This window comes from Momordica charantia, unplaced genomic scaffold (genome assembly GCF_013281855.1).
Source record: "Momordica charantia cultivar OHB3-1 unplaced genomic scaffold, Mcharantia_2.0 BLBB01000097.1, whole genome shotgun sequence".
NCBI classification, from domain to species: Eukaryota; Viridiplantae; Streptophyta; class Magnoliopsida; order Cucurbitales; family Cucurbitaceae; genus Momordica; species Momordica charantia.
The window spans coordinates 1-71,112 of record NW_028275253.1 but is presented as its reverse complement, the minus strand read 5'-3'; the positions used below and the strand labels follow the sequence as shown (position 1 = coordinate 71,112).

At 31.8% G+C, this 71,112-nt stretch overlaps 4 protein-coding genes, 3 non-coding genes and 3 pseudogenes across 11 annotated transcripts; 9 read left to right on the top strand and 1 right to left on the bottom strand.

Annotated features, from left to right (window-relative positions):
- Nucleotides 1–4,540: 4,540 nt before the first annotated feature.
- LOC148207739 (pre-mRNA-processing factor 39-1-like) lies at nucleotides 4,541–11,775 on the top strand (annotated as a pseudogene). The gene is made up of 10 exons (XR_015787691.1): nucleotides 4,541–4,790; nucleotides 5,364–5,530; nucleotides 5,728–6,101; nucleotides 6,187–6,331; nucleotides 6,886–7,043; nucleotides 7,147–7,262; nucleotides 7,517–7,596; nucleotides 7,708–7,857; nucleotides 9,485–11,043; nucleotides 11,731–11,775. The product of XR_015787691.1 is annotated as a pre-mRNA-processing factor 39-1-like (transcript).
- A 4,490-nt stretch (nucleotides 11,776–16,265) lies between these two features.
- Nucleotides 16,266–21,870, top strand: LOC148207738 (phytochrome E-like). The gene is given in 5 exon segments (XM_088118317.1): nucleotides 16,266–18,449; nucleotides 18,452–18,739; nucleotides 18,997–19,804; nucleotides 19,950–20,243; nucleotides 21,187–21,870. Coding segments are annotated over 5 exon segments (3,375 nt in total). The 5' UTR covers nucleotides 16,266–16,705; the 3' UTR covers nucleotides 21,428–21,870.
- Nucleotides 21,871–46,890: 25,020 nt separating this feature from the next.
- On the top strand, nucleotides 46,891–52,121 carry LOC111010926 (uncharacterized). Its single transcript, XM_022284507.2, has 10 exons — nucleotides 46,891–47,199; nucleotides 47,387–47,523; nucleotides 47,785–47,919; nucleotides 48,225–48,335; nucleotides 48,765–49,049; nucleotides 49,343–49,542; nucleotides 49,981–50,269; nucleotides 50,814–50,924; nucleotides 51,408–51,599; nucleotides 51,695–52,121. The coding sequence occupies exons 1-10, from the start codon at nucleotides 46,992–46,994 to the stop codon at nucleotides 52,037–52,039; spliced, it is 2,013 nt and encodes a 670-aa protein (XP_022140199.1). The 5' UTR covers nucleotides 46,891–46,991; the 3' UTR covers nucleotides 52,040–52,121.
- Nucleotides 52,122–53,408: 1,287 nt separating this feature from the next.
- LOC111010921 (large ribosomal subunit protein eL32z) lies at nucleotides 53,409–55,585 on the top strand. 2 transcript variants are annotated; one of them, XM_022284501.2, is made up of 4 exons: nucleotides 53,409–53,552; nucleotides 53,785–53,886; nucleotides 55,041–55,222; nucleotides 55,295–55,585. In XM_022284501.2, the coding sequence occupies exons 2-4, from the start codon at nucleotides 53,797–53,799 to the stop codon at nucleotides 55,422–55,424; spliced, it is 402 nt and encodes a 133-aa protein (XP_022140193.1). In that variant the 5' UTR covers nucleotides 53,409–53,552; nucleotides 53,785–53,796; the 3' UTR covers nucleotides 55,425–55,585. The 2 variants fall into 2 exon arrangements, with proteins under 2 accessions (XP_022140193.1, XP_022140194.1); XM_022284502.2 differs by having other exon boundaries at nucleotides 53,468–53,552; nucleotides 53,788–53,886.
- Nucleotides 53,955–54,034, top strand: LOC148207737 (small nucleolar RNA U31b). The gene has a single exon (XR_015787696.1). It is a non-coding gene; the product is annotated as a small nucleolar RNA U31b (small nucleolar RNA).
- LOC148207736 (small nucleolar RNA Z195/SNORD33/SNORD32 family) lies at nucleotides 54,516–54,592 on the top strand. Its single transcript, XR_015787694.1, has one exon. It is a non-coding gene; the product is annotated as a small nucleolar RNA Z195/SNORD33/SNORD32 family (small nucleolar RNA).
- Nucleotides 54,672–54,754, top strand: LOC148207735 (small nucleolar RNA Z196/R39/R59 family). The gene has a single exon (XR_015787695.1). It is a non-coding gene; the product is annotated as a small nucleolar RNA Z196/R39/R59 family (small nucleolar RNA).
- Nucleotides 55,586–56,801: 1,216 nt separating the features above from the next.
- LOC148207734 (membrane protein PM19L-like) lies at nucleotides 56,802–58,769 on the top strand. Its single transcript, XM_088118316.1, has 4 exons — nucleotides 56,802–57,065; nucleotides 57,171–57,390; nucleotides 58,308–58,353; nucleotides 58,471–58,769. Exons 1-4 carry the CDS (start codon nucleotides 56,939–56,941, stop codon nucleotides 58,555–58,557), a joined length of 480 nt encoding a protein of 159 aa, XP_087974442.1. The 5' UTR covers nucleotides 56,802–56,938; the 3' UTR covers nucleotides 58,558–58,769.
- Nucleotides 58,770–59,458: 689 nt separating this feature from the next.
- On the bottom strand, nucleotides 59,459–62,232 carry LOC148207733 (uncharacterized; annotated as a pseudogene). Its single transcript, XR_015787689.1, has 4 exons — nucleotides 62,026–62,232; nucleotides 60,720–61,588; nucleotides 60,539–60,634; nucleotides 59,459–59,639 (listed from the first exon to the last, which is right to left on the bottom strand). The product of XR_015787689.1 is annotated as an uncharacterized LOC148207733 (transcript).
- A 2,527-nt stretch (nucleotides 62,233–64,759) lies between these two features.
- Nucleotides 64,760–70,500, top strand: LOC148207732 (SH3 domain-containing protein 3-like; annotated as a pseudogene). Its single transcript, XR_015787690.1, has 9 exons — nucleotides 64,760–64,911; nucleotides 65,591–65,713; nucleotides 66,872–66,941; nucleotides 67,115–67,260; nucleotides 69,055–69,156; nucleotides 69,305–69,499; nucleotides 69,630–69,692; nucleotides 69,766–69,852; nucleotides 70,426–70,500. The product of XR_015787690.1 is annotated as an SH3 domain-containing protein 3-like (transcript).
- Nucleotides 70,501–71,112: the final 612 nt, after the last annotated feature.

Sequence of the window (71,112 nt, the reverse complement as noted above, 5' to 3'; positions counted from 1 at the left end):
AACGCAATAAATTACCTTGCGAATGCAAATGAATCGGAACAAACATTTAAAAACTCATCCGGGTGTTGGTTAAAATTGAGCATTCCGCGGTGATTCTATAGAATCATGCCTCGAAGATGAAAGTCGCAAAATCCACAGTTTGAGGGAGCAAAAATCGATAATTTAAAAAGCACAATTTGAAAAAACTTAATAAGATCATACATTAGACGCAATGATGTTTATCTCCCACATCTTCGCTTAAAGCACTTGTGTCCAACTACACACGATAGAGAGAGAGAGAGGAGAGAGAGAGGATAATTACACATAAGAAATAGTAGAGATCCACTGAATATTGCGAGCAGTAAGAGGCATAGCGTAACAAACAGTAGTTTTAAACCACGGCTCCTCCTCTTGTTAATCGCCCGCCGTCGCACAATCCCTCGTTTCCGACGGCAAACCTGGTCAAACAATTATCCTTCGAACAATTACAATCATTTAAACCCGTAATCGCTACTCACTCGAACTGACATGATTCCGGAGCCAGAATGTACCTGAGCGGATTGTAACAGATAGAACTCCGTTTAACGGCGGGGTTGAGCGAGAGCTTGCATGCAGAGGTGGGGGGGATCTTAGAGAGAGAGGAGCGGAGAGCTTTGTTTTGTAGAGAGAGAGAGTGTGAAGTGAAGTAGCAGAAAGAAGAAAGAGATAAACAAACCATTTCCCACTTCTTCCGTTGGCTGGTTCAGCTTCTTCTACGTTCTCTCAGATTCGCACTCCGAATGAAGATCTCGATTCTTGATTCTGGATTCTCTGATTTTGTTTTGATTCAATGGCGAAGCCTCGCCTAACGAAGATCCAGAGGCAGCTGCCCGGAGTTGCGTGATTGAGGGGCCAGCTGTCATTCCATCACATTGGTTGACCTAGATTAGATTTTGCTAACGGATTTCAAATGGGTTTCATTTTTGTCAGAAAATAGTTGAATTTTAATATAAATAATTCAATAAGGCTCCCTCAATAAAATAAAAAGAAAAACAAAACAAAACACAAAGCATATATTTCCTCCTAAATATGTAGTTGATTTAAATCTCCACTTTGATATGTCTCAAAAAGAAAAAAATTAAAAAAAATCCACCTAGGTTGATGTACTAAAGAAAATATAATTTAAAAACAACCTAATGATCGAATGTGGCAAAATTTCATAGAATCTCAATTTAAATTATTCATTAACTTTTTCGTGTTTTTTACCATTTATAGATAGTTCAAAGTTTGAACCTCTTCTCAAAACATGTTGTACTACACAAATTTTTTATCGTATTTTTACCTAAAAAGTTGTCATACTTTAATTTTTTTAAGGTACACTTGCAAATAATATGGCAAAATAATTTAGTAAAATAAGCAAAATAGCAACTACATTATTTTTTTCAAAATATTTATTTTTTTCAGAAAAAAACGAAGGTCTAATTATAAAATTACAAATTCACCTTTTAATATATCTGATATATATCTGACACTGATATATATCTTTGATATCAGTGATATATAATATTGATTTACTTCTAGAATAACCATGATATCTACTCAACTTCTAACATGTCTTACCACTGATATACGGATAATAACCATTGATTTACCACACTGATACAACACATATATATGTAATGTATCTAATTTACCATTGATATACCACTGATATAACTATGGTATCTCCTGATATAATTTCTTATATGATTTAACACTAATATGACACTAATATATTTGATATAATATACTTAATATGTTTCTAATTTACCACTTATATACCTCTGATATAACCATTGTATCTACTAATATAACTATAATACATGTGTGTTGATATAATACTATTATATCAAAATTTTTTTTAGATGAAAACAATGATGCAAAATTTTTTATTTATTTTGAAATATAAAAGGTTACGTGGACCATGCACGTCCAAAAAGACAAGTTAAATTTTTGATATACTTTATAAATTTAAACCGTTGATATTCCTTATATTTAGTATCTAATGAATATTAATATTGAATAAATAGTAGTGATATAGTAATCAACATTATTGATAATATTAGTATATTAATCAACAAATTGAAATGGTAAACTATAATTTAAACAACTGATATACCACTAAAAATTAAACATTTGATATACCTTATATTTAGTATATCAGTGCAAATGTACTTAGTATATCACTTGGAAATATATTTTAGTATATCATACATTATAAATACATCAGATATATATATTATATGTATAACACGTACATTTTATGTATATCAGTGATATATCTGATAATGTATATCATTGGTACATCTGATATTGTATATTAGAGGTACATCAAATGTATATCAGAGTTACCTCGGATGTACGTTAGATATATATTGATGTATATCATATACAAATTTACATTAGATGTATATCAGATATAGATTTGATATATGATATACATCATATGTATATCAGATATCGATATAGATCAGGCATATATCAGATATCATAAGGGTAAAATTGGAATAATAAAAATTTCGAAAAAAAAAAATCAAATATTTTGCTATATTTGAAATTTTGAAAAACTATGACATTTTTTGAAATAGATCAAATATTTTTGCTACCCATTACAATTACCTTTTTTTAATTAATAAGTTAAGATTAAAAATCAATATTAATAAATTTTTTTTTTTCACTCACCAATGGATTTCTTTTTCTTTCATTTTTTTTAATCCAAACAACAAATTTGATTACTTTCATTTAAAGTGTCTGAACAAGATAAATAACTTAAAATTATTTATCAAATTTCAAATTACACGATTTAAAATAAGTTATTATACTTTTAAATATTAATAAATACTTGTGAGACTTTATCAAGATAATAACAGCAATAATAAATACTTGTTATACTTAAGATTGAAAATTAAAATAGTTATTCAATACATTCTTCAAGTTAGGAGAGTATCACACTCGAATTTTAAAGTTTATAGACTAAGGAGGTATTGTGAGACTTTTGCCATTACGAAAATTATTTACCTTTTAATTGATATTGATTATGTTTGAAAATTTTGGTATCACTTGTACAGTCATTTGAAAAAATCAACTATACATAAATTTATTTTTTTTAAAAAACTTGTTCCACCATCCCATTAGAAGGGGTGATAAATCAAGTATTTTTGAAAAATAAGATTTAAGTATAATCGACTTGTTAAAAACGAAAATATATAAAATGAAGAATTTTCATATGAGAAAATACTTAAAACAGTAATTAAAGGAAAAAAAAAATTCCAGAAATTTTCTGTTCAAGGGTATTGGGGTATTGAGGTCCTTTTCGTTACGTTTCGGTGATTCTGCTAGTCTCGTTCGTCTGATTGTTATGCCAAAGCAGAGTCATTGCCATGGCAAATGACATTCAACTTCTCGATAATTCCACCACAAAAGCTCAACCAATTGAATCCGAATCGCAGGTGTGTGCGCTTTATGTACAAACAGTTACCTTTCTCTCCAAAATTCATCTTAAAAATTATCGTTTTCTTGAGCCCATGCCGCTTATCTACTGCAGAAGAAAGAGTATTCTAAAGGTGTTCTCTCCTTAACTGAAAATAAGTGTATGCTCTAGCTTGAGATTGTAGCAGTCCGGAGTAAGCAATTTATGTATACAGGGAATGGGGTTTTCTTGTATTTGTTTATTTACAGCTCTAACAGGTCTAAAAGGTAGAGTTTTCGTGCAGTGTGTATAAGAAGTTTTTACATTTTCTCTCCACTTTTAATTGGTGGTGGGGTGGAAAATGGGAGCCGCTAGTCATTGGACTTAATCTATTTCTGCTATAAGCTCGAAATATGGTTTCTATCTGAGATGTAAATAGCCCACAGCGTTGCGTGTTTCTCGCTTTATTTAAAGAAATTCGAAACTTTTGCTGAAGTTCGATTTCAACTCTTAGTTGTTTATTTTTCCAGAGAAACTTGAGGATTTTTAGTGTTATGGCTGCTAAATATTTGTTTCTTTATGCAGTTGTTTAGATGAGTCCAAACTTCATGAAGGTGTTCCCAGACGAGGATTAGATTTTGATGATTGGACTTCGCTTATTTCGGAGACTGAGAAAAAGTATCCTGTAAGTTTTTCTCCAAAAGGGTTTCGTGGGCCGTTGAGCTGCATCTTATAAACCGAATCTTTCAGGGAGTTATAAACCTCAATTTTTTGTTCACTTGCTTGCACATAGCACTTTAATGGTGCGAACATCGCTTTTACGACCAAATTATCTTTCTTCTGTCTGAATTATTCAAAGCATATTGATATCGGTTTTAAGCCGTTTTAGTTATTTGTTTTCATGCTGAAGTTTGAACCACAGGTCCACATGATACCATTTCTTCTGGTGGTAGAAGATATTTATTTCTTGATTGACTGTAATGAAATAAACTTGGGACTCATTTCGGCTATCTTGTACAATTGACTTACTTTTTACAGTTACACACTATTATATGTTTATCTTCATAACTCCAGCCATTACTTGGAATTTTAGTCCATTTATTTCTGCGGTTTGTTGGATTTCTCAGCCCGATATGTTATTTACTATAAATGCAGGATGACATTGATAAAATATCTTTGGTATATGATTCTTCTTGTCTGAGTTTCCTCTGTGCCATGGATACTGGAGAAAGTATGCAGCTCTTAAAACAAGATTGTGCTCTGTTGACAAGGCTGTTCAAGTCTTTGAACAAGCAGTTCAATCAGCAACTTACTCTGTCAGTATTTGGTTTGACTACTGTAGCTTCAGCATATCAGCTTTTGAAGATACATCTGACATTCGTAGGTAATTTCTGTGAGCTGTAGAAGCAACAAATAGCATGATCTAGAGATTTAGGGCGTGCATGGGTTGAAATGCCATTTGTTTTCTAGGACTGATTATTTGATGTAAATGTAGAATTTAATTGATTATGTTTGTATCTTGGCCTTTGTTCTCATTTAGTTGATTTCCTCGTGCTAGGCAGTGGAGGAATAATATGTTCTTTTAACATTCATTTGTCCCTTGTACTGTGCTAGGAGTTTCCAAAACTGTGAATCAAAAAGGTAACGCCCAATATAAATGCATGTGTTGGCGGGATTGAAATAAAAACCCTTTTGTCCTTTGATCGATAATTTTATTACTGCAAATGAAAACTGGGTGCCCACTGGACTGCATAGAATTTTATCTTGTTGGCATATTTTAACTTTTCAAGTATGCTGTGGTGTGAAAAAAAAAAAAGCCTGTGTGGTGCTTTTCTTTTCTTCTGCCTCTACTTTGCATGTCCATTTCCTTTCCAAGTCTTCCTGTTTTTATTTTTTTCAGATTTAACAAATGGGAGAAAACTAAACTTAGTAATGATATTACTCCAAAATTTATCAGATTGTTTAGGAGGGCAATATCCTTTGTTGGAAAGACTACTTAAGCTATAGCTTGTGGGACAAGTACATCGCGTTTGAGCTATCTCAACAGCAGTGGGATTCTTTAGCTCTGATTTACATCCAAACTCTGAGATTTCCTACCAAGAAGTTGTCTTATTACCACAGCAGGTGTGTTGCTCTTTCTCTAATACTTCTTGGTTCCTTGACATGATTAAGTTGAAGATCATAGAACATTCTGGAAGCCATGAAAAAGAGTTACTTTCTGCAAGCAAGTCTCCCTTCTATATTGTTGGCGTTATGCAATATCTTGCTTAGATGTACATTTACTTAGTAATAGAGTTAATGGACAGTATTGCATCTGTCAGTTTTAGAAAGTTGACTGCTTCTCTCAAAGAGAGTATCCAATCTGACACTGGGTGCAATCCTTCTATGCACACGGAATTAGAAGCTTCGCCTGATGGTGAAGTCCCCATATTGTACAGACTCTGAAGTAGCTTCAGTCATTAAAGACCTACTGGATACGTGTACTGATGCCACGACAAGGTATAGTGCACTAGAGAAGTATGTGCATGCTGGAGAGAAACTCTATGATGAAGCATGTCAACTGGAGGGAAAAGTTGTTCACTTTGAGCGTAAAATCAGGAGGACATATTTTCATGTAAAGAAACTTGATGCTGATCAACTGAAGAATTGGCATTCTTATCTGGACTTTGTTGAGATGTATGGAGATTTTGACTGGGTATGGTCTTGAATCATTCTGATGCTTAGACCATCATTTTCCTTGTGGTTATTTTTGTTTCATTTGAAGATCCCTTTTCTATCAGGCGGTTAAACTCTATGAGCGATGCTTAATTCCCTGTGCTAATTATCCTGAGTTTTGGATGCGCTATGCGGAGTTTATGGATTCTAAGGGTGGGGAGAGAGATAGCAATGCTTGCTCTAGAGCGTGCAACAGAAACTTTCCTTAAGGTATACCTTTTTATGATGGGGAATTGTATTCTATGTTCTATATTTATGATCGTAATTTATTATTGCAATGAATCTTGTGTTTGCTTGTATGAGTAAAGTCTCTTGTCTTTTACCTTTTTATTGCCTGTTCTTTGATTGTTCCTTTGTAAGCATGAGAAACCTTGGAAGATTGTTAATGAGCGATGCTCCTTTGTTGAAGGGTTTCTCTTTGAACTTATCTATGTGCCTATCCACTAAATAAAGGCTGTTATATTTTGGGTGGAATGGTGTTTACATGGTTTTTTGGGAGTTTTGGAAGGCTAAGAATAGAATTATTATTATTTTTGACATGGGTAGGACAAGGATCGTACTTGATGACCTCCCTCTAAAAATTTAGAAAAAGCTTTTGTAACTCTTTGATCAAAATGTGATTCTCTCCAGCTTCTATAAAGTTTTAATGTCTAGCTATATTGGATATTAGAAGCTTTTGCTTCCTCGCTTTATAGGAATCTTTGACTCAATTGCTTTATACATGACTGGTGATGCTTATGGCCATCCTTATGTGTTTGTTGCAGAAAGTTCCTGATATCCATCTCTTCAATTCAAGGTTTAAGGAACAAATAGGAGATTTATCTGGTGCACGTTCTGCTTTTCTTCAGCTTGATGCAGATTCAGATTTAGATTCTAACTTTGTGGAAATATTATATTGAAGGCTAATATGGAGAAACGAATGGTATGAGAAACAGATTGGTTGTTGAATATAATTAACTCCATGCACTCACTTGGTTTGATTAAATATTGACTTAGGGATCTACTATTGCTTCTCAATGATGCAGGGAAAATCTACAGCAGCTTTTAATGTTTACAGAGAAGCATGGAAATGGCTTTGATGAAGAAGAAATTGGATGTTCTGCCATCTCTGTATATTCATTTTTCTCGACTTAAATACACGGTATGAAATTTATGAAATCAACAAAAGTTGATTATTTGGGGAGATTTGAAAATTTTCTGGGAGATATTTAAATGATTCCTGCTGGTAATGTATGGTTTAACTGACTTTAAGTTTGGTATTATATGTCTTTGATCCTCTGTATTGTCTGCTGTTCTTCATCTGTAAACACTTTTCTTCTTTATATTTGTTCTATTGTGGTCAAGAATTCTCTTGTTATGCTTGTTAGATTTGCAGTTACCAACTTTGATTTACAGATTACAGGAAGTGCAGATGCTGCTATGGAAGTCTTAAAGATGGGATCAGAAATGTACCTCTCTGCAAATTACTGCTCGAGGTATTTATATTTCTTATGGAGCTAGTTTTACTGGTTAATATAAGGGATTGAATTCAGTTTCTGCTTCATAGTTCTATTCAGCTTCATGTTTGGCTTCTGTCCCTTCTACAGGAACTTATAAAATTTGTAATGATGCACAGAGCACCAAAGCTTATAAATTTAGTTGATCCCATTGTAGCTAATGCAATATCTCTCATTCAAGATGAATCTCAAGGCTGGAGCGAGCAAGACAGAGAGGATATTTCAGCTCTGTATTTAAAGGTCAAATTTCCTTTGATCTTTTAATGAGAAACAAATGTTTCTACGCGGTTTGATAATCACTTTGTTTTTAGTTTTCTGTTTTTAAAAATTATGCTTGTTTTTGTATTCTTTTATTAGGAAGGGTTTCACCACCCCTGAAAACATATTTGAATCCTAAGTCAAATTTCAAAAGCAAAAACAAGTTTGAAAACTACTTGTTTTAGTTTTAAAAAATTGGACTAGATTTTGGAAACGTTTATAAAAACCATATACAAAATAAAGGAACAGATAAGTGAAAGTAATGCTTCTAAGCTTAATTTTTAAAATCAGAAAACAAAGAACGGAATAGCTATCACATGAGGGCTTAATTATCAGTTTGTTTTTAATGTGATTCACAATGCAGTACTTATCTATCATTTAACTTGTGACCTAGGATCCTTCAAAAAAAAAAAAAACAAAAACTTGGGACCTAAACTAGAAGTTAAATAATCTATTTTTTTACCACTATTGAGTGCTAAGCAATCTTTCCTTTAGATGTATTCCAGCCAAACGTTTTTTCCCCCAAGAAACATTTCATTGAGAAAGCCATGCAGAATAAAGTTATTAAAGTCTTGGTTGTAGAAAAGTTTAGGCAGGTATACAAGAAAGAGCTAAAAGGTCTTCTCAAATCCTAAGATTTCTCTCAAAATTATTAATGGAAGAGAATTGTATTTGGGTCTCTCTTTTGGATTCAACCACAACTATTGAGTTTTTCAAGGACCAAGGTCCAAAGAAAAATTTTGATTTTCTTAGGAATCTAAGCTCTCCAAACGCACAAGAAAGTAGTTAAAAGAATACCTTGTTGGGCTATTTTAAAGTTTCTGAAAAGTGAATTTCAGGAAAAAGGTTAGGTACCAGTAACACAATTATCGCAATTCTCCACTTATCAAGAAACAGAGCCGCTCTGTAGTCTCTTCATTGTTAAGATATCTTCTATGACCAAGCTCCCATTCCACATATCATAAATTCTCTTATAATGTGAATTTAAGACAAAGGAAGGTATTAGAAATCTTGAGGTAACCATCTTGCCAAGGTTTGCTTCTACTTCCATCCCCAACCTTGAGAAAGAAGCCATTCTCACATGAATTTCGTGACTAGATATGAAGTTCATGGAGTTACTGCAACTGAGATAGTTGTTGCCTGTAAACCAACCAAACCGATTGCTAACATGCTTGGCCGTAATCTACTTCCATCCTCTTCATTAAGTCTTTACCACAAAAAGTTCCTTATAGCTGTTTCGGAAAGTTTTTAGAAATGGAAATAACCATCTAAGTATCTATGAAATTATCTCATTTCCTATCTCATAAAATAAAAGAAAAAGGGAATAAGCGATGGGGATGTTAAAAACAATAGCTCCAACCTAACCAATTCCTTTCAGTTTCAGTTCAATGAAGTCGATATTATCTTGAATGTCCCAAATCAAAGTACCCGTCCTGATCATAAGAGCAACTATATCTTTTTAAAAATACAATATTATTATATTTCCTTTCTTATTGATGACTTTCATATTGTATCTGACGTACATAACAGATGCTGTGTGCTTTATCTGTAGTACACGGTTATGTTCGTGCTAACTTATCTGGCACTGAGCGCTTCTCTATGGCAGCAGGCAGTTGACCTTTGTGGAACCATCCATGATGTAATGAAGGTGTGGAATCGGCATATAAAATTGTTTCCACAGTCTATTAGACCAATGTCATATGAGGACCCTATTCCAGGGACAGAGGCCTTAAGAATTACCAAGGGAGGAAAACAAACAGCAGATACTACTGTACCCAACCAGCCAATCAACGATGGTGATTTTGATCCATCAACTCAGCTCTCTTTAGAAGACAATAAACAGTCTCCGTTAGAAAGCCAAAACTTCCAGAATGACCAATCTGCCAATGGGAATGAACCAACTTCCTACTCACTCGGAAATCACAATATCGATATGAAGGAGCCTACAATTGACCATATTAATTCTGTAGAAGCTGAATTAGTGGACAGGCAAGAGTGCAGCAGACTTCTCCAAAAGTTCCTGAGCATTATGGAGAAGGTGGAAATGGGGTTGAATTATCACCAATGCCTGTGGACAACTCAAAAGAAGATGACTATGGTCATGGTTTGGGACAGAGCTTGAAAAATATTTCAATTGGGAATCTTTCTTTGAACCCAAAGAATAATGACAAAATAGATTTACTCCCCAAAGCATCTCACCAAGGGGAAGCTCCATTGGAAAACAGCATGTCTAGTGAAAGTGTCAGCGATACAGATGAAGGGGCTTTGATGCACAACCCACTGGGTATCAGATCTTCCGGTTCCATCCGGATTTCTAATGAAGTGGCTAGTCCATCATCGTCTCCGAGTCATGATAAACATATACACACCCAAGAACCTTCACGGTTTCACATGCGTGGAGCTGAAAATAGGAAATGGCACCATAAACGTAATGCTGGTAACTTCCATCGTGAATCCCAACACCATTTTCCGGGACATTCACGAAGAAGGCCTCATCGAACGTGGCAAGGTTCTCCTCAAGACTACCAAGGAACTAAATCTGGTCAAGCACCAGATGGTCAAGATTATACTTCTGATTCTATTGCTTCACAAAAACCACAAATTGAACGAAGCAGCCAAGAACACAATCAGATTCAATCTGCACAGCAGCAGAACTTCCCCACTACTTCTCAGTCTCAACTTCCTTCTCAAGGTTTTACTCAAGAGAAGTCTCAATATCTTACCCCAAATGACGAGCAATATGGTCATTGGCAGAGTGGTCAAGCCCCACATACCTATGAACAGATGTGGCAATATTATTACTACCAGCAGCAGCAGCAGCAGTATCTTTTGCAGCAGCAGCAATTTCAACAATCACAGATTTTTCAGCAACAGTATCACCAGCAGCAACTGCAAATGCAACATCAATATTTGCAGTCTCAACAACAATATCCTTATGAGCACGTGCAATTACAGCAGCAATATCAAATTCAGCAGCAATTGCAACAAACTCAGCAACAGCAGCATTTACTCAGCCTCCAGCCGCAAGCAGTCTCCCAGACAGAGCAGCAATTATTTCAACAACATGAGCATCAGCCAGAAGAACTGGAGGAAGAAGAACAAAAGCCACACATGAAGCAGATTTCTTCGTTGTCCATTCAGATGCACACTGGTGGCCATGATCATCTGGTATGTTTCTGAGTATAGATAAACTGTTTATCCATGTCACTGAGGTTTGCCATCTATTGGGGGGGGGGGGGGGGGGGGGGGTGGTGTTGTTCTGCACCCCTCCCTCTTGTTGAATTTGTTGCAAATTAAACATATTTGCCTGTGAAGCCTGAGTATAATTGGCATAGTACTGAAAAACCAAAGCTATGATTTAGTTTTCTTGTGATGAAAGTGAGGACTGAGGAGCATTTCTAATATGCCCTATGGTTTTCTATCTTTCATCAGTATTCAAGTTCCGTTACATAACCACGAACTGTTCTTTTCAAGGCTAACCTGCATGCTGACTTTATAAATTGTTGAGTAGACATGTAATTAAAATTAAATTGATCAAATTCAAAGATATCCAAGTCTATCATAGATGTTTTACAGTTTATAATATATAATTTCATGAAGAAAAGTTTAATTGTTTTCCAATCCCCTGAATCTTACTACTCATTCCTCCTGTCTGTAGCCGATGATCATCGATTATTTCATGCCATGTGACCCAAATACTAAAGTGTTGTTTATCAATTGACCAATCTTTACGAAATTAGCATTCCAGTTTCACATCTGGTGTATCCAATTGGGAATCCCTTGCATGTTGAAGTTATGAGCTTGTTGTATTGATCTATCATATTAGGCAATCTAACCTGTGGTATTCTGACATAGCAGGATTCTTGACAAAATAGTGGTAACCTGGGCTACCAATTGAGGGTCTGTGGTAAGTATATTAGCTCATCAGCTGAGCTAACCAATCAGTAGACAGTAGCATTGAAAGTTAAGGTGGAGCTCGTGGATTATTTTTTATTCAGTCTGAAAAAGTGCACTGACAGTATTTTATTTTACCTGCAGTGCTTATGGTCTTCTACTTCACTCCTGAATCTTCAGCGAGAAAAAGTTTACAAAGTAGGGTCCATAATTTTACAATACCTCCATCTTCTCTTCTTATTTGTCTTGTACATTAACATTAGCTGCAATCTAAAAAGCTAGATGGCAGGTTTTGGCCTTGCATTTCTGAAAGAGAATGGAAAAGAGAAATCAAGGAAGTCAAAAGTAAACTTTTTGGGATAAATATTACATCATAAGCACAAGAGAAGGGATTTAAGCCGACCTACGACCTATAAGGAGTAGATACCCGATAGCTATTGAGCCACATTCAAGTTGGCAGGTCAAAATAAACTTGATATACCCAACAGTATTAGGGACATTTAAATCATTTGAAGATTCAGTGTTTGAAAGGACAAAGCAGAGGCATGAATAACTCCAATCATTCCAGCAGAGGTTAGGTTGTAATGGACTATCTTCCATCGAAACAGGACCAAGTTCTTCAATTCCCTCGAAGGATTAGTCTGGGCCATGGTTCCTTGATGGGCCATGGCTGTCTGCTCAACTCTCATTGGCGATGCTGAAGAATTAGGTGCTGAGGCCATGTGTCCAATTCTTTGCCCACAGCAGAGGGTTTAGTTCTGGAAAAATTCGGCAAGAGCAAGACAAAGGAACTGAGACGTGTGAAGTTATTCTGAAAACTGTCAAGAATGTGGTTAGTGAAGCAGCAATTGCAAGTGGTCAAAGGGAAAGCAGGAACTTGCCTGGCTGCTTATTCCGAAAGATTCTAAATTTTAAATTGTTGTATTAGTGAACTACAGCTGTGATGTTTATGCTTTTTTCGATGGATTTGGTATGAGTTTTTAGAATGGTCAAATATACTTTTTTTTTTAGCTAGTTTTCACATCGATGGTTTTACCATTTTGATTTTTGCGTTCTTATAAACATTTTTTATTTTATTTTTCCGACACTAATGATTATCCAGTTATTAAACAACGAGAGTTCATAAATTAGTGTACGTATTGCTTTACTTGTGCAGGTGTAGGTTGAATTTTTGTTATTAGTAAGGGCATGGTTGCTCATTTGAATTCTGTCTCTTATTTTTAGATTTGATTAAGTGAATATGCAATTGGTAGAGTTATTTTTTAAAACTGTTTTTGAATTCTGCAATCTAAACAGTAAGATTTTTATGTTTTCGAATCAATATTTTCTATCACAAAACCAATTGAATAGTAGTCCACCTATGAGTTTTGTCCTTTATTAACGTGGAATTCTTAACCTTTTAGATTTTGAATTTGAAACTTTAAAATTTATAATTAAATTTAAAAATTTAAATAATATTTTTTATAAATATATTATTTCAAGTTATAAACTTATTTTATTTTTATTTAAATTAAAACATGAAAAATATAATATATTATAAATTATAAAACAAATAATTATACAAAATTTAAAAAAATGTTAATAAATTAATTAATATTATTTTAGATTAAATTAAATATTTTGTAACTAACTACTAGTTTACAAATATGTTGCTAAACATGAGTTAGAACAATTTTTTATTTCAATTTTCAAAACTACTTTAAAAAACATATATGGAAATACTTAAAAACCATATTTTTGTTTTTTATCACTAACCAACCAAAATACACAGTTATTATTATTATTATTTTTTTTTTCTAATAAAAAGACTATAATTTTTTTTGTTATTATTTAGTTATACTATTAAAGTTGATGACCAAAGTACAATTTCACATCTACGTATGTATTTACGTGATTTATTGTATTACAAACATAATATGAAGAATGATATAACTTAGGTTTAAAATATTGATGTCGATTTAAATGTCAAGGTCTCAATTTTATGAAAACAATGATGGAAATATTAGTGAGTTTCTTGCACATGAAATTTTTATATTTTGTAAAGTTATGGAAATATCGACGTATCGATAAAAATTTAATATCCTACCTATAACAATCTTCTTTGTTGAAATGTAGCGAAGATGGAAAAAAGGTGAGAATTTTCTTATTATCCAAACAAAAGGAATTATATGACGATAGGATAGAAAGAAAAGGAACATTAAATTCTTCTGCTACTTATTCATTGTCAATGAAGTTGGGAAGTAGCCATAAGAATCTACCAAATAAAATATTGGTTTATTTTCCTTTTTTTCTCAAAGAAAGAGACAAAAAGGGAGAAAAATAAAATAAAATAAGCTATTGAGGATGACATATTAACTTTTACCTTAAAGTTTATGTTGCCAAATCTTGTATGAGCTAATTAAAATTCTAAGTGATATAAGTTTCTTATTTTTTTTAAAATATGGCTTTAGTTTTGAACACCGATTTGTTATTTATTTAATTATTTTTTTTCAATGTTCTAATTTGATCTATTTTTTGCAAGATATGAAATACAATGTTAAAAGTAAAAAGCAGACATTGAAACTAAAAGTTTAAGATCCATTTGAAAACAATAATAATACTTTTTACTTAAGTTCTAGCTCAATTTTAAAAATTAAAAGAACAATTTCCAATATTTTTAATTCTAAATTTGGTTACAATTTTAAAACTAAAAAAGTTTTGATAAACCATCATATATTTTTAAAAGTATAAAATTGAAAAATAAATTTGTTAAAAGATAGAACCTTAAACCCAAATAAAAAATAGGTTAAAGTTTGGATTCGTCAATTAACTTTTAAGTTTATTATATTTTACTTACGTATGAATTTTAGTTTCTGAATTATTAGAGAAGAAAAGAAAAAAAATTAATCTATACACTTTCAAAATATCTATTTAGTCTTGAATTTTTTAAGAGTAACTACTTTGCTCCCTAAATTTTTAAGAAAATAATTATTTTGCTCATTGATAATCCCGTAATCTTATACCCACTAAATACCTGTTTCAGCTATGGTAAAATAAATAAAAATCCTATTTTAGCCAAACGTATACGAGTCTAATGCATAACGTGTCACTACGTTAAAATACATATTTGAAGTTTCAAGATATCTATGTTATTGATGGCAACAAAAGCTAAATTGATAATTTTTAAAATTTTAAAATAGATCCTCTAAAAGTTGAAGCTTAAAAATTTGAGAAATCAAAGGTGCATTGGTTGGGTTAGTAATTTAAAAAAATAAAAGATATTTGTAATATAATTGCATTATATATTTTAAGTGTTTTCGAATATGTATTTAGTAGAAAATTTAGAAATTAAATTTCCAAAGCATGTTAGTAAAATATTTGTAAGCAACACGTACTAAAATAAAAGTTTATAAAATGAGAAAGCAAAAATGTAATTAATCAAAGTGGTAATTGACACGGGTCTTCTCTGATATTATATTATTTGATATTTGTGAAAAAAAGGAAAAAAGAAAAAAAGGAATCCGAGTACTAGGAATGCTTTAAATAGATACTAAAAGGGTGGTGTCTGGATAGAGGTCCCCTATCACGTGATTGTGTTTCATATTTTTTCTTTATTTAAAAATAAAAAATATCTTAAGTTCTCAACCACATAAAGTACAAGAAAAAGATGGACCAAATTCTCAGTAAATGCTTGGTGGACTTGTCCCTATCCATCCTCTCCTTCCTGTGGGCCAAATTTCTCTTTTTTTCTCTCTCTCTCTCTCTTGCAGTTTTAGTCTCTCTATCTTAAAGAAAAATTGTAATTCTATTTTCTTAGTTCAATGCATAAAGTTATTGATATTTTGATGAAAGTTATAATACCTTCTATCCACATACTACCATGGAAGTGATTAGAATCTCTGGTACGAATTAGCTCTAGAATTTGTTCTCTAAGTCTGATTTTTTAGATCTACCTAAGCAGATGAATGAAAAAGGGAGTGAGCAACATTAAAAAGAAAGAAGTCTGGCTACGCACGTATTCGAACGAGAATGAATACCATACATAAGGATCAAGACCAAGCTCGAACTTCTAAAGAATAACTATATGTTGGTGGAGGAAAAAAAATTTGGAACATAAATTAGATTTTAAATAATGATAATATGAAACTAGTAAATAATAATAAGAATAAGAAAGAAGAAGAAAAAGGAGGTTAAAAATATTATTTTACTCACTATAGTTTTATTTTTGTTTTAATTTAGTTGGTATACTTCTAAGATGTTCATATTAATTACTGTACTTTAAAAAAAAGATCATTTCATTTTTTATTTCAAAAATTCTAACACAAATTTTACCCATAATAAAAATTTTTTAATATAAAGTCACGTTTACATTTCAAAAAAATACATTGAATATAGTGTCGAGATAGAAAAAGTACAATTAAAAATAAAATAAAAAAAATAATCACTTTGAAGAGGTATAATAATAATAATAATAATAATAATAATAATAATAATAATAATGGATAAAGTTGAAGAGTCCGAAACCTGTGGACATGGCTGCAGAGAAGAAGAAGAAGGCGCCTAGGGGGAAGACATAAAAGAAGACAGTGAAGGGTCTGGGGACTGGCGAACGTAAAAACGTGGCTAATCCAAAAGCAAAGAAACCACGTAAAATTCTGAGCTCAAAACCGAAATCAAAAACTCGAAACCAAAACCGGAGATGGATTCATTGTTATTATTATCATGGAGCCGCAACAAAGCATCGCGACAACTCACTTCTCGGGAACATCAAATCCAAAAGCGAAGTAGCTCCCATTTCGAAAGAGACGCACGGATTCTGTTGTTTGCCGCGACAAATCGAGCAATTCAAGCGCCAACAACGGTGATGAAGATAAATCTCCACCCCCCACCTCAGTTCCTCTCCTCAAACATCATATAGAAACCACACCAACTATTTCGCCTTCCAAATCCGACCCTTATGGAGAAGATTCGAAGCGGTGATCGGAGAATGGCCGCCTTCTCCTCCTCGGCCGACAGCACTCGTCCCAGCCACTCCACCAGCACCGGCGATGGAGCTGCGGCTCTTGCCCAGTACAATGCCGATGCTGGCCTTATGAGCAAATTTGAGCAATCCGACGCCTCTGGTGAGTCCTTCAACTACTCGAGATCGGTTCTTGAGGCTTCTCATCAATCCGTACCCGAAGAGCAAATAACTTCCTATCTCGCTCGGATTCAGAGGGGTGGCCTGGTCCAACCGTTTGGTTGTTTGATTGCTATTGAGGAGTCTGGGTTTAAGATTGTGAGCTATAGTGAGAATTGTTTTGAACTGTTGGGGCTGGAAAATGAATCCGAGTCGTCACAGGGTAAGGGTTTGATCGGTGTTGATATGAGAACTCTGTTTACGGCTCCCTCCGGTGCTTCGTTGGCAAAGGCGGCGTCGGCGAGGGAGATTTCGCTGTCGAATCCTGTTTGGGTCTACTCTAGGACAAACCAGAAGCCGTTTTATGCTATACTGCATAGGATTGATGTGGGGATTGTGATTGATTTGGAGCCTGCAAGGTCTATTGATCCTGCATTGTCGCTTGCTGGGGCCGTGCATTCGCAGAAGCTTGCGGTTCGAGCGATTTCGAGGCTGCAGGCTCTACCTGGTGGTGATATTGGTGTGCTATGTGACACGGTTGTGGAAGATGTCCAGAAGCTTACAGGGTATGATAGAGTGATGGTGTATAAGTTCCATGATGATGAACATGGTGAAGTAGTGTCAGAACTCAGAAGGTCCGACTTAGAGCCATATCTTGGTCTGCATTATCCTGCCATAGACATCCCTCAAGCTGCTCGTTTTCTGTTCAAGCAGAATCGAGTGAGGATGATTTGCAATTGCCGCGCAAAGCCTGTGCAGGTCATTCAAAGCGAGGAGCTCAAGCAGCCTCTGTGTCTGGTGAATTCAACTCTTCGAGCACCACATAATTGTCATTTGCAGTACATGTCAAATATGGGCTCCATAGCCTCATTAGCCATGGCAGTAGTCATTAACAGTGATAACTCGCCAACAAGGTTATGGGGCTTGGTCGTGTGCCATCATACTTCTCCACGATATGTCCCTTTCCCACTTCGTTATGCTTGCGAGTTTCTCATGCAGGCATTTGGGCTGCAGCTCCACATGGAGCTTCAATTGGCAGTACAATTAACAGAGAAAAAGGTTCTCAAGACACAAACTTTACTCTGTGACATGCTCCTCCGAGGCTCCCCACATGCATTGCTGACTAAATCTCCAAGTATAAAGGATCTCGTGAAGTGTGATGGTGCCGCATTGCTCTATAACGGGGCATGTTGTTTAGTAGGTGTAACTCCAACCGAAGCACAAGTCAAAGATATTGCAGAGTGGATACACAAGAACTATGAGGATTCCACGGGGCTGAGCACGGATAGTTTGGCTGATGCTGGGTACCCTGAAGCTGCTTTATTAGGCGATGCAGTGTGTGGCATGGCAGCTGCAAAAATCAGTTCAAAGGATTTTTTATTCTGGTTCAGGTCCCATGCTGCAAAGGAAGTCCAATGGGGAGGAGCCAAACATCACCCAGATGATAAGGATGATGGAGGAAGAATGCACCCAAGATCATCATTTAAAGCGTTTCTTGAGGTTGTAAAGAGTAAAAGTATGTCTTGGGAAGTTCAAGAAATCAATGCCATTCACTCATTGCAGATTATTATGAGGGAATCTTTTTGAGTACTAGGGACAGTGATTCAAAGGCAGAACGTTCTGTCCAGCACCATGATACTGAGATTTCTGAACTCAGTTCAGTAGCTTGCGAAATGGTTAGGTTGATCGAAACAGCAACTGTTCCAATTTTTGGGGTTGATTCAACTGGTGTGATCAATGGATGGAATGATAAAATTTCTGAACTTTTGGGATTACAACCTAGTGAAGCTTTGGGGAAACTTCTGGTTAATGAAATTGTTCACGAAGATTCCCGTGGAACTGTTCAAGATTTACTTTCCCATGCTCTGGAAGGTAATGTAGATATTGCGGGCTTTTATTATTAGTTGCTAAAAAGTAAAATCAAGAGGCATGGCAATAGAAAATTGAATATATAAGACTTTTAGTGTGATAGAAAAAGTTATAAATCACGAGTTCTACCAATTTTCTTCCAAGGGGATAGTTGGGCCTTATAAACTATAATTCCGATTGCCAAGTTTTATAGGAATATCCCCTCTTCTTTTTCTTTCTCCCCCCTCCATTGTTATCTGATCGTCTTTGTGTGTTTTCAGGTAAGGAAGACAAAAATGTGGAGATAAAATTGAGAAGTTTCAGAACTGACAAAGAAAACACTACTGTGTATATTGTGGTTAATGCTTGCACAAGTAGGGATTACACAAACAAAATTGTTGGGGTTTGCTTTGTTGGGCAAGATGTTACATCCGAGAAATCCATGCTGGATAAATTTCTTCGTCTGCGGGGAGACTATGAGACTATTATTCAAAGTCTGAATCCATTGATTCCACCAATATTTGTTTCAGACAAGGATGGCTACTGCTGTGAATGGACTGCAGCCATGGAAAAACTTACTGGTTTGAGGAGAGAAGAAGTTGTAGGAAAAATGTTAGCTGGGGAGATCTTTGGGAATTTCTGCAGGTTGAAAGGTTTAGATACCCTCACTAGGTTTATGATCCTATTATATAAAGGTATTGGTGGTGAAGAAACCGAGAAGTGTCCATTAGGGTTTTTCAATAAGAATGGTAAGTTTTCAGAGGTGCTTGTAACCTCAAACAAGAGAACTGATGCAGAAGGAAATATCATTGGTTGTATCTGCTTCCTGCAAATTGCTGGGCCCAACTTGGAACAGGACTCTAAAGGAATTTGGGCGAGGGACAAGGAAGGCGTTTTGCAGCTCAAGGAGTTGACCTACATAAAGCAGGAGATGAAGAATCCTTTAAATGGCCTTAGATTTACTCATGAACTCCTTGTAAAATCTGGGGTTACTGAAAACCAGAAACTCTTCCTTGAAACTAGTGATGCATGCGAGAGACAAATCATGACAATCATAGAGGATATGGATTTCAGAAGTTTGGAAGGAGGGTAAGTACACACAAATTCCTTTTTCTCTACTGCTGGTGATTTTTTGATGTTTCTTTTTAGTTCATCAACCATGCCATGAACTTTTGAAGCTCTTCTTTTTTTTTTTTCAAAATTTAAGGAAAATTTCCATTTCTGTTTGTAACAGCCATGTAGAGATAAGCAGAGAAGAATTTCTCCTCGGGAGTGTTTTGGATGCGATTATCTGTCAAATAATGATGGTTGTCCGAGAGAAGAACATACAACTTTTTCATGAAATTCCACAAGAAATCAAAATGTTATCTCTTTGTGGCGATCAAATTAAGCTTCAGCTGGTTTTGTCAGATTTCTTACTTAACATAGTACGCCACACGCCTGTTCCGGACGGTTGGGTTGAAATCCACATTTCGTCTGGCTTGAAGCTTATCCAAGATGGAAATGAACATATTCACTTGCAGATCAGGTACTCTAATAACTCGTCCCTTTTTTTCAGATTTTATATCATATTCTCTTTGTATAGCTTTGTCTTTACTCTTGTGTTTATATGTTTGGAACTTGGCAGACATTTTTAGCATATTAACTTCTATATTGGGGTTTGATTCAGCATGTGTGTGAAGGTTGCTTGATGAACCAAAATTCTTCTTTGGCTTCTGTCTTAACTGAAAATAAAAACACGACATCTAATTTAGGCAAGGGGTCCTTAGTACTATAATCATGGAAATTGTTGTTGTCTTTGGACAAACAGTTGTCCAAATAGCAATGTTAGGTCATCCAAAGCAACATTATTCCTAAGCCATACTAGCATACACCCTTTTTTGTTCATCATCTTCATCATCTTTATTTGCTTAGAAAAAGAAAATCTAAGATAAAAAATCGAGAAGTGGTTAGGTTTGGGGTCTCTTGATCATATTGGTTATAGTTCTCAAGTTTGAACTTTCCGGTGAACTTAATACCAAAAACCCTTGATATCTCCTGGGCCTTGGTGCGGGCACAAGTTGCTCTTGGATATAGGGGAGTAAAACTTCGACTCCCCGTTTAAAAAAAATATCCAAGATAAAAGAGGGTACGAATCTTTTAATCCAGGACAATACTCTCTATTGGGCCATTGGTCTACCATAAAATTTTTGACGGATAGGAAAGAGAAACATGCATAGACGGAGAGAGGAGATTTGTTTTTTCTAAAAGGATATTTGTAAAAAATTTTAATAGTGAGCAATAGTGAAAGAATTGTTCTTTGATTTATGGCATGATTTTTTTCATGTATGCTACCTATTCGATCGCGATCGAATAATGTGTAGCAATAGTGGTCACTTGTTTAATCTGTATTCCTTCATAATCTTGCGACGACTTGTGAAAGGCATAAGAACTATTGGGAGAATGATGTGTTTTGGTTTGTTTGTATTTAGAATGTCACATCCAGGTCAAGGTCTGCCTCCTGATTTAATCCAAGATATGGTTGGAGGAGGACAGCAGTGGACCTCGCAGGAAGGCCTTGCGTTAAACCTGTCACGTAGACTTCTCAATAAATTGAACGGTAGCGTTCTGTATGTTAGAGAGCAAACTAAATGCTACTTCCTCATTGATATCGAACTCAAGTTAAGGCGCCCGAGGGGGTCGATGGAAGCTACTACAAGCCAAAGGACTTGAATTTATCCGCTTGAGCTAATCCATACTTGTACAAATCATCTCGAGAACAGCACCAAGACCGATCATTCGTGTGACCTGATGCTTGAAATCATACAACGAGGCCATTGTTCTTTGGTTGCTCGCTCGTTGCCATGCTAAAGGTCTTTTTGACGATGTTCGGTAGCTGGGTTTGATGTGAAAATTGTATGCTATGTTTATAAATAACGTTTATCTTAAACTTAGCCAAAGAGATGGGTCGGATTTACAGCTTTGTCTTTGTGGTTTGCCGCTGCTGGTGCATGTTTCAGCAGTGTGGCAATGTAAGATGAAACATGCGGTTTTGTTTTGTTTTTTGTTTGGTTCTGGACATTGTAAAAAGTTTTAGGTTTAAATGTGTTTTTGTTTTTCCTGTAATTTCTAATTTCTAATTTCACAACATCGTACGGTGGTCCTTCTACTTTCAACTTTAATTTCTCTATTTTATATATTTTTAGGACTAATATATGATTTTAGTTTGTGAATCTTTTACTCAATCCCTATTTAAATTCTGGATTTTTAGACCTTCAAATCCTAGAAACCCTATATTTAGTTCTTTATGTTAGAATATTTGTCTTTTTGAATTGGAAGAAGTAAGATCCAGGTTGTTCGAAACCTGTTTCCAATAAGATTCTTTATTTCTTTCTTTGAACAAAAATTGAATTACTTTTTCTAAGGTTTATTTATTTATTTTTTTAGCATATATGATTACATTTTAAAGTAATTGGAGTTGTTCTTGTTAATATTTCAAGACATGGGAGAAAACTAATCCATTTGAGAGGGTACAAGATACACTTTTTCAGGGTAAGGTCATAATATAATAACACTACCAATAATTTCAAAAAGAGAGTTTTTTATTTTTTTTTTCACCTTTTCAAATATCAAAGGAAAGCTATCTTGAGACAAGTTTTTGGGTGATTTTTTTCATCCAATAGTAACATTTTAAAACTTTTCGTTTCATCGTTGGAATTTTTATTTTAAATAGCGTAGTTTTTTTAAATAGTGTAGTTTTTAGAGGAATGAAACAAAACTGGCTTAATTTTAAAAGACAAAAATAAGTTGACAATTGGTATTATATCACACGGTATGATGTGATAAATAACCTTCTTTAAAATTGATCGTCGTGTATCCAATAGAGATTTTTCCAACCTCCAATTGTTTGCACCATATTCCCAAATTCACCCACTTGTTAATTGATAAAATTATAACACAAATAATTGATACAATTTTAGTATGATAATTGAATATCATGAACTATAAGAACCAAAAGAGTATTTAAACATTAAAAAAACGATGCTTATTCTATTTCTAGACTACCACTTGGAAATAAATTGTTTCTAAAGGATTAAGACCATTATTCTTTCTCACTCTGACGTGGCTCCATAATATGGAAATAAATGTTCGAAAGAAGGCAGAGTGAAAGATTCGCCACGCGGGAAATCATTGTAACTTTTTTTCTTATTTTTATTATTTTATTAAGACTCATAGATCTAACCAAATATCTTTTTAGTTTTTTTTACAAACCATTTTGAAGTTTCTCCTCTCCTTTTTGTCTCTCCCTCTTCCCTTTTTTTTTCTCTCTTTTTAGAACGGATATTCCATTTTTAAGTATACAATATTGGAGAGTCGCAAATTATAAGGTACACAATTCTTTTTGCTTTTTTACGTTGGCATTGAATTACGCTTAAAAGACTTTTTCAAGTGTCTTGGATTGGTAGTTAGGCTCCAATATATTATTGCTACTATGGGCAGATGAGTAATCTACTTCCTCTATTTATTTATTTTTAACAAAGAAATATGGTTTTAATTTATACATCATTTTTACTCGCACTCTATTTAAATTTTAAATTTTTAATACAAACTCTATATTTAATTCTTATTGTTAGAATATTTTCTTTTTCAATTGAAAGAAGGTAAGATCTAGGTTTGTTCGAAACCTGTTTTCAATGATATTTTTTTTAATTACCTTTTCTAGCATGTTATGATACATGACAAGGGGTTTTTTTTTATTTTATATTTTATTATATAAGGTAATGCATCACACTTCAAAGTAATTGAAGTTGTTTTTGTTAGAAGATACTTTTATAGGAAAGTTCGAAATAACGCTAACATCTAACCTCTACCAATAATTCCAAAACGATATATATATATATATATATATATATATATATAGTTTCTTGGATGATTGTTTTTTTTTCCTTTCAATTTACGAGAATAAAAAAAATACTTAATTTTAAAAGAGAAAAATAGGTTTACAAGTAAAAACTGTTATGATTATGATGAGATAAATAACCACCTGACAGCAATGTTAACAGGTGGAAGCCATGCATACTTCTTTTACTTTTTTTTTCCTTGAAAACTGATTCTGCTATTGTATATAGATTTTTTTTTCTCCTCTGTCTCTTTTCTATTAGATAATTCTCTCTATTCTCTCCCTGAAAGATAATTGATACCATTTTAGTGTACTCTATTATTGTGGTGATAAATAGCTACCTGACAAAATAACTGCTACGTGTAGATCATACATATTTTCTTTATTTTTTCCTTAAAAAATGACCATGCATAATAAAGTAATTGAAGTTGTTTTTGTTACAAAATACTCTCTTTTATGGGTAAGTTCTTAATAGTACTAACCTCTACCAATAATTTTAAGAATATATATATATATATATATATATTCCTTTTTTTATATCAAAAGAAATCTATCTTGAGAGAAGTTTTTTGGGTGATTGTTTTTTCCTCTTTCAATTTAGGAAACCAAAACAAAATTGACTTCATTTTGAAGGACAAATATAGGTTGACAAATCACATTATATGATAGGATAAATAACCACTGGATAGCAAAGTTGCCAGGTGGAAGCCATGCAATTTTCGTTTTTATTTTTCTTCGAAAACTGATGCTGTCAGTTCCCTGATATTTTTTATTTTTCTTGTTTCTTTCTCTCCCTCTCTCCAATGAGATAATTGATACTATTTTAATATCTGGCGCACCTGAAAATGTAGTTGCTACGTGGAGATCATGCATATACTTTATTTTTTTTCTTTTAAAAATGATCATGCACAATTGAGTAATTGAAATAGTTTTTATTAGATTCCAAAGGAAATATATCTTGAGGTATAAGTTTTTGAGTGATTTTTTTCTTTCAATTTAGGAAAATAAAACAAAATTGACTTCATTTTAAAAGACAAAAATAGGTTAAGAAATCACATTATATCAGACGATTATGATGAGATAAATAATCACTCGCAGCAAAACTGCAGTTGTACCCTGTAATTTTTTAAAACTGAAGCTCCTTCTATACTCGAAGACTTTTTTACCGTTTTTCTTGTTTCATTCTCTCACTTCTCTTTTCCCTAGAAGATAACTGATACTATTTTAGCATATGCACACCAAGTTTTTGGATGATTGTTTTTCTTTCAATTTAGGGAAATAAAACAAAATTGACTAAGTTTGAAACACAAAAGTAGGTTGCTAAAATCACGTTATATCAAGCGGTTATGATGAGATAAATAACCACTTGACAACAAAGTTGCCAGATGGAAGCCATGCAGTTTTGTTTTTTTTCTTGAAAACTGATGCTACTACTGCACATCAAGATTTTATTTTTCTTGTTTCTTGATTTTAGTATATACACACCTAACAACCTATTTGCTACGTGGAGATCATGCATATTCTTACTTTTTAACTTAAAAAAAAATGATCAAACACAAATTTCTTTTCTTCCCACTCTTCTTCTTTCTTCCTTCCTCTTTCTTTTTCTTTTCCTCTCCGTTCCCTTCTCCTTCCCACATTCTTCTTCTCTTCCACAAATTTTAATCAATCACAAATAAGTGATAAAATTTCAGTAAATCCAAATAATTCATATGGCTTTAGTAAATCGTAGCTAATAATTTATATGGTTTTAGTAAATTTAGTAAATCCAAATTTGCCACACGAAGGACATGCATATATATATATATATATATTTTTATCGTGCAGCTTCTATAGTGCACATCGAAATTTTCGTTCTGTTTTCCTTTTCTCTTCTCTCTTTCCATAATTGCAAATAGTATTTAAACCTATTTTTTAAAATAGTATTTATTATATTTCTAGAGCTACCATTTGGCTTTTGGCTCTTTTTTATTATTGATTCCATCAAAATATCTTTTAGTTTAATTTCTTTCACAAACCATTTGCAATTTCCTCTCCCTATAATCTCTCGCCTATTTTTTTTCTCTCCCTAAAATGGATCGTCCCTATTTTTATGTATCCAACTTACAAATCACAAATATATATCTATCCATAACTTAAAATGTACACAATTTTTGTTTGGTTTTTATTTTTCCTTATCATTTAAAGGTGATGGCGATGAGTGTTTTGGATTCATAATTAGGCTGGGAAATATTATTGCTACTATGGGCAGAGGACTAATCTAGTTCCTAAATATGGTTTTAATTTATAGATTTTTACTCCCGCTCTATTTAAATTTTGTCATAAGATAATATCTTTTATGGATAAGTTCAAAATAATACTAACCTAGCTCTACCAATGATTCCAAAAAGATATTTATATTTTTTCTTTTTTAGATACCAAAAGGAGATCTATCTTGAGAGACAAGTTTTTGGTGATAGTTTTTTTCTTTTAATTTAGGAAAATAAAACAAAATTTATTTAATTTCGAAAAATAAAAATAGGTTGACAGATCACATTATATCAGGGGTTATGATGAGATAAATAACCACTTGGCAGCAAAGTTGCATAGAGATTTTTTATTTTTATTTTATTTCTTTCTCTCTCTCTTCCCCTAGAAGACAATTGATACGATTCTAATATATTCATCTGATAATGTAGTTGCTACATTGGAGATCATGTATATTCTTTATATTTTTCTTAAAAAATGATTGTACACAATAAAATAATTGAAGTTGTTTTTGTGATAAGATACTATCTTTTATAAGTAAGTTCATAATAGTACTAACTTCTACCAATAATTCCAAAAATATACACAATTTTTTCGGTTTTTATTTTTCCTTATCATTTAAAGGTGTCGCCATGAGTGTTTTGGATTCATAGTTAGGCTCGCTACTATGGGCAAGGACTAATCTAGTTCCTCTATTTATTTATTTCTAGGAATGAAATATGGTTTTAGTTCATAAATTTTTAATCAATCTCTATTTAAATTCTGAATCTTTAAAACTTCAAATCCTAGAAACTCTATATTTAATTCTTTTATGTTAATATTTGTCTTTTTAAATTGAAAGAATTTGAGATCTAGGTGGTTTCAAACCTGTTTCGAATAAGATTCTTTAATTCTTTCTTTGAACAGTAATTACTTTTTTTTAAGGTTTATTTATTTATTTATATTTTTTTAGCATATTTGGTTACATTATATGATTGTAAGTTAAATTAATTGGAGTTGTTTTTGTTAATATTTCAAGATATGGGAGAACATGGGAGAAAACTCATCCATTTGAGAGGGTATAAGATACTATTTTATGGGTAAGGTCAAAATATAATAACACTACCAATAATTCCAAAAATAGATTTTTATCTTTAAGTACCAAACGGAAGCTATCTTGACTTGAGACAAGTTTTTGTGTATTTTTTTTTGTTTCAATTTTATTAGTAATATTCTCAAACTTTTCGTTTCACCGTTGGATTTTTCTTTTTATTTATAAAAAAAATGTAGTTTTTTAAAAATGAAACGAAACTGACTCAATTTTGAAAGACAAGAATAGGTTGGGCAAATGGTATTATATCACCGTTATGATGTGATAAATAATCTTTTTGAAAACTTATAATAATGTGTGCAATAGAGATTATTCCAACCAACAATTGTTTGCACCATATTCCCTCTTTCACCCACTCGTTAATTGATAAAAATACATCACAAATAACTCATACAATTTTAGTAGGATAATTGAATATCATTGAATATAGGAATTAAAAGAGTATTTAGACCCTTTTTTTTTTTATAATAATATTCTATTTTTAGCACTACCACCAAGAAAAAAAATAATTTGTCTCTGACGGATCAAGATCATTATGCTCCTCACTCTCACGTGATCCAATAATAAATGTTGCTTTTGGTTTTTTTTTTGTTATTATTTTATTAAGACCCATACATCTAACAAAATATCTTTTAGAAGTTTCTCCTGTCCTTTTTGTCTCTCCCTACGACCTTTCACCTTCCCTTTTTCTCTCTTTTGGAATGGATATTCCATTTTTAAGTATACAATCTTGGAGAGTCACAAATATAAGGTACACAATTCTTTTTGCTTTTTCTGTTGGAAATGAGTTTTGTTTTCCATAAGATTTTTTTTCCCATATTTTGATACATTACAAGTTTTATTTTATTTTATTATATAGGATAATACATTACATTTTGAAGTAATTGAAGTAATTGTTTTGTGATAAGATACTCTCTTAACTGGCAAAGTTGTAATAACACTAACATCTACCTATGATTCCAAAAATATATATTTTTTTTTTTACCTTTTTCAAATACCAAAGGAAGTCTATTGATAGACAAGTTTTTGGGTAATTATTTTTTTTTCTTTCAATTTAGAAGAATAAAAAAATACTTAATTTTAAAAGACAAAAATAGGTTTACAAATCTAGTGGCTATAATGGAATAAATAACCCTCGGCAGCAAGGTTGACAGGTAGAGGCCATACATATTTCTTTTACTTATTTTTCTTCGAAAATTGATGTTGTCACTGCACATAGAGATTTTTTAGTTTTCCTTATTTCTTCTCTCTAATTCTCTTTTGCCATAATTATACGATTTTAGTATATGCTATTATTGTGGTGATAAACAACTAGTAAACAACATAGTTACTACCAGTAGCTCATGCATATTCTTTATTTTTTTTCTTTAAAAAATGATTGTGCACAATAAAATTGAAGTTGTTTATGTTATAAAATACTCTATTTTATGAATAAGTTGATAATAGTACTAACTTCTACCGATAATTCCAAAAATATATGTATATATATGTCTTTTAGATACCAAAAGGAGATGTATCCTGAGAGACAAGCTTTTGGTGATAGTTTTTTAATTTTTTTTTTCAATTTAGGAAAATAAAACAAAATTGACTTAATTTTGAAAGACAAAAATAGGTTGACAGATTAAGATCAGGTTGTTATAATGAGATAAATAACTACTTGGTAGTAAAGCTTCCCGATGGAAGCCATGCCATTTTTATTTTTTATTTTTCATTTTTTCCTTGAAAACTGATGCTGCTACTATACATAGAAGATTTTTTATTTTTCTTGTTTCTTTCTCTCTCTCTTCCTCCTCCGTAGAAGATAATTGATACTATTTTAATATATTCATGTGACAATGTAGTTGCTACATGGAGATCATGCATATTCTTTATTTTTTCTTTAAAAAGTGACCCTACACAATAAAATAATTGAAGTTGTTTTTGTGATAAGATACTATCTTTTATGGGTAGGTTGATAATAGTACTATATACATGTATGTGTGTGTGTGTGTGTATATATATATATATATATATATATTCTTTTTTTAGATACCAAAAGAAAATCTATCCGAGAGACAAGCTTTTGGTGGTTGTTTTTCCTTTCCGTTTAAGAAAATAAAATAAAACTGACTTAATTTTGAAAGACAAAAATAGGTTGACAGATCACGGTATATCAGACGTTAAGATAAATAACCACTTGGCAGCAAAGTTGTAAGGTGGAAGCCATGCAGTTTATTTTTATTTTTTATTGTTTTTTTTCCTCGAAAACTGTTGCTACTACTGCACATAGAGATTTTTTGTTTTTCTAGTTTCTTTCTCTCTCTCTCCCCTATGAGATAATTGATACGATTTTAATATATTCATCTACATGCTAAGGTAGTTACTACGTGAAAATCATGCATATTCTTTTATCTTTTTTCTTTAAAAAATGATGGTGCACAATAAAATAATTAAAGTTGCTTCTTATAAGATGCTCTCTTTTACGTGAAATTTCACAAATAGTACTAACCTCTACCAATAATTCCATATATATATATATATATATATATATATATTTTTTTTTTTGACGGATTGTTTTTCTTTCAATTTAGGAAAATAAAACAAAAATGACTTAATAGACAAAAATAGGTTGACAAATGACGTTGTTATATGAGGGGGTTATGATGAGATAAATAACCATTTGGTAGCAAGTTAGTTGCCAGGTGGAAGCCATGCAATTTCTTTTTTCATTTAAAACTGATGTTACTATTGCGCATAGAGATTTTTTTATTTTTGTTTTTTGTTTCTCTCTCTCATTTTTGTGGAGGATAATTGATACTCATTTTAATATATTTATATGAGAATGTGATTGTTACGTGGAGATCATACATAGTCTTTATTTTTTTCTTTTAAAAATGATCGTGCACAATAAAATGATCGAAGTTGTTTTTGTTACAAGATATCTTCTTTTACGGATAAGTTCGTAATAGTACTAACCTCTACCAATAATTCCAAATATATATATTTTCCTTTTTTGAGATACCAAAAAAATATATCTTGAGAGTAACTTTTTGAATGATTGTTTTTTTCTTTTAATTTAGGAAAATAAAACAAAATTGACTTAATGTTGAAAGATAAAAATCCCACCGCGGCAAAGTTTCCAGGTGGGAGCAATGAATTTTTTTTTCATTGAAAACAGATGCTGCTACCCATCAAGAGACTTTTTACTTTTCTTGTTTCTTTCTCTCTCTCCCTAGAAGATAATTTATACGTATATATGCACCAAGTTTTTTTATGATTGTTTATCTCTTTTCAATTTAGGAAAATAAAACAAAATTGACCTAATTTTAAAAGACAAAAATAGGTTGATAGATCACGTTATATCAAACGGTTATAATGAGATAAATAACCACTTGACAGCAAAATTATAGGGTGGAACGCATGCAGTATTTCATTTCATTTTTTTTCTTGAAAACTGATGATGCTGCTGTAGCTTGTTTGTTTCTCTCTCTCTTCTCTCCTCAATTTTAGTATATGATCTGCGAACATAGTCGCTACGCTACGTGGAGATTATGCCTATTTTTTTTATGTTTTTTTCTTAAAAAAATAACTGTGCACATGTACATTGCACGTTGGGTATCCAGAATTTATTTTCTTTATTTTCTTTTCTTTTCTTCCCTCTCTTCTTCTTTATTCCTTGATTTTAATTTTATTTTTCTTCTCTGTTCCCTTCTCCGTTCTCACATTCTTCTTCTTTTCCACTTTGCCACGCCAACTACCATTGTCGATCAAATGTGGTCACCATATTCCCTTCTTCCTCCACCTAATACAAATTTTCAATAAATCACAATAAGTGATACAATTTTAGTAAATGACATGATTTCAATAAATCCCAGATAATTTATACGATTTTAGTAAATAGTAGATAATTACGGAAGATAATTGATACGATTTTAGTATATGCTATTATTGCAGTGATAAATAACCATTTGATAACACAATCATACATATTATTTATTTATTTTTCTTCGCACAAGTAGGTTGGACGTGGAGATCTGTTCTGCTACTATTCAAATACATTTTAACTTACCACCTTTAAAAATATTACTCATACCTTGGACCAAATTAAAGAAAAAACACTTTATCACCAGCTATTTTAACATGAATTTAATAGGTTAATAATTTTTTTGAGTTTAGATAAGTAATTAAATTAAATTAATATATCAAACCAATGTTTTATCAGGTGCCCTGGTATAATGTACTTAGTAATCTAATCCACTTTCGCTGCCTTCCGCCGTAGAGTTTGATTGTTGATTCAATTTGTTTTTTTTTTCTTTCTTCTTTTTCAAGTTTTCATTTGATTGTTGGATTTTTCTTTTAAATAACGTAGTTTAAAAAAAAAATACTTAATTTTGAAAGACAAAAATAGATTTGACAAATCGCATACATATATTTGTTTTTTCTTCAAAACTGATCGTCTTCTTCAAATTTATGTACTCACAAATAAAGATTCATGAGTAAGGTTGTTTTTTTTTTTTTTTTTTGCTAAGGATGAATATCGTATTTTATATCCCTTTATTTTTTTTAACATACCCATTCAAATTTAAGGCACTACAATACAAGTTAAAGTAATTATAGTTGTTTTTTATAAGGTATTCTCTTTTATCGGTGAGACCATAATAATACTAATTTCTGCCAATAATTCTAAAAAGATTTTATGCGTGTTTTTACTTAATTTTAAAAGACAAAAAATAGGTTGATAAATCATAACCACCTAACAACAAAATTGTCAGGTGGAGGCCATGCATATTTTTTTCTTTTTTGAAAATTGATGTATTTCAAGATTTTTTTTTCCTCTTGTTTCTTTCTCTCCTCTAGAAGATGATTGATACAATTTTAGTATAGGCAATGGGTGATAGCTATAAAATATATATATATATATATATATATATATATATATATATATATATATATATTTATTTATTTATTTATTGTGGTGAATAAATAATCACGCAACAAAATAGTTACTTATCATACGTATATTATTCTTTATTTGGTTTTTTTTTTTAAATGATCATGCACAAATACATTGCAGATTGGATATCAAAATTTTCACTTTCTTTTCTTTCTTCAAATTTTGACTTTTTAAAACTTCAAATCCTAGAAACTCTATATTTAGTTCTTATTGTTAGAATATTTTTCCTTTTGCATGGAAAGAAGATAAGATCTAGGTTGTTTGGAACCTGCTTTCAATAAGATTTGTTTATTTCTTCTTTGAATAAAAATTGAATTACCTTTTCTAAGATTTTTTAGCATATTTTGATAATTACAAGTTTTTTCTTCTTCTTTTGGTAAGGCAATACATGACAAGTTAAAGTAGTCGAAGTTCCTTTTGTCATAAGATACTCTCTTTTATAAATAAGGACATAATAATAGTAATCTCTACCCATAATTCTAAAAAGATTTTTTTTTTTCCTTTTTTAGATACCAAAGGAAATCTATCTTGAGAGACAGGTTTTTTGGTGATTGTTTTTCTTTCAAATTAAGAAAACAAAACAAAAATGGCTTAATTTTGAAAGACAAAAGTAGGTTAACAAATCGCATTACATTAAGATGGGATAAATAACCACCTGACAACAATGTTGTTGGGATATATTTTTTATTTTTTTGCTAGAAAATTGATGCTGCTGTTGTACATTGAGATTTTTTAGTTTTTTTTTTTTTCTTCTCTCTTCTTTCTTCCCTAGAAGATAATTGATAGGATTTTAGTATATGCTATTATTGTAGTCATAAATAAACCATGTGACAATACAGTTACTAAGGAGAGGTCATGCATATATTTATTTATCTTTTCTTGCAGGTGAAAATTTGTTCGCTCAAAATGTACTTGAACAATAGTCCCACTTGAACGCATAAAAAAAAAAAGTTATATTAAACTGAATTGATAAATTAGAAAAAAAAAATCATTAACATTCAAATACATTTAAACCGAGTAATCAATTTAAATATTTAAAAAAATTAATCGAATTATTTCGAATTTATAAAAAAGCTTTTTGGGTGATTTCTTTTTCCTTTCAATCTAGGAAAATAAAAGAAAAAATTGACTTAATTTTGAAAAACAGAAATAGATTTACAAATGACTATGTTGTGATGAGATAAATAACTACCTGACAACCAAGTTGACAGGTGGAAGCCATGCATATTTATTTTACTTTTTTCTTGAAAATTGATGTTGTTGTTGCATGCCCACGAGATTTTTTTTTTTTTCGTTTTTCTTGTTCCTTATCTCATTTATTTTTGCATCTAAGATAATTCTCTCTCTTCTCTCTTTTCTATAAAATAACTGATACATTTTAAGTAAATAACTACTTAACAACATAGTTGCTGCATAACATGTCTATTCTTTATTTATTTTTCCATAAAAAATGATCGTACACAAAAAAAGTAATTGAAGTTGTTTTTGTTACGGATCGAACAAAGTACTTTCCTTTTCTTTTAATTCAAAAGAAAGCTTTCATTAAATGAAAACTTGCCACATAGGCTAAAAAAAGAAATTAATGGGCCATTTTAAAATTGGATCCACACATGGCCCTCAGCATTCAAAGAGTACTTGACTTGGAAAAAACAGCATATTTGGCCTTTCACACTTCATTTAAGTTCCTTGTTTCGCGAATGAAGACAACCTTCTAAAAGAAAACTCTCGAGCCCTCAAATTTCAGAGATCAAGATCTCTGTCTCTCCCAAAATTTCCACCTCCGTTCATACCAAAGGAAATTTATCTTGAGAGACAAATCATTGGGTGATTGTCCTTTTTCTTTCAATTTAGGAAAACAAAACAAAATTGACTTAATTTTGAAAGAAAGAAATAGGTTGACGAATCGTGTTATCACGCCGTTATGATAGGACAAATAACCAGATGGTCGGGGGAGGCGATGCATTTTTTTCAAGTTTTTCTTGAAAATTAATGCCGCTACCACATGTGATTATTGTGATGATAAATAACTACATGACAACATAGTTACTATGTGAGACGTTGTTTTTGTCATAAGATACTCTCTTTTAGGTAAGGTCGCAATAGTTAATACTAACCTCTACCAATAATTCCAAATGGATTATATATATACCATTTAGAGGGCAAAAAAATTGCTACTGAACCATTAGGGTCATTGTACTTCTTGCCCAATAATACTTAAACAAACTCATAAAAAAAATATCTTTGTTTTTTTCACAAACTATTTGAAATTTCTCCACCCCTTTCTGTCCCTGCCTACAATCTCTCACCTCCTTTTTCTCTCTCCCAAAAACTCATCCAAGCCTACAGAATCACAGTAATTTAAAGGTAGACAATTTTTATATGCGACTTTTTTCAGTGTCTTGGACTGGTAGCGACCCTTCCAACATTATTGTTACTGTAGGTACAGGACTAATCTAGTTCTTCTGTTTATTTATTTTTAGGAATTAAATATATGGTTTACTCCACGACTATTTAAATTCTGAACCTATCGGAGAAGATAACGATAATTTGCTCCAATTACAAGTACGCAAATACAATATTTCTCTCTAAATACTCCTCAAATTCTTCCTGACTTGGGCGTCAAAGTGTTTTTTTTTTTTTCAGTTCGAATCCAAGATTCGCGGGCTTTGTCATTTTTGTGATCAAACAGTATGTATGCTTCTCACCTGCCTCTTAATAAAACTGTTTTCTTAAAAAAAAAATGGTTTGGAACCAAATAAATTTCATATCATTATTAACATTTTTTAACATTTTACTGCTACGCCATTGTAATTTTGTAGGACGTTATATTAATAATAATATAATCTTTTAATATGAATAGTACTATCAATTACCTATAAAAATGAAATCATTTAATCTAATGAACTTAATAAATTAAAATACAAAAGAAATTAAAAAAGAATTAATCGAATACATTTATAAACTTAAAAGGAAACATCATTTTGTAACTCTTACCGTTCAAATACATTTGAACTTACTACCTTTAAAATTATTAATACCTTAGACCAAGTTAAAAATAAAAATGATCATTCTTTTAAGATTGATTGAATAGATTAATATATATTTTTTAGTTGAAATAAGTAATTAACTTAATAAAATCAACCAATGTTTTTCTTAATTATTTTATAAATATGATAAATGGGTTTTCCTCAATACTTCATGAGGTGCGCACCGTAGAGTTTGATTTGTTGATTTAACGGCCCACGGCCCACAGGACGCTCACTGCTTTCCGTGTCTATCAATAATTCCAAAAGAGATTTTTTTTCCCTCTCTTTTTAAATACCAAAGGAAAGCTATTAAGCTATGTTGAGGTAAGTTTTTGTGTGAGGGTTTTTTTTTTAATATTTTTAAAGTTTTTATTTCATCGTTGGATACTTTTAGGAAATTATGTAGTTTTAGAAAAATATAACAAAATTGGCTTAATTTTAAAAGATAAAAATAAATTGATAAATCGCGTTACATCACGCGGTTATAATGAGATAAATAACCACCTGACAAAAAGGTTGCCAGATGGAGACCATGCATATATTTTTTTGCTTTGAAAGCTGATCATGCTGCTTGCACACTGTACATCGAAATTTTGAGTCACGGACTCACGATTCATGAGTAAGGTATTTTTTTTTTTTTTTTACCAAAAAGTATTTAAACTTTTTTTAGAACGTTAGTTATTCAATTTTTAGCATTCCCATCTAGAAAAAAAAAATGTCTCTGAACGATCTAGACCATTATGCTCCTCACTCTGATGTGACGAATAATATTTAAATTGGTTTTTTTATAATTATTTTATTAAGACATAGAGCTAACCAAATATATTTTAGTTTTTTTCACAATCTATTTGAAGTTTCTCCTCTCCCTTTTTCTCTCGTTTGGAATGGATCTCCCATTTTTACGCATACACTAATATTGGAGAGTCACAAATTCTAAGGTACACAATTATTTTTGCATTTTATGTTGGCAATGAGTTACGTTTAAAAGAATTTTTCAAGTGTCTTGAATCGATAGCTAGGCTCCAAAATATTATTGCTACTATGAGCAGAGGATTAATCTAGTTCCTTTATTTATTTATTTTTAGGAATGAAATATCGTTTTAATTTATAAACTTTTACTCACAATCTATTTAAATTTTGAATTTTTAAAACTTCAAGTACTAGAAACTCTATATTTAATTCCTCTTGTTAGAATACTTCTCTTTTTGAATCGAAAGAAGATAAGAATCATGAGATCTAGGTTGTTTGAAATCTGTTTTCAATCAGATCTTTTTTTTATTTCTTTCTTTGAACAGAAATTGAATTACATTTTCTAGGTTCTTCTTTTCCTTTTTTGTCCATATTTTGATACATTAAAAGGTTTTTTTTTTATATATATTTTATTATATAAGGTAGTACATTACACTTTAATTGAAGGTGCTGTTTTTCGAGTGTTTTGGATTGGTAGCTAGGCTCGGAAATATTATTGCTTTGTGCAGAGGAGTAATTTAGTTCCTCTATTTATTTATTTTTAGGAATGAAATATGGTTTTAATTTGTAAATTTTTACTTCATCTCTATTTAAATTCTGAATTTTTAAACTTCAAATCCTAAAAACTCTAGATTTAGTTTTTTATTTTAGAATATTTGTCTTTTTGAATGGAGAGAAGGTAAGATCTAGGTGGTTTGAAACCTGTTTCCAATACGATTCTTTACTTCTTTCTTTGAACAAAAAATGAATCAATTTTTCTAAGGTTTATTTGTTTATTTTTTTAGCATATTTTGTTACATTACCGAGTTAAATTAATTGGAGTTGTTTTTGTGAATATTTCAAGACATGGGAGAACGTGGGAGAAAACACATCCATTTAAGAGGATATAAGATACTCTTTTTATGGGTAAGGTCATAATATAATAACACTACCAATAATTTCAAAAAGAGATTTCTTTCTTTTTTTCTTTTTTTAAATACCAAAGAAAAGCTTTTCGTTTGGGTGATTCTTTTTTCTTTTAATTTTATTAGTAATATTTTAAAACTTCTCATTTCATCGTTGGATTTTGTTTTCTTTTTTGAAAATGATGTAGTTTTAAAAAAATGAAACAAAAACTGACTTAATTTTGAAAGGCAGAAATAGATTGACAAATGGTATTATATCACATGGTTATGATGGGTTAAATAACTTTCTTGAAAATTGATCTTACTGTGTTCGATAGAGATTTTTCCAACCTCCGATAATTGTTTGCACCATATTATTCCCTTCTCCACCCACTGGTTAATTAATAAAAGTAAATCACAAATAATGGATATGATTTTAGTATAATTGAATATCATAAACCATCGAACCAAAAGAGTATTTAAACTTTTTTTAGAACGGTACTTATTCTATTTCTAACACGACCCAATAGAAAAAAAAATGTCTCTTGAACGATCAAGACCATTGTGTTCGTCACTCTGACGTGACCCAATAATATTTAAATAAATGATGCTTTTGGCCTTTTTTATAATTATTTTATTAAGACTCACAGGTCTAACAAAATATCTTAATTTTTTTATTTTATTATATGCTTTTGGATGCATTACAGGATTTTTTAATTTTTTAATTTTATTGTATAAGGCAATACATTACACTTCAAAGTAATTGAAGTTGTTTTTGTTATAAGATACTCTCGGGTCATAATAACACTAAGCTCTACCTATAATTACAAAAAATATATATTTTTTTTACTTTTTTCAAATACCAAAGGAAATCTATTGAGAGACAAGTTTTTGGGTAAATGTTTTTTTATTTCAATTTAGGATAATAAAATAGGACTTAATTTTGAAATAAAAAAAATAGATTTACGAGTCTAGTGGTTATGATGGGATAAATAACCACCTGACAGCAAGATTGACAGATGGAGATCATGCATATTTCTTTTACTTTTTTCCCTTGAAAACTGACGTTGCTACTGCACATAGAGATTTTTCTTTTTTTAATTTTGAAAGACAAAAATAGATTCCATGAAATAAAAAACTCATGAACTTCATATTACTTGCCCACTCCCACAACCTATAAAATAATATAGTGTGATAGAAAACAAATTAAACTCATTAAAAAAGAGTTATTGTACTAAATTGATAGCCTCATTTATAAATTAAAAGGAAAACATCACTTTTTAACTCTTACCATTCAAATACATTTGAACTTACTAGATTTAAAATTATTAATACCTTGACCAACTCAAAAACAAAATGATCATTCTTTTAAGATTGATTGAATAGATTAATATATATTTTTTAGTTGAAATAAGTAATTAACTTAATAAAATCAACCAATGTTTTTCTTAATTATTTTATAAATATGATAAATGGGTTTTCCCCAATACTCCATGAGGTGCGCACCGTAGAGTTTGATTTGTTGATTTAATGACCCACGGCCCACGGGATGCTCACTGCTTTCTGTGTATCAATAATTCAAAAAAAAAAAAAAAAAAAAAAAAAACTCTTTTTAAATACCAAAGGAAAGCTATTAAGCTATCTTGAGGTAAGTTTTTGTGTGAGGTTTTTTTTATCGTAATATTTTTAAAGTTTTTATTTTATCGTTGGATTTTTAGGAATAATATAGTTTTAGAAAAATAAAACAAAATTGACTACAAAAATAAATTGATGAATTGCTTTATATGAGGCGGTTATAAATGAGATAAATAACCACCTGACAGAAAGGTTGCCAGATGGAGACCATGCATATATTTTTTCTTCCTTGGAAACTGATCATACTGCTTGCACACTGTATATCCAGATTTTCTTCAAATTTATATTCTCACAAGTCACAATTCACGAGTAAGGTATTTCTTTTTTTTTCTCACAATCTTGTTTTTAATAATTGATACAACTTTAGTACGATAATTGAATATCATAAACGATAGGGACCAAAAGAGCATTTAAACTTTTTTTTTCAGAACGGTACATATTCTATTTCTAAGATTGCCACCTAGAAGAAATAAAATGTCTCTGAACGATCAAGATCATTATGTTCCTCACTCTGACGTGACCTAATAACATGTAAATAAATATTGCTTTTGGCTTTTATTTTATTATTTTATTAAGACTCATAGATCTAACCAAATATCTTTTTAGTTTTTTTTACAAACCATTTTGAAGTTTCTCCTCTCCTTTTTGTCTCTCCCTCTTCCCTTTTTTTTTTTCTCTCTTTTTAGAACGGATATTCCATTTTTAAGTATACAATATTGGAGAGTCGCAAATTATAAGGTACACAATTCTTTTTGCTTTTTTACGTTGGCATTGAATTACGCTTAAAAGACTTTTTCAAGTGTCTTGGATTGGTAGTTAGGCTCCAATATATTATTGCTACTATGGGCAGATGAGTAATCTACTTCCTCTATTTATTTATTTTTAACAAAGAAATATGGTTTTAATTTATACATCATTTTTACTCGCACTCTATTTAAATTTTAAATTTTTAAAACTTCAAGTACTAGAAACTCTATATTTAATTCTTATTGTTAGAATATTTTTCTTTTTCAATTGAAAGAAGGTAAGATACAACCTATTTTCCATGAGATTTTTTTTATTTCTTTCTTTGGACAAAAATTTAATTACCTTTTCTAAGTTTTTTTCCTTTTTTTTCATATTTTGATACATTACAATGTATTTTTATTTTTTTATTTTATTATATAAGACAATACATTACACTTTAAAATAATTAATTAAAGTTGTTTTTGTTATAGGATACTCCATTTTACGAGTAAGATCATAATAACACTAGCCTTTATCTATAATTCCAAAAAGATATATTTTTTTACCTTTTCCAAAAACAAAAGGAAATCTATTGATAGACAAATTTTTGGGTAATTGTTTTCTTTTTTCCTTTCAATTTAGGAGAATAGAAAAGGCTTAATTTTGAAAGACAAAAATAGGTTAACACAAGTCTAGCCGTTATGGTGGGATAATAACCACGGGGTAGCAAGGTTGACAAGTGGAGGCCATACATAATTCGTTTATTGTTTCCTTGAAAACTGATGTTGCTATTTGCACATAAATTGTTTTTTAGTTTTTCTTGTTTTTTCTCTCTTCCATATAAGATAATTCTCGGTGGTCTACGACTTTAGTATATGCTATTATTGCGGTGATAAATAACTACCTGACAAAAATTACTGTGCACAATAAAATAATTCAAGTTGTTTTTTTACAAGATACTCTCTTTTATGGGTAAGTTCATAACAATACACTAACCTCTACCACTAATTTCAAAAAGGTATATGTATGTATGTATGTATATATGTATGTATATGTATGATACATATATGTAGGTATATGTATCATAATCGAAGTTGTTTTTGTTATAAGATACTCTATAAGGTCGTAATAATACTAACTTCTATCAATAATTCTAAAAAATATATTTTCTTTTTTCATTTTTAAATACCAAAGGAAATCTATCTTGAGAGATACGTTATTAACAAATCGTAATAGATTAGACGGTTATGATGAGATAAATAACCACCAGCGATGTTGGAGGTAAAGGTCATGCATACATATATTTTTTTTCCTTGAAAATCGACGCTGTTACTGCACATTATTATTTTTTTTCGATTTTCTTGTTTCATTATTTCTCTTCCCTCGTAGGATTACGAACTTTAAAAATATTTCTAATACCTTTTTTTATATACTAACATGTGGGGGTAGGGATCGAACTCACAACTTCGTGGTTGGAGGTATATGTCAATTATCGTTAAATTAGACTCGTTTTTGCAATATTTCTAATACCTTGACGAAATTAAAAGAAAATAAAACACTTTATCACTCTTTTAACAATAATTTAATAGATCAATAAATTTTTTTGAGTTTAGATAAGTAAATAAATTAATATATTTAACCAATGTTTTATCATGTGCCCTGGTATCATCTCCTTGTAATCTAATCCACTTTCGCTGCCTTCCCGCCGTAGATTTTGATTGTTAATTTAATTTGTTTTTTTTTAATTTATGGTGCACTTGACGCTCCCAGTAATTTTTTTTTTTCTTTTTTCAAATACCAAAGGAAATTTATTGATAGACAAATTTTTGGGTGATTGTTTTTTATCCTTTTTTTTTTCCTTTCAATTTAGGAAAATAAAAAATTTTTGACTTAATTTCGAAAGACAAAAATAGGTTTACAAATAACCCTGTTATGATGGGATAAAAAACCATTGGTATCAAGGTTGACAGGTGAGGCCATGCATATTTGAAGAGTACTTGACCTGAAAAAAAATAGCATATTTGGCCGAACAATGTGCCACTCCATTTAAGCTCTCTTAGTGAATGAAGAAAATTTTCCTAAAGAAACTCTAAAGTCCTCGAGTTTTAGAGATCAAGACCTTCTGCCTCTCACAAAATTTCCACCTCCATTATGATACCAGCTTCACAACTTCAAGACAATCGGATGCCAGAAGCACTCGAGCAAATCCCGAGCGATATGGGAAGTCCGAGGTTTCTTTAATAGATACCAATTTCGAGTCATTGTAGTACTAACTTCTACCAATAATTCTAAAAAGATATATATATATATATATATATATATATATATATTTTCTTTTTTAGATTCCAAAAGAAATCTATCTTGAGATACAAGTTTTTTGGTGATTGTTTTTTTTTTAATTTAGAAAAATAAAACAAAATTGATTGAAAGACGAAAATAGGTTGATCGTATTATACCACGTGATTTTTTTTTCAAATTTTTCTAGAAAACTGATACTGCTGCTGCAATATAGTTACTACGTACAAATCATGTATATATATATATATATATATATATATTTTCTATTTAAAAAAGGATCGTACACAAGTACATTTTATGGGACATCAAGAATTTCTTCTCTTTTCTTCTCTCTTGTTCTTTCTTCCTTACTCTTTCTTTTCTTTTCTTTTTTTTTTCCTCTCTTCCCTTCTCCTTTCCACCTTCTTCTTCTTTTCCACTTTGCCGCCGCGCCAACCTCCGATCAAATGTCGTCGGCATATTTCCTTCTTCCCCTACTTGATACAATTTTAATAATTCACAATAATTTATACAATTTTTAATAAAGTCACAATAACATCTACAATTTTAGTGAATCACATATACTTGATATTGTTAAGAATCTTACATTGATAAGATAAGGGACCTAACAAAGATTTATAATATAAGTCGCTATATATTAATATGGTATCAAAGTCCAAAAGACTCAAACGAAATAACAAGGATTTATAATACAAGTAGACTACCCCTTAAATAGTAGATAATGAATATAAAAATGAATTATAGGAACAAAAGAGTATTTAAACCTCTTTTTAAATACTACTTATTCTATTTTTTTTTCTTTTTGTAGTACAATAGATAGGTAGAGGATTCGAATTCATGGGTCAAAACAAATATCAATTACGACTGAGATAAGCTCGTGTTTGTCGTACTTATTCTATTTCTAGAGCTAACATTTAAAACAATTTGACAAACTCACACTTCCCATCAAAAATAGTATTTTGTTCTTTTCAAAAACTATTTAAAATTTCTCCACCCCTTTCTTCTTTGCCCTTTTCCTCCCTACTAAATCAGATCTTCTCATTTAAACTTAAATCAGAAATATCTCTCCATAATTTAATTTAAAGGTACACAATTTTTGTTTATGCATTTCATTGGTACTTCTCGCCCAATGAGTTATGCATAAGAGACTTTTTCCAGTGTCTTGGATTGGTAGCTACTCTTCCAAACATTATTGTTATTATGAGTAGAGGACTAATCCAGTTCCTCTGTTTATTTATTTATTTTTAGGAATGAAATATAGTTTTAATTTGTAAATTTTTTTTTCAAGGACTATTTAAATCTTTTGAATTATTAAAACTTCAAATCCTAGAAACTCTATGTTTAATTCTTATTGTTAGAATATTTTTCCTTTTTAATGGAATGAAGATAACATCTAGGTTGTTTTAAATCGGTTTTCAATAAGATTTTTTTTCTTTCTTTCAATAAAAATTGAATTGTTTTTTCTAATATTTTTTCAGCATATTTTGATATATTATAAGTTTTATTTTATAAGATAATACATTACAGGTTAAAGTAATTGAAGTTGTTTTTATTATAAGATACTCTCTTTTGTGAGTAAGGTTGTCAGGGGAAGGCCATGCATATATTTTTTTTTTCTTGAAAACTGATGTTGCGTACATCTAGATTCTTTTTTCTTGTTTGCTTCTCTCTTAGAAGATAATTGACACAATTTTCGTATATGCCGCTATTATGGAGATAAATAACCACTTGACAACATAATTGATACAATTTTAATAAATTCACAATATATAATATTAATAAATCACAAATAATTTTATAAGGTTTTAGTATTCTTAAACTAAGTTTGTAAATATTTCCATTCAAATATTAAAAAAATTAATCGAATTATTTCAATCAATATGTTTACCAACTTTACCCTTCATCGTTTATATATTGATTTTCTTCCGATAAAATTTGCAAAATGTCTAGATTATTTCACAAAATGATAATACACATCCAAATATATATATTTTAGTAATCAATTTTGAAGTACCTTTATGTTTTATGTTTTAATTTGATAAAATAGATAAAATAAAAAACTCATTAACTTCATATTACTTGAAACATAGTCCCACCCACAACCTATAAAATAATATAATGTGATAGAAAACAAATTAAACTCATTAATAAAAGTTATTGTACTAAATTGATAGCCTCATTTATAAATTAAAAAAGGCACCATTTTGACTCTTACCACTCAAATGCGTTTGAACGTATACTACCTTTAAAAATATTAATACCATGACCATAACTTAAAAAAAACATTAATATATATTTTTTGGTTGAGATAAGTAATTAAACTTAATATATTCCACCAACCTTTTTTTAAAAAAATAATAATAATATATTTCACCAATGTTTTTCTTAATTACTCAAAATACATAAGTAATGATTCCAATTGCCCGTGCTTTTGTGGGTCTATCAATAATTCCGAAAAGAGATTAAAAAAAAAAAGAAATCTTTTCTTTTTCTCTCTTGTTTAGGTACCGAAGGAAAGCTATCTTGGCACAAGTTTTTGGGTGCCTTTTTAAAAAAAAAATTCATAATAATTTTAAAATTTTTATTTCATTTTGAATTTTTTTTAGGAATAATGTAGTTTTAGATAAATAAAACAAAATTTACTTAATTTTGAAAGACCAAAATAAATTGACAAATTACTATATCAGGCGGTTATGATGAGATAAATAACCACCTGACAGAAAGGTTGTCAAGTGGAGACCATGCATATTTTTTTTTTCTTCTTGAAAACTGTTCATGTTGTTTGCACACTGTCCATATCTTCAGATTTATATTCTAAGTTACTATTCATGATAAGATACTTCTTTTATTTTGTATTTTGATGAATAAGGTATTTCATACCCCTTCAAATTTTTATGTGCTTTTTCCCTTATCCATAGGGTTAAATTTATCACATCTCTCCCTTTCCTTTTCATTTATTTATTTTGATGTTTAATATGTTAATTCGGGATATCAAAAATTGCAATAAATTAATTTAAATTAACAATATGTTAAAATTAAATTTATAGTGAATACGACATTATAATCAATTAAAAACATAATTTTTTCAGACCTTGATTTCACGGCATAAAATGGAAATATTTCTTGAAAGGAATGAAAACACACACTTTTTTTAAGTTAATTATTTTATACATCCAAATATAAATATTAAATAATTCTAGAATTTTAAACCACTTTCGCTGCCTTTCCGCCGTAGTATTTGATTATTAGTTTAATTTGTCTTTTTTTAACTTATTGGCCGACGGGACGCGCCCGTTTCCGGTGCTTTTGAGTTTTGTGTCTATCAATAATTCCAAAAAATAGATTTTTTTTAGATACTAAAGGAAAGCTATTAAATTATCTTGAGACAAATTTTTGGATGAGACCTTTTAAAAAAAATTTTAAAAAAATCGTAAATTCGTAATGCTTTTAAAGTTTTTTATTTCATCATTGGATTTTACTTAATTTTCAAAAGGCAAAAATAGATTAATAAATCACATCATATCAAGCAATTATGATGAGATAAATAACTACCTGACAAAAATATTGTCAAATAGAGTCCATGCATATATTTTCTTTTCTTTGAAGTCTGATCATGCTACTTGCATGCTTGCACATTGTACATTTGGAATTTCTTCAAATTTATATACTCACAATCATGATTCATGAGTTGCTAAAAAAAGAAAAAATAAATTAATGAGTAAGGTTATTTTGTTTTTTCTTTTTTCTTTGCAAAAAATGAGTAAGGTATTTCATACCCTTCTAATTTGATACATTACAAGTTTGTTTTTTTTTTTTAAGAACATACATCACAAGTTAAAGTAATCAAAGTTATTTTTTATAAGATACTCTATTTTATGGTTGAGGTCATAGTAACATTATCTTCTACCAATAAGGTATTAAAAAAAAAACTTCAACCAATAATTCCAAAAAGATATATATTTTTTACTTAATTTTGAAAGATAAAAATAGGTTGACAAACCACTCTATATTAGATGGTTATCATCGATAAATAACCGTCTGACAGTCTGGGGAGGCAATGCTTTTTTTTTCCTTGAAAACTGATGTACATTTAGATTTTTTTTCTTCTTATTTCCTTGTCTCTTCTCTTCCTTGTAACATTTATTGATATGATTTTAGTATATACAATTATTGTGTTAAATAAATAATCACTTGATAAAATAGTTGCCACGATATAATATTATTATAATTATTTTCTCTTTTTGCAAAGGAAGATTTCCTTTCCTTCTTCAAATAATACTAAAAGAATGATAATATTATTATAATTATTTTCGTGCACATTTACCTCTCTTTTCTTCTTCTCTCCTCCTTCTTCTCTTCCTAAAATTTGTTGTCATTGAAATTGGTTGCTTCAAAATGATCAGGTTGTCTCTAAGTTTTCCATAATATGTTGTTGGTGGTCCCAAAATACAGGTTGCGATCATAGGTTGGTTTTTTCCAAATATTTTTGTCTTGAAATATTTATTAGTTGGATATCGCGGTTTGTCTCTAGAAGTAGTTGGTTATTTCAAAATATATATTTTTTTTGCCTTGAAATATTATGGTTATCGTCCTCCATTATGTTATGAGAAGAAATTGGTTGTCTGGTTACGATGTTTGTCCCAAAAAATTGGTTATCTCAAAATAGTGGTTGCTTTGAAATAATTATTGTCTTGATTGTTATGGCAACATATTAAAATAATGTTTGCCTTGATATGTGATGTCTTGAAATCTTGGTTATTGCTATATAACGATTTTTTTGAAATATTCGTTTTGGTTGATGTTTCCATTGCCCAAAAAAAAATTGTCTCAAAATATTTCTTGGCTTGATATGACAATTGTATTGAAATTAATATTCCCTGTCTCAAAATGAGGATGATTTAGAAGTAAATGGGCGCCTTTAAAACTTTTTTTGACTCAAAATGACGATTCTCTCCATGAAAATGTTATTTTGAAATATTTATTGCCTCGATATAATGTTTTCAATACTATATCAGTTAAAATGTTTGTTGTATCGATACGACTGACTATCTCGAAAATTGGTTCCTTGTAATATTTGTTTCCTTAGAAATTTTAATGGTTTGACATAACAATTATTTCAAAATATTTATTTCCCTAAAAGAAGGCAGTCTCGAAATTTTTTTACGGTGATATATAATGATTGTTTTAAAAATATTGAGGTATATTCTTATATCTCTTGGAAGAATTATATGAAGAATGGACAATAATAGGCTAGTACCTATACTAACGTTTAAAAATATAACAATATTTCAATCAAATTGAACTATGCTCAATTAGATAAATTGAAAAGAAAAACACTTTATAATTCTTTTAGTATTATTTGAAAAAGGAAAGGAAATAATAGATTAATACTTTATTTTCATCGTATATAATTAAATTAATATATTCAACCAAATTTTTATTTTTTATTTTTATTTTATAAACAAGATAACAGTTGTGGGTTTTAAGTTTTAACCGCTAAAATATCTGAAAGATGGCGTTCGCGTAAGCTTCCCTCCTTCCTTCGTTCACCGCTCCCGCGCTCCCATTTTCCACCACCCGACGCTGAAGATGATGCTGAGAACTACTTCACCGCTCTGTTCTTCAAGCAATTTCTCTCAATCTTTTCCATATATCTCAATTCTTAGTCGATGCTCTGGCCCTTCCCCAAGACGTCTCGCTCGAACTTGCAACTGTTTTCGTTCCTCGATTCTTCATCAGGTGCCCTCGTATCATCTCCTTCGTTTTCCACTTTCGCTGCCTTCCCGCCGTACAGTTGGTATGTTATTCTAGTTTGATTGTTTCTTTCATGATTCATCGGAAATGCAATTTGAAATGTAATGGGTTTGTTGGTATTGACCAGAAATTTGGAGGGATTAGGTCACTAGAGATTCTTTTGTAGGGGTTTTCTTGGGGTTGAAGTGAGTGTTTTCAGTGTAAAGTGATCATTTGTTTTGGCATTTCAGCTACTTCTGAGGTTTTTGAAACTGTGGAGGCTCCGTCAGGATTTGTTGAAATTGGTTACATATCCAATGTTCACGGGACGCAAGGGGAAGTCCGAGTAAAACCCAGTACTGATTTTCCTGAGCTCCGATTCTCCACGGTAAACCAATGCCAATAATTTTCAATAGAACTTGTAAGGAAAAGAGGGAAAAAAATCGACGCAGTGCTACAATTTTGATATATAAGTAAAGGAACTGTATCCCATCGAGTCTTTATATAAATACTTAGCAAATTGTTCCTTTACTTATATATCAAAATTGCAGTTCCTTCACAATTTGCTTGCTCTTTAGTTGATCGTGAGTGTGCACGTCATCATAGCCCTCTTAAATCAATTGCCATTGATATTTAACCTTTTCTCTAGCCCGGCACAAGATGGTTGAAGCAGCAAGTTTCAGGAAGGGAAGCAATTCGAGAAGTTGACCTAGAAGAGGGAAGGGAACACCCTGGTCGAAAGAGCTGGATATTGAAGTTTATAGGAATCGATACTGCCGAACAGGTTCAAATCTATTTCCTTTTTTGTTATGATTAATCATGTTTCTATACTAAATTTTGGTTTCTCTTCTCATTATTACTTCACGTGGCTGTTTATGATCAATCTATAGAAGCTATGGTGGTATAAGTATTGTATTTTAAAATTGTTGTTATTTGAAACTCGAGTGCTAGTTGGAAGGGAAAGAAATAGTGCAATGATCCAACTCCGCCTGGCAGATTTTACTATTTTCACTGATTTTGTTATTAGAGTCATAATAAACTATTTTGGATTAAAATGTGTCAGTAGCCCTGACTTCATAATCTATTCAGGCCAAGCAACTCATTGGATCAGCTCTCCTTGTGAGGGAAGAAGACCGACCAGAGTTGGAAGAAGGTGAATTTTATTCCCGTGATCTTGTAGGCATGAGTGTTATTCTAAAGGTATGCGAATGATTTGCATGTATGAATTTTCTCCCAAACACAAATTTATTTACTTAAAGCCCCCCATACCCTTCAGGGAAATGGTCTGATTTAAGGAAGTATTGAGTTATTCAATGTTGATGTCTGCTTGAAGAGATTATTGCTTTTCTGTCTTTTAGAATGAGGATGTATTTGATATAGCCCTTTGTTTGTTAACAAATTATGGATGATTGCATCCTTCAAGGACCATAGTTTACCGAAATGCTTTTTGGAAGTTGTATAGAATTTTCCACTCTATCTTGAATTGTGGTTGGACTTATTATAAATTTTGTCTTTCATTATCATTGCTGGTTATTTTTTGTTTTATTCCTTTACAAAAATATGGTACATTTTTTCTTTTTTTTAGTTGCCTTTGATTGCTTGTGATACTGATTCCATGCAACCCTTCAGGAAACTGGTCAATCACTGGGGACTGTTGTTAATGTATTTGATAGTGGAGGGGCAGATCTTTTACACGTCATGCTTAATTGTTCCGAAGATATCCTTGATACCACAGGAAATGCAACATCAACAGAGACGGGAACATCTGGTCGCCTTGTTTGGATACCTTTTGTTGAAGCAATTGTTCCTATTGTCGATCTCCAAAGACGAGAAATGAAAATCACTCCTCCAAAAGGACTTCTGGAATTAAATCTGCAATCTGAAGAGAGATCGAAGAAAGAAATACGCCAACTTGTGAGGCATATTCTTTTTCACTCTCTTCCTGCTTTATGAATAAACAATGTAAAGATGCCAACTTACTTTAAGTAGTTAAATGCACACATGAACTGTCTTCATACTATTCAGGCGCTTGAAATCTTCTTGTTTCGTAATTGCCTCTTTATACATGTTTTCGTTGCAATTTATAAATTTGATGATGACAGAAATATGAATTCTGCTGCTGCTTTTTTTTCCCGTCCTTGCTTGCAATTTTACCTTCTTTTTCTTGATTTCGACTCTTAGTTTGTAACCTAGGTCATCCATTGTAGGAATGGAAAGAAAGGAAAAAATTCCAAAAACGTCTCGTAGCTGCGAAAAAGAAACTGTCTGAAATGGAACAGAAGCACGTATTCGATGGTTTCAAATTTGGAGAGAAAGCACAGGGAAGGTTACTTGCGGATCAGATAGTTGCAGTAAATACCAAGTTGCTTCAAAAGGCTTTACAAGATATTGAGGTTCCTCCAAGAAGGTGTAGTTTAATTTTGAATTAAACATAGTTTGTTCTCTGTCTTTCCATACATTTGATTTTCTCCGGATCTTTATTAAATTCAATTCAACTATGAATTTAAGTAATAATACATAACCAATTGCTGATTCTTTATTTAATTTTGAGTTTGCAGATCCTATCATCGTCTGTTCAAATTCTTAAATGTTACAAATATTTGTTCGTTTTCATTTATTTTTCCAAAGATATTGATATGGTTTGTTAAAATTCATGAGTATCTTCTTCATTTACAATTCACTTTCAAAAGGTTTTATGAAGTTTAAAGGTCAAGATATTTAACATCTTCGTTGTCTAATTTTAGAGTTCCCTTGAAGTCAATGAGTCCATGCGTGTTTTTAAATCCTTTTGTCTAATTTTCAATTCACTGATGCTCGAATTCTCAATTGACTCCTTGAATCACAGATTGACTGTTAACGACTTATTTAACGCCTCTAAATTGGAGAAAATACAAAATACTTTAAGGATATCAGATGAATGTGTCACATCTGGTGCAAATGAAGAGGAACCTGGTAAATACACCAGTTTGCAGAAAAATGGACACAATCTCATATCTTCTGGAAAAACTGCCGTTGTTTTAGTTGTCAATGATGATGGTTGGTACTCCGACCTTGATATTGTTAGTGAAAATGCTGAGCATCCAACATCTTCGTCCCTTTCTGATCTACTTTGCGATGATAGAAGGTTTGCAAAGGTTGTATTTTCTATGGCCCCCTCGAATTTATTATCTTGAGTTGAGATCTTCTGGCGCAACTTTATCCTAAATTTGTTGAGGGAGCAATCCCATTTTTCACTTTGAATTGGTCAAAATATGTGGAATTTCCTACTTTTCATGGAGGATTAGATCTAGTAGATGTAATTATGAAATAATAAGTTTATCTGATGTGATTCAATGTGCATTAGCTATGAGATCCACTTGTCATAACTAAAGTTTCGGGGGAAAAAAATAGTTCTTGCATATTGTAAGGAATACTTGCTAATATCAAGATTTAATCCTCAATTTCAACTCTTTCACATTTTACTTGCTCAAATGAAGGTGGTAGATTTACTAGGATTTACTTGCTGAAATGACAATATAGGTTGGTTACGTTAGCTTTTAGGCATTTTTATGAATTAATGCGGAGGGGTATTACTGGGATCATCATTGATTTCTTCTAAGATAAATATTGAAATATTAATGAGCATGGATTATTGCTTCATTGGGAACCTTTTCTAAATTAAACATTTGTAATGCACAGATTGAAGACCGCCCATACGTGCCTCTGATTTTGGTATGCTCGGCTTCCAGAATTCATTCTATTGAAAAGCTGTTTATGGACAATGATTACTTTGCCTTTGATTCCGAAAAGGTCGGTGAGCAGCTCTTTATATGAAATTCATAACCCTATTAATTTAAGATGGTCATAAAGCCATCAAAATAAGTTAATAATTTAAAATTTCATCGTTTCATTTAGTAAAGTGGTTTTGATAATGTAATTTTTAGGTCAACATCCTTAATTTTTTTTTCTACTCATATTCATTGCGGCAAGATTCTAGTTATGCGCACACAATATTAACTTGTGAAGTCTGAACTAATTATAACTCATCCGGAATTGAGATGGACCAAGTAATGGAGTCATCAATGTCAAATAACTTATATGATATGGTTAAAATTTGAAGGAAGTGCTAAAGTTTTCGAATTATAGAAAACACCTTCCCCTAACTTTAATATCTGTGATTAATATTTAAATTAACTAAAGGAGCAGTGTCTATTATGGGGTGCTTTAAGCTAAGCAATCATTATAGAGCTATTAACATTCTTTGAGCTTACTCACTTGGAATCAATTTTCCAGATCTGGTTTTTGGAAGAAGAGAGGCTTCCAGTTGTTAGCAATGCAGCAGATGGACTGACCAAACACAAGATTTTGATGAAATCCCCGTGGGAAATCCTACAATCCCCAGTTGGTTCTGGAGGAGTCATCAACTTGCTTTCATCAACCAACATTCTGGAGAGCCTCGCCAAAATGGGCGTGGACTACATCGAGGTTAGGCATTCGAGACATACCGCTGGTGTTATCTTGTGACGGTTTATAGTCCCTGAGTTTTTGATCCACTGATCTGACAATGTACCTTCTGACAGATTTGCAGCAGCAGCCATAAAAGTGCTGGCATGAACACTCTGCTTCTTGGGTATATCGAATCGTGCGATGCTAATGTCGGGATTCAGCTCCATGAGGGTGCTAATGACTTTGGGAAAAGCTTTGATTTTATATTCTCAATGAACTTCATAAACAAATTGAGAAAGCAAACGGATAAGCTCCAGTTCTATGCCATCCCCAAAACAAATGCACATGTTGAGAAGGTTGACAAAGAGTGGGTTGATGTTTGTTCTTCCTCTCCCAACTCATACCAACTTTGTTCTTCAATCTTTAGTTGGTTAGATGAGTGTTCTTTTGATGAAATTTGTATGATGGAAAATGCTTAATAGATTATTGCTCATGTCTCTTTTCCTTGTGGACATGTATATGAGTTTTACACCATTAAATGTGGTTCAATTCCTCTCCCAATACTAGTTCATGTTACAAATAAATTTAAAATAATAATAATAATAAAGAAAGATATATATAATTGTAACCTATAAAAGCTTTTTCTAATAACTTCAGGGTGTATTATAGTTTTTCACCTAGGGGCGGCACTTATCTCTCACGATTTTTTTTTAATTATCCATTTACTCCAAGCGAAAATAGATAATTAAAGTACATGGTCTAATTTACTCCAAGCTAAAATTTTAGCCAGGAAATATTGAAATTGTGTGATGAGTTCTATATTTAAAGTGGCCAAAAAAAAATTAAAAAAAAAGTGGCAAAAAAAAAAAACAAAAAACAAAAAAGATAACAGAATTAATAGCACAATATCGATTTTGTTTTTTATTTCTTTTTTCTTAATTATGTTTTAAATTTATGAACCCTGTATTATACTTCTATTTAGGGTTTAAAATTATTAACAAAATATTGATGTGACATGGTATGATTATCATAATCATTCAAAAAATTTCATATTCAAATCAATTCAATAATTTATGCATCTTTTATTCTCATCCAGGAGATTGACTTGTCACCCTAATTGGTTCTTAAATAACAACAAAATCAACACAATGTATTCAGTTTTTTTTAATAGAAAACCTTGTATATTAGAATTCATAACAAAAAATTGAATTAAAAAATATCATAACAAGAAGTTAAAATGTTCTCTTGAAGTTTTGAGAAATACTATCAAACAATCATGGTTGTGGCGTATTTGATCATCCATATAAGTTAGGGTGGATCAACCAAGAACCAGGGCACGTGCCTCCCGGATTTTAATTAAATACTATTTGAAAATATTCTCATATGCTTCATGAGTTCTAGTATAAAATTGAGATTTTTCCATTGCATTTATATGTATTTGTGCCTCAAATCATGGATTCGCCACGGCATGTAAAATTAAAAAAAAAAAACTCAATTTAATATTTGTCTCTGGATCAACCGTTTCCTTTTATCTTACTACTTATATATATGTATAATTCTTCACCACCACAACCCTACTTAGATTAAGGCATTAACATTTATAAGTTATTGGGAGAATCAAATTAATCTCCTTCAGATCCAACAAACAGCTCTCGTAGATTTTTTTTCGTTTTCGAAAGGAAATTCATCAATCCTTAACTCACACAACAATAAGCGTGGTTATTTAATATAATACACATTAACTTGTAACTTTGAAATTCTTTAAAAGTCTCTGAACATTGAAAATTGAAAATAGAAGTGGCCTGGGCCGATATACTGGGCCTTGTGTTAGAGCCCATGGGCCGGAGATGCTAAATCAAGTTGCCAAACAGAGCCCAATCCTATCAAAGCCGTAGGACAGAAGCCCTAATTGAACGAACACTCTCTATATAAACCTCCAGAGCCTTAAGCTTATCATCGAAGCTGGGACGGCCAAGGGAAACCCTAATACCTGTGAGTTCCTCTCTCTGATCCGCCGCTAGGGTTTCTTTCGTTCTTCTACCCTGAGATTTGTTTATTTGATTATGTACCGAATATACTTCTCAATCGTTTTCGTTAATCCAGTTTAGTTCAATCGCGGCGTGGGAACTTTCTGTTCCTTCGCGTTACTTGGTTTTGAGTTTTAGCTTTTTAGGTTTTATTGCATTTGAGCTTATTATAATCCTCCTTTTTATGTAATGTATAGTAGTAGGCGAAAATGGCGGTGCCTTTGCTCACGAAGAAGATCGTGAAGAAGAGGGCCCAGAAGTTCAAGAGGCCCCAGAGTGATCGAAAGATCTCCGTCAAGGTATATTTCTTTTCGCTCCGTATTTTCATCTTATCTATTTATGCAATATTAATAGAATTCATAGTAAAGAATATGATGATAAGTATTGTCGCCCCAGTCTTAATTGCATCTATAGATGCATATGGTGACTGACAGTAGTATCTGATTCTCGTTACGGTTAGTAGCTCGTCTACCGTGATCTGGTTTTAGGAACATATTTTCATGATTTTAATATTTTTTTTCCCTCTATATGATGAGGCTTGGCTTTTTGTCCTTAAGAAGGATCAGACGATAGAATGACTCTCAGACTGACTTGGGTCTTCGGATCCATTCTGGTGAATCTAAGATCGACTATCGGATCCTGGATACGACATTCCATATCAATTAGTATTGTTCAATTGAATTCGTTGTTTTAATCATCCTTGATTGTTATGTTAATCACAGCCTATTATGTTAATATTTTTTGGAGATGGGATGTCTGACCGACCTTTTATCTGATCCCTAAACAGCAGAAACGTCTTGCCACCGTAGTGTCAGCAGTCAATTTTTGTGTCCTTGTCTTTGTACTGGGGCATCAGGATTAGCATCCTGATATTGGTTTTACATAGCTTAAGTATTATTTAAGCACTGATTTTTTCGTAAGATATGCAACAAGACGTGATGATGTTAACCCATCATTTCTGCAGTTGAATGATGAATACTTTCATGCACTACCATCTGATCTTAGTTGTATATTGGAATCTAATAGTATAAGCCAAACTCACTTTCTTCTCTATCTGTTTTTGTTTTAAAATCTCCGCTTTTACTGCAATCTATGATGCAAACTACCCACATTCCTGACTTCATGTGATTATATATCCAATATCACCATCTTTCGGCTGAGGTTGCAGTTGATATTTCCTTTTGTTTTATCATTTACTTTTTTTTGGTAACTATAGAACTGAATTTGCCCGTGGTATCTAGTGTTCAGATTTTCATCGAAGTAGCTGGACATTTCGTTTTTAAGGGCATAAATTAATTCCATACAGGTCTTGCGACACAGTTAGCTTCTTGTAACCATGAGCTTTCTGTTACTAAATCCCTGCATACATATCTATATTCTTTAAGAATTATCTGATTTTGAATCTTTGTCACATAAATTCTGTATTTCTCATCTTGTTGAATGCATCTGACAGGAAAGCTGGAGAAGACCAAAGGGTATTGATTCCAGAGTTAGAAGAAAGTTCAAAGGATGTACGCTGATGCCGAATATTGGTTATGGTACTGACAAAAAGACCCGTCACTACCTTCCTAATGGTTTCAAGAAGTTCGTTGTTCACAATGTCAAGGAGCTCGAGGTCTTGATGATGCACAACAGGTTTGTTGGACAATAACTTATAAATCCTTTTACATTGTGCATTTGTCTTATACTTGTGTTGTCTTACTGCAGGACTTATTGTGCTGAAATTGCCCACGATGTTTCCACAAGGAAGAGGAAAGAGATTGTGGAAAGAGCAGCCCAACTTGATGTTGTAGTTACCAACAAGCTTGCTAGGTTGCGCAGCCAAGAGGATGAATGAACAACTTAGAACATTAAAATGCAGTTTTCATTATGCTTTGTAGTGAGATTTGGTTAATATATACTTTTTTTGGTTCATGAAATTTTGATATTTAATGACCTCTGAAGTTGCTACTGTCATCTAAACAATATATTTGCAACCTTGAATTTTGTGGTGTTTTATTCTCCTGCCTGCTTGTTGACAAGATTGCTCGACTTTTCATCAACTACTTGTTGCCACTTGACGATCCATCATGCTGAATTTTCTTTGGTTGTGTGTATTTATATACTTTCCTTTGTCTAAGCAAATCTTGTAAATGGTAGTTGTAGCTAATAAATGTAAATGAAAATGGTGCTATATTTTTCTCAAATTCTGTGTTTCTGTTCATATCGTTTGCTGATGTTTAAATGTCCCCTTCTTAAGAATGGTATGTGTTTTATTAAATGAGTCATTCGTTGTGGTATGATTTATACATGAACTATGTCTAGTGAAACTTGTGACCGCTTATTATCATGAATTAAGTTGGTATTTATATTATTTATTTTTATTTTACTTCGTACTTAAAAAGGTAATTAGAACTTCGTACCCAAAAAGAACATTAGAATTTTACTTCAATCATAAATATTCAAATATTTATGAATGCCCTCATGTTTTATACCATTTGAATTTTTTTAAAGAACTTCCAAGAATTTATACGCTTGAATTTATTTAGTAGATTGGTATAAAGAAAATATTCGAAATCTATCCTTCTTTTTCCCAAAAAGGAAGAAGAGGATATATACGGTTTTGTGAAAAAGATTTATTCCTAATTAAAATTTCATCCAACATTTTTTCTAAGAACAATTTCGAGAATGTGCTAAAATTAGTTTTAGTTTTTCTTTAAAAGAAGTCATAATTCTTAGATTGCCAGATACTTTGACATTTTAAAGTATATATTTCAAAACATTTATTGTATGTCTCATGTTTTTAATGAAAATCAAAGATAGAATAAGAGAGAAATAATGGTGTCTTCATAGTTCACTTATCAGAACTTGTATGATTATTGTTTCCTGGTTTTGTTTTACATGATGGTTTTTCATATCCCTTTAAACAAAGCTTTCTACTAACCTTTTTTCATCAGTTTTTGCTTTACAAGCAAACATTAGAATTTCAAACTCGTCGAAAACTTTGTGAATAAAAGAGAAATTGAAAATTTACCCAACCTAGGATTGTATAGAGCAGCCATTTTAGGCGTGGCAAAGAATATGACTTTCTTAGCTTGGGCAGCACAGCAGAATGTACCCAACCCATCTAAAAAGAAAGAATTTTTGATATCCTTGTTTTTGCCTTGAACATGAAGCATTGCCCCTTCCCTTTACAACCCCAAAGCCCCCTTTGGACACAACAGAGTTAGCAAGTAAAGAACCAGAACCTCCCCTTCCCCCCCATTTATAACCATCTGATCTGCTCCCTGCTTACACATTTCACTTCAATCTTTTCTCCTCTCCTCAAAATCCCAACTTTTTTGGGTCCTCAGCTTTTCTCTTTCTGCCCAAATGGCCAACACACAGATGAAATCCATTGCCACTTTGCTTCTGTTGCTCAACTTCTGTATGTACGCCGTTATTTTGGGCATTGGTGGGTGGGCCATGAATACAGCCATTGATCATGGCTTCGTCATTGGTATGTTTGAATCTTCTTGTTCTGACACCTTGATACTATGTTTGTGTCACCACAACCAGCACATGTTTTCGTTTCTTTTTCATGTTCGACATGTTTCTTCCGCAGGTCCCGATTTTCGACTACCGGCACATTTTTCGCCCATTTACTTCCCCATGGGGAATGCAGCCACTGGGTTCTTTGTGACATTTGCTTTGTTGGCTGCTGTTTTTGGAGCTGCCTCAGCAATTTCAGGACTGAACCATATTCGTTCATGGAGTGTTGACAGCTTAGGTGCTGCATCCTCTGCTGCTGTTTTTGCTTGGACTCTCACTATTCTTGCTATGGGGTAGGCCTTCCTTATCTGTTATCACCATTATCCTTGATTTCCCCATTATTTCTGATCAACTTTTAAGTTACATTATGTCTCCTGTTCATAAATTTTTACGTTTTTGTCAACTTCATCTTTTTACTTATAGGAATATTATGTTTCATCATCGTAGTGATCCATGTTGTAAAATTTGTTGGGCGTTCACTGCTATTTTGCTGATAACTTTTGAAAAAGTACTTTTTTAATAAAAATCATTTTTTTATAAGCACCTTTCGAAGAATTACTAATTTAGAGTTTATTTAACACAGTTTTTAAAGTGGTTTTAGATAATTAAAAGTGATCAATCACGATATTTGATAATAAAAATTATTTTTAAAAAATTGGGTTGCTATAAAATCCATTTTGAAAAGAAAAAATACTTGAAAAATGATTATTTAGAAAGTTATTTTAAAGTGACCGATAAAAGAATAAAAAAGTGCAGAATAAAAAATGTTTAAATTAAAAGATATATCAAACTCATCCTATCTTGATGATAAATACTGACTATTGAGAGCAAATAGATTAAAGTAAAAATTAAATTACAAGTTCAGTTTTTGAAACTTCTAGAATTACGTTTATTAAACTTTTAATTTTGTGTTAGACATTTTTTAAAATTCACATACCAATTAGACACCATGAATTTTTAAAAATGTCAAATAGGTTAATGATCTATTAGACCCAAAATTAAAAATTAAAAAATTTATTATATACAAAATAAAAAATTTAGGGATTCATTAAACACTTTTAAAATTAAAGATCTATTAAACACAAGTATAAGTTTACGATCTCGATGAGGTTGACCTCCAAAGTTTTTTGCTAAAATATGAAAAAGAATTAAAAATAATAATAATTAAAAAATAATAATAACTGACTCTGAGGCTGTGTTATTTATGCAGCTTTGCTTGCAAAGAGATTGAACTGGATTTCAGAAGCACAAGACTGGTGAGAAAAACACCTTCAATTTCTTTTCCCAAAACTTTTATCCAAAACAATTCCAACACAAAATATGCTGATTTAACAAACAATCTTTTTTTTATATATTTTTTATTTATTTTGCAGATAACAATGGAGGCCTTCTTCATCATTCTCTCTGTTACACAGCTACTTTACATTATGGCCATTCATGGCGCTCCATCCATAAGATGAGACCTAAAAGCTGGAAAAAGGCATAGTTTATTTGTTTGATTTATTACCCATTTTCAGGTTTCTTCAATATTGCTTTCCTTTCAACTGAAAACCTTGCAACTTGGCAGGGAGCTTAATTTTTAGGAGATTTGTGTTTTTGTGATTTGTGTGTTGTGATTGAATTTGTATACAACATTATGACAATAAACCATGCTTTGATATTTGTTTTAAAAGCTTTTATGTCTCTCACTTTTTATCTGTTGGATGAATATTTCATAGCAACAACATGAGTTGTTTGTAGACAAACGAAAAACATGAGAGAAACCTACCAAAATTTGTGATTTATCTAACAATTTCTTTTTCTTAATCTTTAGTAACTTTTATTTTGTATCATATAAAGTTAAATGTTAGTGAGAGGTAGTTGTTGTAAGGTAGAATCAATTAAAAAGTTGAAATAAGTTACATTACAAATTTAATTTAATCCGTAAACTGTGTCTAATAGGTCCTTAAAATAAGTATATAATAAGTATCTTAATAAAAAAATTGAAAGTTAAGAGATCTATTAGACATGTTTTATTTAGTACTTACAATCCTAAGTTAGAGAAGCGACCTTGTACTTTAACCAAGAATTATCTCAATTAAGATGGTTGCTTATACGAAAATCACAGAAATAGGACAAGTCCTGCACTCCAATTGGTGAGAATGGAATGCCACTAATTGTTTTTTAATTAACGGTTATCAAACTGGTCCTAAATTCTTATAGTTTTGAATGTGAATATCCATTGAAGACCAACCACGTCTATCACAGAGCTTGCAGATCATAATAACACACGGATCTTTCATCTAAATGCACTTCCTTCACACTGTAGTTAAAGTAAACTGAACTAGTTTACATGATAATATAAGGAATGTAGAGAATTATGGTAAACTAAGCTGCATGGTAATGATAAAATTACCACAAACATAGATCTTAGGATGGACTTTATCGTCCAGCATCACATCACAATTATAAATCAGTAAAGAAATACCAAAAGTTTCAAACTTGTGAAAAGGTTTGCTTCTTTGATGAATTTCGTCACTGCACTGGAACTTCCCCTGGCGGTCTGCATCCATATCAAAGGTTTGAAATATTAGTTTCAGCTTACAAGATCAACAAAACAAACCATTGGCACAACATTAGTGACATTAAATGAGTTAACAATAACGTTCGATATAGCAGAGAGAGGATGCGGTATGGGGAATGTGACTAACCCAACCCCAATGCAGTTGGGAAGATGTTATGATGCAGATGACAATGACACACCTATATAAAATCTCATTCATATAGTTGGCTTAAGAAAACTAAGATAATAATGCACAACTAGAAATAGAATATAGAAAATGAATATATGTGCGTGTCTAGCCAGCTTGCAGGTACCTCGAGGATAACTGCGTGACTCTACTGTATTTGGTTGTCAAAGTAAAGTTATTTGTAGGATATTAAATCTTCGGTACGTGGTCACTATGGTTTGAACTCATTCTATCTAAACCTTTTATTATTTATATTGACCCTTAGTGATCCTGACTCAACTCAGGATGGTTAAGAAATAAACCTGCAACACCACAAGATGTAGAAAGATTCAAAAGAATAAACTAATATGTCAAGAGCCTGAAATACAAGACAAATAAATATCAATGAACTTTGTAGAGGAAACAGAACTTCGTTTCATAAAACAAGGAGTAATGGAAAAGGGGAATAAAGAATCTCCTAGCCCTAAGGACAGAGGGAATCACCAAAAATCTTTCTAATTAGCACACGAGAAGCTAATAAAATTACAAAATTTCCTATCAAGAGAACTCCAAGGAAAAGAAATGAAATGCAGCAAATTGAACTCAGAAACATCCCTTAATGAAACAATAACATTTTTGCAAAACGTCAACAAATAAATGCTGGCAGTTTCAATACATCACCCGCAGCTGTTTTCATTATGGATGAAAGAAGTAATTCTTCAAAAGAACAAACCTGAATTTATCAATTGGAGCCTTTCAGTAAGTCAAATAATCCACAACAACTAAGTAAAGAAGTCCTTCGTGCCACTATTGGAACTGAAGCCGAAGTCTTCTACACAAATGACGAAGCATGGTTATATTTGATTTATTGAGACTTGCAGCAAATCACAAATGATAAAAGAACTTAGCCATACCTGGTTTTTGAAGCATATTGGAGTCTCAAATTCCATAGCAATGGCATCGTATTTACTTGCACAAACAGGAGGAGCAACTGACGAAAGAAACATCTTGTCTTCCATATATTTGGACCCTTTTTCCATCATCCTTGAAGATTTCTGATTGTTCTCCATCGATACAGGTAAAACTTTATCCTCATTTTGTTTTGGTAGTGAATTAAGATTATTAAATGATGATGCTTCAGTTCCATCGCGTAGGTTGGACAATAAAGTATCTGCATCTTCCTTCAACCCAGATGTAACGGAATCAGAAACCACTGAATTCTCAGCAGCTGCAACTTCCATGAGGCAAATTTTCTCTGTAGACACAGTAACCTCAGATTTAACTGAATCAGAAACCAGAGTAGTTTCAACCAATGAGTTGATGTTCTGCCCAACTGGTGTAGATTCACTTAGCCCAATGGCTGCAAATGAAGATTTATCTGCCTCGTCGTCAAAAACATTGGTATTATAAGATGAAGTATATGCTTCGGCTTTCTTATCAACAATGCTACAGTCAGCTGAACTATTACTAGAGTTCTCGTCGTCCCTTTCATCAAATTTCTCGCCAGACTTAATGTACTCGATGTTGATGCTTTGACCAGCATTATTCTGTGCTGATATTAATTCATTCTCATCTTCAACAACACCATTGCCATCAAGTCCTACTTCTTGGATTCTTTCTATATCCAGAGATATATCCTCATCCACAGTAGACAAAACATATGATGCGTCATTCTTCTCCAATTTTTCCTTGTCCGAATTGTGGCAAGCAGGATGATCATAAATGGGATTGACCTCCCTACTTTCAAAGCTTCTCCCATTCTGACTCTTAAAATCCTCGTCTCCTGCTAAATTTTGTTTCAGTTAGAAGCTTAAAGCGTGATGCAAATCGTCTACGCGAAGGGAATCTTTTCTCCCCACCTAGCAGCACCCAGAAAAACGGAAGAACCAACAGCCAATATCCATAATATACATCTAACAACTCAATTAGACAACAAACCAGATTGATAATAGTTAAGGTTACAAATTGCGATTCAAGTAAAAAAGAAGTCTTAATTAGTCTGAGTGGACAGCATGCAGTGTGCACGAAAAGTACATAGAAAAGCATAATTTAACCAAAACCACAAGCAATTCGATCGTAATGGTTCAAACAAAAGAATGCAAAATGGACGAATCGGTAGATAAGTGAGGGTAGATTGGATAGGATCACATTGAAAACAAAACCAAACAACAACAACAACAACAAGAACTATTATTGATCTTGGGCAAATTAAACTATTACTTGAGGAATTGATTTTAGCCTCCCTTTCCTTCTTTTCCTTGCTGCTTTTCGCTTCTTAACACCCGACGGCATGATTGGCCCCTACTCTAGAGTCTTCAATCAATGAGATCTTCTAACGCAACCGAATTCCGTATCTGTGTCTGCAATTATACAAACAACTGAGCGAGAGACAGAGAGACGGAAGAATCGGAGAGAATGTAGGGCAAGAAGGGGAATGGGGGGAGAATTATTGTGGATTTCAGTGGGAGATTCGCGAAAAACGCCATTAATGGAAAGCAAGTGAGCTTATAAAGTGAAATGAGTTTGATTTGGTTGGTTCCATCGTCTTCGCGGCTCTGTCTTTCAAATTAAAACAAGACTAAGAGTACGCATCTTTTCAAAATTAAATAACTATTTAAGATCGATATAAAAATTTTAAAATATATCAATAAAATATCATTAATGGGACTATTTTTAACTTATTCGAAATTAAAATAGGCGAAATGTAATATTTGTTAAATTATATATTTTTATGATTTTCAAAAAATATCAATTCACGTATATTCATATAAAATTGAGATTTCGATATTCCGTCTCGATCACGATTCGAAATCTTGTTGGAAAGTAAATCCATTTTCATTATTATTTCACTTGTTTTGATATTTTTCTAATTTAAATTAGATTATACTATATTAGATGTTTACATTTTAAAGTTCTAATAATATTTTTTAAGATACGGAATGTTTAGGGTGCATTTGTTGGGTCTGAAAATTTTTAAACATATTTAAAAATTGAATTAAATTAAAAAGATGGTGAATATGTGTTTAGTAATATATTTGTAAATTAGTTCATAGCTACAGCCAAATCTAAAATTATATTAATTAAAGTTTTTATTTTTTTTAAATGTAATTTTACATTTTAAAGTTTCAAATTTTAAAATCTTAAACAATAAAAACAACGGATTGTTTACATAATTTTTATTTAGTAGCAAATTCATTGTCTAAACATTGATAGACAATAATTTAACAGTACATCAACCTTTTTTAATAAATTTGATATATATATTTTATATGATAACCTGGTTGATAGTTTTTAATACATTGGGGCAAAATTGAAAACTTTAGACTATATTCAAAATTACTTAAAAGATTACAAACTGTTTTGTATATATTATGCTTTTCTTATTATTTAGACGTGAAACGCTCCTTTGATATTTTATCCATATCCTTAAACAATGTCTGTCCAAAAAAAAAAAAAGAAAAATCCTTAAACAATGCTTACTTATAATAGTTCACACGAACTAAAATTCTATTACTAATTATTTAAATACAAACATCTCAACTTTACACTACAATGTTTTGTTCTTTGTTACAACTTACAAGAATGCATGGTTTACAATACATCACAATTATTTTATACAAGAATGCATGGTTTACAATACATCACACATTATTTTATCGAAACTTACGATAAAGAGCCTAATGTATAATGCAAAAAGCATTTTCAATCTTAAATACTAAATTATTTGCAATGGAATCTGATTAGCTTTAATTTTCTTATTTTATTTCTAAGAAAACTAAATTAGATAGATGACATGTTTGTTTCAAAATATATATATATATGAAACTGGTCAAAATCCTTTTTATTTTTTTAGTCATTCTCTTAGTTGGAAATATATGTTACTTAAAAGCTATGTTCACTTTGACATGAAAGACCAAAATTTACATGTTGAATAAGTATCCGTAGCTATGAATTTACAATATTGTGATCATGAGTTGGTTAAATAGTGCCAAAATGAGCATAACTTATCGATAATTAATATATATATCATTGTGGTTGCGAATTCGAACCCCTATCCTCACATATTGTACTCCAAAAAAATAAAAAAAAATAGTAGTCAATAGTATTTTATTTAGTACACGTGGGAAGATTTAAACCCACAAAAATATTTCATAACTAGTTAGGTTATGTTTAGATTAATTGACCTAAGTAGCATTGAAGCATCTAAATAAAAGTAAATGAGCTTTAGAAAAATTAGTAGGGACCATACATAGATTAAAATTCTACGAATCCTCTAACATTTTAATACTATAGGTCATGTGTTGTGGAGACTAGTCGAGAGTTGGTCATGACCTCCAAATAGGAGAAAAAAAAAGAGGTTAAAAGAACACCTACTTTCATTAAAGTATCGATTTGGTCCATGAATTTTAGTGTTTGTGACGATCTAGTCCTTGTAGTTTTCGTTAAGATTTATCATATATGTAGATAGATGTAGGACCATATGCGTTCTAAATTACAAAAACTAAATAAATTACAAAAACTGAATCATTTATATATAAAACTCAAAATTTAATTTTTATGAGAGACAATGATTAAATATTTACAAATTTTAAATTATAGAAAATAAATGATTACCTACGTTAAATGGGTTAAGTTATTTTAATTTAAAAATATATAAACTAAATTGTTGCCCATATATTTTTTACTTAATTTTTTTTTGTTTTTTGTTTTTGTTTTTTTGAAGATTCGCTATTATTGCTAAAAAAAAATCATTGTATTATTGATTGTTACCCTTTTCAAAACTCTACGTCCATCAGACGGTGACGGAGCGAGGGGACACGCTATTATTCTACATATTGGTTCCAGCAGATCACAACTCAGTAGGAACAAGATTAAGGGAGCAAGGTCCGGAGCTAGCTGGTGGCTACGCTCGCAGATCTTTGAGGAGCGACGAACCCACCGAGTTCTGAACTCATTACTGCCACCGGTATTGACGTTTTCCTGTGGAATTTCATCGATTCTGATTCATCCTGAAGTTGAGGGGGGCAGACGCAGGAGAATTAAGCCATGGATGCGCTCAGAAAGCAAGCCAGCAAGCTCAAGGTTCAAGTTGCAAAGCAACAGCAGGTGATTTGAGAATTACTTGTTTCAGTTTCTTGATCTTGTCGGTTTAGTTCCAATTCTGGTTTATGGTTTTGATTACTGTTGTCATTTTCCCCGGTTAAGGGGAGGAAGCAAAAGTCAATTGAGGCATCTTAATGGTACTGTTTCTTCTTCAGGGTCGTTATCATCCTGTTGTTAACTTTAATTTTAAACTGATTGATTTAGTGGTCTGTTATTCTTAGACATGTAGTGAAATGCTGAAATTTTTATCTTCCCTTTCCGATCTTACATATTTCATATATAGTAATGGCAGTATCATATGGAAATAATTCCAAGTCTGAAACTTCTGTTCTGTTCTCGTCCCCTCTTTGGTTGGCTGAGTTAGATGCAAATTGTTGATATGTTTTTTGTGTCCCCATGTCACTGCAGTTCTGTTTTGAACCCTGTTTGCGGTTCTAAAACTAAGCATATTTGATGATATTTTTGTTTAGAAGACATGATCACTGCAAGGCAAATAAACCAACTTCGCAAATGTTTTGAAGTTTATTTATTTGGTTATTGTTCTTATATCTTCAATTTAGCTGGGCAAAGGACGTCCACTTTTTGGATCTTGATCATCATCTCAAGTTTCAAACTTGCTATATGGAAAGAATAGCAAAGAATAAAAAATCTATAAGAAAGAATTACTTTTCCGAATTTTCAGGCTGTAATAAAGCAATTTGGTGGGACCGGCTATGAGCATTCAGATGTGATGGTGATAGATGAGGCTGAGATGCAGAGACATCAGCAACTAGAGAAACTATATAGATCAACTCGTGCCGGAAGGGTAACATGTTATGCTCATTTTTAACCGTTATTTATAAGTACCCAAATTGCACCAATTCCTTTCTGTCATAAAGACATCAAATGGTTTTGTATTAGCAACTATTGATCATGATATAGTGAATATTCAGTACTATGCATATGCAAAATCCCCCTTTGATAATGTTAATAATAAGACGATGCTTGCCCAGAAGTTAACGTGAATACAGATAAAAGAAGAGATCTGGGATTTGTGGAGTAAATTGGTATATTAGTGAATGACACTTGGTCACGAAGTCAGATGTTTGAAACCCCCGGGAGCATCTTGTATGATATTAGGGGTGTATGGTGGTTGGTTTAGCATGTTTTTAAATCCGACTGGCTTGATTAATTAGTTTAGTTTTTGTTTACTTACAAACTAAACCATGCCAATGGATAGTGCAAGGTTGGCTTTTTTTTCCCCTTTATAAGGACCACACTATATTGATTTCTATATATATATATATTTTTAACAAAATATAATATTTTAAGGTACTTTGCAATCTAGATTTGAATGTGACCAAATGTGAGTAAGGATTCAGAAAAAATATGCTATATAATGGTTATTATTAATACCATACCAATTGTCAGTAATAAAAATGGTTCTTATTAGTACCTGGGCGATCCCCTTTGCCCTTCCTTACATGGGGTCCACAGTCATAATACCAACCTACAGTGAACTTTTTTCTAATCCTTTATGGTAAGCTGGAGCTAAGCTCTTTCTTACTAAAGTGATCACGCATGGCGATCCACTTTCTCCCTTCCTCTTTATTTTAGTTGTTTGTGTCCTTAGTTAGATGGTTGATCAGGTAACAGAGAGGAATTCGATAAAGGACTTTTGCATTGTAATTGTAGAGGTGAGGTTCATTGTTCATTTTCAATTTACTTATGACTTAACATTAAAAGAGCTGAATGCTCAATTTCTGGTATCAATTGCGATAGTCGGAAATCACACAGCTATATCTTCATCATATTGAACCATTAGGCGTACGAGATTCCAAAACTTCTCCCATGAAGAAACCTTATCCCGAAAACTTTAATGTTTGTTTGAATCAATCTACTTCAAGTTACTTATTCTAATCATGAACTTTCTGCTTCCATTTAAATCGATTTTGTTATACAACCTGTTCATTTATTTCTATAGGATTTCCAGAAAGATATTGTTAAAGCAGGAGAAGCATTTACAGCCATAGGCCATAGGCAAATGGAGACAGGTGAAAATTCTGCAATGACGTTATGATTTGACTTTACAGCATGTCCTTGAGATATTTTACTGTGCAAAATAAAGAGTTGACCTATTGGTCATTCATATGTTGGACAATTGTATTAACTCGATTTTATCAAAATCGGATTTCATGTTTTCCTTCATAATCCCTGTGTTCGTCAGGAAACAAGTTATCTGAGGATTGTTGCAACTATGGAGCTAATAATATCAATGAAAATATATTAGCAAAGGCTGCATCTATATATGGTGATGCTCGTAAGCATGTGGAGAAGGAACAGGAGGACTTGATCAAGCTTTTATCTTCACAGGTTGGTGTGAGCGCTGGTTAATTTGTTGTGTTTGAAGTTGTATCCTTGCATTTATATAGAAACTTAACATCTTCCAATTTTATTGGATGTGTTCTCTATGCTTTCTTATTTTTATTTTGTTCCCGAGTTGACAAGTTGAGGATGGTAATAGAACTTCAGTGATCATATTTTGTCTTTCACTTAATAAATTGCGATGTTCTCAAGTATATGGAATGGAACCTCTTTCATATTGGTTGGAAGCACCCCGACCCTGGCATCTTTTTGTGTCAACTTTTGTCAAAATTTTCAAACCATCTTGCCATATATGTGATTTTCAGATTATTAGCAGAATGAAAAGTGAGGACTCCGTGAAATTTGTGGCTTTTTATTGGTGTACCCTTTCCAAAGGTTTGTAATTATGCTACTTTTTTTTAGGCAACTGGAGCAGTTTGTTAAGCTCCTATGGCCCCTCAGGTGGATCTCCTCTCCACCTTTTCTTTTTTGTAAAATTTATTGTCTTTTGCTGTTTTGCACTGTTTTGCAATAACAAATTGTTCCTTCTCAAATTAAATAAAAAGTGCGGGCCTGTGCGCGTAAGCTCGTGTGCGTGTGCGCATGTGTATGTATGTACATATTTAATGGAAATCTGACCTTTATTTAGAAATTGAAAGAACATACACGAGAAAAACAAAAAAGAATCAGCCCTCCACAAAGGAGCCTGAACTGAGAAACAAAAAATTCTCCAATTTCTCTCGAATAAAATGTCCATAAGATAGCAAGAAAGGTTGCACTCATGGGGTTCCAAAACGGTTGAAGGAACAATACTTCCTCCATCATCTAGCAACACTGGCTATTATGACCCAAGAGCACATCAAATGTCTCCAAAATATATCTCTAATCGAAGTTGCAAAATGACATCTCTATTCTCTATTATACATGATCCAGACCCTGCACAAGAAATATTTTAAATATCTTTATTAACTATTAAGCAAAGAACGAAAAACTTCTTAAATGCAATCATAAATTTTAAAAAATTGTATCTCCTACCAATAGTAAATAATAAAGAAGAACAATGACTCTTGGTTTCCCAAGATCTCTTACAATTGTAGCAGCCTATATAGTTTAGAAACAAACAACAAAGATTCGACCACAAGCTCATGTTTGTTAAGATATTAAGTTTGTTTGTGCTGAAATTATTACATGTTTGCTGTAGTATTTAGCATAATCTAAACTCACATTGCACCTTCATCACTGTACTATCCCATGATCGAACATGGTTGAAGAATATGCTGTACCCCTTTCCTTTCTCATGAGTACCCTTAAATTAGAAAAGAGTGTCACATTGTGTGCATATGCTCTCTGCCTTTATGTACATCTTTTAGTTCTACCCCTTCCTTGAGTTAATTGTGGTTAAACTTCTTTTTATTATTATTATTATTTTTTTATAAGAAACCGAAAAACCAAATACATATATAAAGGCATACAAAAAAGAAAGCCTGGAAGGAGGAACCCTAATTAAAGAAAGGGCTTCCAATCCAAAAGAACTTTTTAATTATATATATTTTTTTAAATTGATATAACTAATGTTCAAAATGATATATGCCAAAACGAGCCTAGCTTAGCGATAATTAGCGTATATCCAACCAAGAGGCTGTGTGTGAGTCGATCCCCCACCCCCACCCCATATGTTGTAACAAAAAAAAAAATGAAACTGTCATGGTTGGCACTGACTTTTTTTCCTCTCGCTCTCTCTCTTCTTTTTATATTTAAATTACTTAACAAATAATTTAAACACGGAAGCTGTTGATTTTTCAGATTTTAGATCCATTGAGAGCAATGATTACTGGTCCTCCTCTAGAAGATGCTCGAAATCTTGCTCAACGTTATAGCCGAATGAGACAAGAAGCAGAATCACTGGTATTAAAAGTTTTCATCTAATCATCAGTTGTATGCAGTACTGAATTGTTGGTTCTTTTTCCTCCCCATAAACCTTGATTTTTACTTTTTCTTGTATTTGTAAATTTGTAAGTTCGGAAAATGTAACTGCCTTCTCAATATTATTCAGGCAGCAGAAATTTCCAGAAGACGAGCACGTGTGAGGGAATTTTCTAACCCTGAAAATGTTGCAAGTTACATGCTTCAGAAGCAAAAATGCAGGAACATAAAGCAAACATGGCAGTTCTTGGGAAGGAAGCTTCAGCTGCATTAGCTGTGTTGAAGCTCAGCAACAGAGATCACTTTGCAGAGGCTAGTTGCTATGGTGTGTATGCATTTTGTTTTAATTGGACAAAACACAATGTAAAGCATGCATTAACTAGTTAATATATGTTAATTCATGGTTGGAATGCTGTGATGAGTATGATATTCATTATGATGCTATTAATTTGAAGGTTGAAGGTGAAAAGACATATCATCTCAGAGTAGCTGCTATCCTTGGGGAGGTTGAAACAGAGGTTAGTTTCTCTTGAATTTTTGTTACATCTACCATCATAATTAACTTTATGGATTGTTCGTTATTTTGTTTAGATGGTCACAGAGAAACAACGAAAGAGTCTGCTCCTCTTTGATCTCATCAGAAAATCACTCAGCGAAATCATCATTCTTTTTGCTGAAGTATGCCTCTCATTTACCATTAGTATTTTTTTTGAACCATCCACTTTTCATCTTATTTTGAACTACTTTTTCTATATTCGCAATACAACTTGTTTGTAGGATGTCTGCTGTGCGAATACTTTACCCCATTCAAGTGCCACTTTTATTCATTATCTAGTTTTGAATTCCTTTAATTCCTTCATAATGGCTTTCCAAGCTATCAGTTTTCGAGAGGATGGAGAAAAAATAGAAATAAGCAAGTCAACGTTTGAGGGAAACAAGGATAATTCTGGATACGCATGCAGCTCCGAATGAGTGAAATTGGTCCCATTTACTCAACCAAGAACTGACATGCTTTCTGCTGTGGTTTATTTGGTGATGAGCCTTGCGGAAATATAGCTAATATTTGCAATATCAATAATCTGTCCTTTTGTGCTGCTTAATCAAATGTATCTAATGGTTGGTTCACTTGGAGTTGGACAACCTTTTGCTCTCTTTTCCCTAAAATGACCTCAATTTTTTCCATGAACTGGCTCCTTAGATATGCCGTTTATTAATTGGTCATAATTTATAAATCTTTTGTAATATGTGCAGGCGGTGCATCCTTTTACTCCAGCATCAGAGAAAGAACTGAGCTTGTCAGTTGGTGACTATGTTGTCGTGCGGAAGGTACTTACTACTTTTATCTCCTTAAGACAAACTTCTCAATTGTTTCAGTTTGTTTTCAAGTTCGTATGTTGCAAATTTGGACGCTATAAATGTCATGAACTGTGACTAGAAAGATCTCGAGGACATAATTGCATCTTTCTTCAGAACCTAGTGTTAGTTCTATTATATTAGTTTTCTATCATCAATTTTTGTCTTCTTTCTTGTTTATTCAAGTGATTCAGTGACAAGTCATGTAACTTGGTCTTGTTGTTAGTCTCCAATCCCTATGATCTGATACTAGTGAATCAAATAATTTGTTAAAGGGGTCTGATTGCAGTAAAAAAATAAAGTTACACTTTCCCTTATTCAATGCATAATGTACAGAAATAAATTTGGGAGAGCTTAGGTTTGATTGGTTGGAGCCTTGATGCAGGTTCCATAAGGTTGTTAGTGTTCATTTATTAAGTTGTCAATGGTTGTGGGGCTTTCAAGCAACAGGGGCTTCGGTACTGTTGTGGTCTATAAGCATCGTGGATTGGTGGGTAAACTGGATAGATAGCCTCTTGGATATTTCAGAGGTTTCCAAAATTATCATATCCTAAAGTTTGGTACCTTTGTCCTCTACATCAATGT

What these genes read in the sequence shown, in the direction of transcription:
- LOC111010926 (XM_022284507.2), top strand. Translation starts at nt 46,992, where the DNA reads ATGATGCTGAGAACTACTTCACCGCTCTGTTCTTCAAGCAATTTCTCT. An exon ending in GCATGAGTGTTATTCTAAAG is followed by an intron (nt 48,336 to 48,764) that starts GTATGCGAATGA and finishes GCAACCCTTCAG; the next exon opens with GAAACTGGTCAATCACTGGG. An exon ending in ATGATAGAAGGTTTGCAAAG is followed by an intron (nt 50,270 to 50,813) that starts GTTGTATTTTCT and finishes TGTAATGCACAG; the next exon opens with ATTGAAGACCGCCCATACGT.
- LOC111010921 (XM_022284501.2), top strand. Translation starts at nt 53,797, where the DNA reads ATGGCGGTGCCTTTGCTCACGAAGAAGATCGTGAAGAAGAGGGCCCAG. An exon ending in ATCGAAAGATCTCCGTCAAG is followed by an intron (nt 53,887 to 55,040) that starts GTATATTTCTTT and finishes TGCATCTGACAG; the next exon opens with GAAAGCTGGAGAAGACCAAA. An exon ending in GTCTTGATGATGCACAACAG is followed by an intron (nt 55,223 to 55,294) that starts GTTTGTTGGACA and finishes GTCTTACTGCAG; the next exon opens with GACTTATTGTGCTGAAATTG.
- LOC148207734 (XM_088118316.1), top strand. Translation starts at nt 56,939, where the DNA reads ATGGCCAACACACAGATGAAATCCATTGCCACTTTGCTTCTGTTGCTC. An exon ending in TGATCATGGCTTCGTCATTG is followed by an intron (nt 57,066 to 57,170) that starts GTATGTTTGAAT and finishes TTTCTTCCGCAG; the next exon opens with GTCCCGATTTTCGACTACCG. An exon ending in CTCACTATTCTTGCTATGGG is followed by an intron (nt 57,391 to 58,307) that starts GTAGGCCTTCCT and finishes TTATTTATGCAG; the next exon opens with CTTTGCTTGCAAAGAGATTG.